The sequence below is a fragment of the Sebastes umbrosus genome, chromosome 9, assembly GCF_015220745.1.
Source record: "Sebastes umbrosus isolate fSebUmb1 chromosome 9, fSebUmb1.pri, whole genome shotgun sequence".
NCBI lineage: Eukaryota > Metazoa > Chordata > Actinopteri > Perciformes > Sebastidae > Sebastes > Sebastes umbrosus.
Genome location: NC_051277.1, coordinates 35101247 through 35173335, shown reverse-complemented (window position 1 = coordinate 35173335; position 72089 = coordinate 35101247). Strand labels below are relative to the sequence as shown.

General features: G+C 43.2%; 1 protein-coding gene across 1 annotated transcript; it reads right to left on the bottom strand.

The window, feature by feature from the left end:
- Nucleotides 1–22038: 22038 nt before the first annotated feature.
- On the bottom strand, nt 22039–64686 carry hdac3 (histone deacetylase 3). The gene is made up of 15 exons (XM_037780126.1): nt 64469–64686; nt 62845–62927; nt 59957–60099; nt 56638–56719; nt 54882–54938; nt 54723–54778; nt 54496–54629; nt 32468–32548; nt 32259–32332; nt 31965–32029; nt 27188–27277; nt 27035–27093; nt 26364–26443; nt 25197–25354; nt 22039–23707 (listed from the first exon to the last, which is right to left on the bottom strand). Exons 1-15 carry the CDS (start codon nt 64521–64523, stop codon nt 23638–23640), a joined length of 1287 nt encoding a protein of 428 aa, XP_037636054.1. The 5' UTR covers nt 64524–64686; the 3' UTR covers nt 22039–23637.
- Between the last annotated feature and the right edge of the window lie 7403 nt (nt 64687–72089).

Sequence of the window (72089 nt, the reverse complement as noted above, 5' to 3'; positions counted from 1 at the left end):
GACATGTGTCGACATGGAAGACATGGAGGAGTGACATGGAGGATCGACATGGAGGATCGACATGGAGCAGCGACATGGAGGAGTGACATGGAGAAGCAACATGGAGAATCGACATGGCGGAATTACATGCAGGACTGACATGGAAGACAGGGAGGAGTGACATGGAGGGGCGACATAGAGGTGTGAAATAGAGGATCGACATGGAGGAGGTATATGGAGGAGAGACATTCTGGAGTTACTTTCCTGAGGGACATTCTGGAGTGACATGGAGGTATCGACATAGAGGAGTGACAAGGAGGAGTGATATGGAGGATCAACATAGAGGATTGACATGGAAGAGGGACATGGAGGAGTGACGTTCTGGAGTTAAATTCTGGAGAGACATTCTGGAGTGACATGGAGGAGTGGCATTCTGGGGTGACATGGAGGAGATACATGGAGGAGTGATATGGAGGTGCAGGGACGAGAGACATAGAGGATGGACATGGAATAGTCACATGGAGGAGCAACACGAGGAGTGACATGGAACACATGGTGGAGTGACATTGAGGATCGACATGAAACAGTGACATGGAGGAGTGACATGGAAGTGTGTCATGAAGGAGTGACATGGAGGATCGACATGAAGGAGTGACATGGAGGAGCGACATGGCACAGTGACACGGAGGAGCGACATGGCGGAGTGACATGGAGGAGTAACATGGAGGAGTAACATGGAACATGGAGGATTGACGTAGAAGACAGGGAGGAGACACATGGAGGAGTGAAATAGAGGAATAAAGGGGTAACATTGAAGATCGAAATGGAGGAGTAACATATTGGATCCACATGGAGGAATGACATGGAGGATCGACATGGAGGAGCAACATTGAGGATCGACAATGAGGATCGACGTTGAGGAGCTACATGGAGGAGCTACGTGGAGGAGTGACATGGAGGTCTGACAACGAGGAGGTACATTCTGGAAAGACAGGGTGGAGCGACATTCTGGAGTGACATGGAGGAGCGACATTCTGGATTGACATGGAGGAGCGATATGGAGGATCGACAAGGAGGAGCAACATTTAGGAGCAACATGGAGGACTGACATGGAGGAGTGATATGGAAGACAGAGAGGAGTGACATGGAGGGTCGACATGGAGGAGTGACATGGAGGAGGAATATGGAGGAGTGACATTCTGGAGTGACTTTCAGGAGGGACATTCTGGAGTGACATGGAGGTATCGACATTGAGTAGTGACATGGAGGAGTGACAAGAAGGAGCGACACGGAGCAGTGACATGGAGGAGTAACATGGAGGATTGACAAAGAGGTGTAATATGAAGGATCTGCATGAAGGAGCTACATGGAGGAGGTACATGGGGGAGTGAAATGGAAAACATAGAGTAGTGACATGGTGGAGCAACTTGGAGGATCGAAATGGAGGCTCGACATGGAGCAGTGACATGGAGGATTGACATGGAAGTGTGACATGGAGGAGTGACATGGAGGATCGACATGGAGGAGTGACTTTCAGGAGGGACATTCTGGAGTGACATGGAGATATCGACATTGAGTAGTGACATGGAGGAGTGACAAGAAGGAGCGATACGGAGGTGTAACATGAAGGATCTGCATGGAGGAGCTACATGGAGGAGGTACATGGGGGAATGAAATGTAAGACATGGAGGAGTGACATGGTGGAGTGACATGGAAGACATGGAGTAGTGACATGGTGGAGCAACATGGAGGATCGAAATGGAGGATCGACATGGAGCAGTGGCATGGAAGTGTGACATGGAGGAGTGACATGGAGGATCGACATGGATGAGTGACATGGAGGAGCAACATGGTGGAGTGACATGGAGGAGTGACATGTAGGATTGACATGGAGGAGTTACATGGAGGAGTGACGTGGAGGAGCGACATTCTGGAGTGACATGGAGGAGTGAAATGGAGGAGCGACAACGAGGAGTGACATGGAGGAGTGACATGGTGGAGAGACATGGAGGATCGACATGGAGGAGTGACATGGAGGAGCGACATGGAAGAGCGACATGGAGGAGTGACATGGAAGACATGGAGTAGTGACATGGTGGAGCAACATGGAGGATCGAAATGGAGGATTGACATGGAGCAGTGACATAGAGGAGTGACACGTAATTGTTACATGGAGGAGTGACATGGAGGAAGGACATGGAGGAGTGACATGGAGGAGCGACATGGTGGAGTGACATGGAGGAGTGAAATGTAGGATTGACATGGAGGAGTGACATGGAGGAGTGTCATGGAAGACATGGAGGAGTGACATGGAGGAATTACTTGGAGAAGTCACAGGAAGGAGGGACATGGAGGAGCGACATTCTGGGTTGACATTCTGGAGTGACATGGAGGATAAATATTCTGGAGTAACATGGAGGAGTGACATGGAGGCACAAGGATGTGCGACATGGTGGATCGACATGGAGCAGTGACATGGAGGATTGATATGGAGGAGTGACATGGAGTAGCAAGTTGGAGGAGTGACATGGATGATCGACATGGAGGAGCGACATGGAGGAGGGACATGGAGGAGCTACATTCTGGGTTGACATTCTGGAGTGACATTCTGGAGTGACATGTAGGAGTGACATGGAGGAGTGACATTCTGGAGTGACATGGAGGATTGACATGGAGGAACAAGGATGAGCGACATGGTGGGTCAACATGGAGGTGTGACATGGAGTAGCAACTTGTAGGAGTGACATGGAGGATCGACATGGAGGAGTGACATTGAGGCACTCCTCAATGTCGACATTAAGGAGTGACATGTCCCTCCTCCAAGTCTCTACTTTGAGGAGGGACATGGAGGAGGGAAATTTTGGAGTGACGAGGAGGAGCGACATGGAGGAGTGACATGGAGGAGCAAGGATGAGCGACATGGAGGATCGACATGGAGTCTATCCAATCCTATGTCACTCCTCCTTGTCACTCCTCCATGTCACTCCTCCTTCATGTAACTCCTCCATGTCACTCCTCCATTTCGCTCCTCCATATTGCTCCTCCATGTCGCTCCTCCATGTCACTCCTCCATGTCAATCCTCCATGTCACTCCTACATATCACTCCTCCATGTCACTCCTCCATGTCACTCTTCCTTGCTACTCAATGTTACTCCTCCATGTCACTCTACTATGTCACTCCTCCATGTCACTCCTCTATGTCACTCCTCCTTGTCACTCCTCCATGTCACTCCTCCTTCATGTAACTCCTCCATGTCACTCCTCCATTTCGCTCCTCCCTATTGCTCCTCCATGTCACTCCTATATGTCACTCCTCCATTTCACTCTTCTATATCACTCCTCTATTTCGCTCCTCCAACTCACTCCTCTATGTGACTCCTCCTTTTCACTCCTCCATATCACGACACTCCTTTATGTCACTCCTCCATTTCGATTTTCCATTTCACTACATTATGTCACTCCCCCATGTCGATCATCCATGTTGCTCCTCCATGTCACTCCTAAATGTCACTCCTCCATGTAACTCCTTCATGAAGCTCCTCCATGTCACTCATACATGTCGCTCCTCCATGTCACTTCTCCATGAAGCTCCTACATGTCACTCCTCCATGTCACTCTTCCTTGCTCCTCAATGTCACTCCTCCATGTCACTCCTCCTTCTCACTCCTCCATATCACTACTCCATGTCACTCCTCCATGTCAATCCTCCAATCCATGGAGATGTCACTCCTACATGTCACTCCTCCATGTCACTATTCCATGAAGCTTCTCCATGTCACTCCTCTATGTCACTCTTCCTCGCTCCTCAATGTCACTCCTCCATGTCACTCCTCTATGTCACTCCTCCATGTTGCTCCTCTTTGTCGCTTCTCCACATCACTCCTCTATGTCACTCCTCCATGTCACTCCTACTTCATGTCACTCCTCCATGTCACTCCTCCATTTTACTCCTCCATATTGCTCCTCCATGTCGCTCCTCCATGTCACTCCTCCTTCTCACTCCTCAATGTCGCTCATCCACATCACTCCTCTATATCACTCATCCATGTCGTTCCTCCATGTCACTCCTACATGTCACTCCTCCATGTCACTCCTCCATGTCGCTCCTCTATGTCACTACTCCATGTCAATCCTCCATGTCGATCCTCCATGTCACTCCTAAATGTCACTCCTCCATGGAACTCCTCCATGAAGATCCTCCATGTCACTCCTCTATGTCACTCTTCCTTGCTCCTCAATGTCACTCCTCCATGTCACTCCTCTATATCGCTCCTCCACATCACTCCTCTGTCACTCCTCCATGTCACTCCTCCTCCATGTCACTCCTCCATTTCACTCCTCCATATCGCTCCTCCATGTCGATCCTCCATGTCACTCCGCCATGTAAATCCTCCATGTCACTCTTCCTCGCTCCTCAATGTCACTCCTCCATGTCACTCCTCTATGTCACTCCTCCATGTCGCTCCACCACATCACTCCTCTGTCACTTCTCCATGTTGAGCCTCCATGTCGCACTTCAATGATACTCCTCCATGTCACTCCTCCATGTCACTCCTGTATGTCACTCCTCCAAGTTGAGCCTCCATGTCGCCCTTCAATGTCACTCCTCAATATCACTCCTATATGTTGAGCCTCCGTGTTGCTTCTCCATGTCACTCCTCCATGACGATCCTTAAATTCACTCCTCCATGTCCGTCTTCCATGTCGCTACTCCTTGTCACTTCTCCATGTCACTACTCCATGTCACTCCTCCATGTCGATCCTCTATGTCACTCCTACAAGTAACTCCTCCATGTCACTCCTCCATGAAGCTCCTCCATGTCTATCCTCCATGTCAATCCTCCATGTCACTCCTATATGTCGCTCCTCCATGTCACTCCTCCATGAAGCTCCTACATGTCACTCCTCCATGTCACTTTTCCTTGCTCCTCAATGTCACTCCTCCATGTCACTCCTCTGTCACTCTTCCATGTCACTCCTACATGTCACTCCTCCTTCTCACTCCTCCATATCACTACTCCATGTCACTCCGCCATGTCACTCCTCTATGTCACTCTTCCTTGTCGCTCCTCCATGTCACTCCTCCATGTCGCTCCTCCACATCACTCCTCTATGTCACTCCTCCATGTTGTGCCTCAATGTCGCCCTTCAATGATACTCCTCCATGTCACTCCTCTATGTCACTCCTCCATGTAGTGCCTCCATGTCGCCCTTCAATGTCACTCCTCAGTATCACGCCTATATGTTGATCCTCCGTGTTGCTTCTCCATGTCACTCCTCTATGACGATCCTTAAATTCACTCCTCCATGTCCGTCTTCCATGTCGCTTCTCCTTGTCACTCCTCCATGTCACTCCTCCATGTCGATCCTCTATGTCACTCCTCCATTTCACTCCTCCATGTTACTCCTCCATGTCACTCCACCATGTCGATCCTCTATGTCACTCCTACAAGTAACTCCTACATTTCACTCCTCCATGAAGCTCCTCCATGTCACTCCTCCATGTCACTCTTCCTTGCTCCTCAATGTCACTCCTCTATGTCACTCCTCCATATCACTCCTCCATGTCTATCCTTCTTGTCGATCCTCCATGTCACTCCTACATGTCGCTCCTCCATGTCACTCCTCCATGAAGCTTCTACATGTCACTCCTCCATTTTCACTCTTCCTTGCTCCTCAATGTCACTCCTCCATGTCACTCTATGTCACTCCTCCGTGTCACTCCTCCATGTCACTCGTCCTTGTCACTCCTCCATTTCACTACTCCATGTAACTCCGCCATGTCAATCCTCCATGTCACTCCTAAATGTAACTCCTCCATGTCACTCCTCCATGAAGCTCCTCCATGTCACTCCTCTATGTCACTCTTCCTTGTCGCTCCTCCATGTCACTCCTCCATGTTGCTCCTCCACATCACTCCTCTATGTCACTCCTCCATGTCACTCCTCATTCATGTCACTCCTCCATGTCACTCCTCCATATCGCTACTCCATGTTGCTCCTCCATGTCACTCCTCCATCTCAATCCTCCATGTCACTACTCCATGTCACTCCTTCATGTCGATCCTCCATGTCACTCCAAAATGTCACTCCTCCATGTAACTCCTCCATGAAGCTCCTCCATGTCACTCCTCTATGTCACTCTTCCTTGCTCCTCAATGTCACTCCTCCATGTCACTCCTCTATGTCGCTCCTCCACATCACTCCTCTATGTCACTCCTCCATGTCACTCCTCCTTCATGTCATTCTTTCATGTCACTCCTCCATTTTGCTCCTCCATATCGCTCCTCCATGTCGCTCCTCCATGTCACTCCTCCATGTCACTCCTCCATGTCGATCCTCCATGTCACTCCTCCATGTCACTCTTCCTTGCTCCTCAAAGTCACTCCTCTATGTCACTTCTCTATGTCACTCCTCCATATCACTACTCCATGTCACTCCTCCATGTCAATCCTCCATGTCACTCCTACATGTCACTCCTCCATGTCACTATTCCATGAAGCTCCTCCATGTCACTCCTCTATGTCACGCTTCCTTGTCGCTCCTCCATGTCACTCCTCCATTTTACTCCTCCAACTCTCTCCTCTATGTCACTCCTCCATTTCAATGCTCCATATCACGTCACTCCTCCAGTTTGATTTTCCATTTCACTCCACCATGTCACTCCTACATATTGAGCCTCCATGTCGCTCCTCAATGTCACTCCTCCATGTAACTCCTCCATGTCGCTATTCCACATCACTCCTCTATGTTACTCCTCCATGTCGATCCTCCATGTCACTCCGCCATGTCAATACTACATGTCACTCCGACATATCACTCCAACATGTCACTCATCCATGTCACTCCTCCATGTCACTCTTCCTTGCTCCTCAATGTCAATCCTCCATGTCACTCCTCTATTTCACTACTCCATGTCGCTCCTCATGTCACTCCTCCATGTCGATCCTCCACATCACTCCTCTATGTCACTTCTCCATGTTGAGCCTCCATGTCTCCCTTCAAAGATACTACTCCATGTCACTCCTCCAATTCACTCCTCTGTCACTCCTCCATGTTGAGCCTCCATGTCGCTTCTCCATGTCACTCCTCCATGACGATCCTAAAATTCAAACCTCCATGTCCGTCTTCGATGTCGCTACCTCTTGTCACTCCTCCATGTCACTCCTCCATGTCCGTCTTCCATGTCGCTACTCCTTGTCACTCCTCCATGTCACTCCTCCATGTCACTCTTCCATGTCGATCCTCCATGTCACTCCTACATGTCACTCCTCCATGAAGCTCCTACATGTCACTCCTCCATGTCACTCTTCCTTGCTCCTCAATGTCACTTCTCCATATCACTACTCCATGTCACTCCTCCATGTCAAGCCTCCATTTCACTCCTACATATCACTCCAACATGTCACTCATCCATGTCACTCCTCCATGTCACTCTTCCTTGGTCCTCCATGTCACTCCTCTATGTCACTCCTCCATGTCGCTCCTCCATGTCACTCCATGTCGCTCCTCCACATCACTCCTCTATGTCACTCCTCCATGTTGAGCCTCCATGTCGCCCTTCAATGATACTCCTCCATGTCACTCCTACATGTCGATCCTCCATGTCAGTCCTACATGTCACTCCTTTATGTCACTCCTCCATGTCACTCCTTCTCACTCCTACATGTCCCTCCGCCATTTCAAGCCACAATCTCATTCCTTCATGTCACTCCTCCATGTCACTCCTCCATTTCGCTCCTCCATATCGCTCCTCATTGTCGCTCCTCCATGTCACTCCTCCATATCAATCCTCCATGTCACTACTCCATGTCAATCCTCCATGTCACTCCTCCATGTCACTCCTCTATGTCACTCCTCCTTGTCGCTCCTCCATGTCACACCTCCATGTCGCTCCTCCACATCTCTCCTTCATGTCACTCCTCCATGTCACTCCTCCATTTTGCTCCTCCATATCGCTCCTCCATGTCGCTCCTCCATGTCACTCCTCCATGTCACTCTTCCTTGCTCCTCAATGTTACTCCTCCATGTTACTCTTCTATGTCACTCCTCCATGTCGCTCCTCCATGTTACTCCTCCATGTAGATCCTCTATGTCACTCCTACAAGTCACTCCTCCATATCACTCCTCCATGAAGCTCCTCAATGTCACTCCTCAATGTCACTCTTCCTTGCTCCTCCATGTCGCTCCTCCATGTTACTCCTCCATGTAGATCCTCTATGTCACTCCTACAAGTCACTCCTCCATATCACTCCTCCATGAAGCTCCTCAATGTCACTCCTCCATGTCACTCTTCCTTGCTCCTCAATTTCACTCCTCCATGTCAATCCTCCATGTCGATCCTCCATGTCACTCCTACATGTCACTCCTCCATGTCACTCCTCCATGAAGCTCCTCCATTTCACTCTTCTATATCACTCCTCTATTTCGCTCCTCCAACTCACTCTATGTCACTCCTCCTTTTCACTCCTCCATATCACGTCACTCCTCTATGTCACTCCTCCATTTCGATTTTCCATTTCACTCCATCATGTCACTCCCCCATGTCGATCATCCATGTTGCTCCTCCATGTCACTCCTCCATGTCACTATTTCTTGCCCCTTCATGTCACTCCTCAATATCACTCCTACATGTTGAGCCTCCATGTCGCTCCTCAATGTTACTCCTCCATGTCACTCCTCCATGTCGCTCCTCCACATCACTCCTCTATGTCAGTCCTCCATGTCGTTCCTCCATGTCACTCCTACATATCACTCCAACATGTCAATCCTCCATGTCACTCCTCCATGTCACTCTTCTTTGCTCCTCAATGTCACTCCTCCATGTCGCTCCTCCATGTCTTTCCTCCATGTCGCTCCTCCACATCACTCCTCTGTCACTCATCCATGTTGAGCCTCAACGTCGCCCTTCAATGATACTCCTCCATGTCACTCCTCCATGTCGATCCTCTATGTCACTCCTACAAGTCACTCCTCCATGTCACTCCTCCATGAAGCTCCTCCATGTCACTCCTCCATGTCACTCTTCCTTGCTCCTCAATTTCACTCCTACATGTGACTTCTCCATGTCACTCCTCCTTGACGATCCTTAAATTCACTCCTCCATGCCCGTCTTCCATGTCGCTACTCCTTTCACACCTCCATGTCACTGCTCCATGTCACTCCTCCATGTCGATCCTCCATGTAACTCCTACATGTCACTCCTCCATGTCACTCCTCCATGAAGCTCCTCCATGTCACTCCTCCTTCTCACTCCTCCATATCACTACTCCTTGTCACTCCTCCATGTCGATCCTCCTAGTTACTCCTACATGTCACTCCTCCATGTCACTCCTCCATGAAGCTCCTCCATGTCAATCCTCCATGTCACTCTTCCTTGCTCCTCAATGTCACTCCTCCTTGTCGCTCCTCCATGTCACTCCTCCATGTCGCTCCTCCACATCACTCCTCTATGTCACTCCTCCATGTCACTCTGCCATTTCAAGCATCAATCTCATTCCTTCATTTCACTCCTCCATGTCACTCCTCCATGTCGATCCTCCATATCACTCCTCCATATCACACCTCCATGTTTCTTCTTCATGTCTTCCATGTCACTCCATATCTCTCATCCATGTCACTCCTCCATGTCACTCCTTCGTGTAACTCCTCCATGTTGCTCCCCCATATCATTCCTCCTTGTCAATCCTCCATGTCACTCTTCAATATCGCTTCTCCATGTCACTCTTCCCTTTCGATCCTCCACGTCACTCCTCTATGTCACTCCTCCATGTCACTCATCAATGTCACTCCTCCATGTCAATCCTCCATGTCACTCCTACATGTCACTCCTCCATGTCACTCCTCCATGAAGCTCCTCCATGTCACATCTCCATGTCACTCTTCCTTGCTCCTCAATGTCACTCCTCAATTTCACTCCTTTATGTCACTCCTCCATGTCACTCCTCCTTCTCACTCCTCCATATCACTCCTCCATGTCACTCCTCCATGTCGATCCTCCATGTCAGTCCTACATGTCACTCCTCTGTCACTCCTCCATGTCACTCCTCCTTCTCACTCCTCCATGTCCCTCCGCCATTTCAAGCGACAATCTCATTCCTCCATGTCACTCCTCCATATCGATCCTCCATGTCACTCCTAAATGTCACTCCTCCATGTCACTCCTCCATGTCACTCCTCCATGTCACTCCTCTATGTCACTCCTCCTTGTCGCTCCTCCATGTCACTCCTCCATGTCGCTCCTCCACATCACTCCTCTATGTCACTCCTCCATTTCACTCCTTCATGTCACTCGTCCATGTCACTCCTCCATTTCACTCCTCCATATCGCTCCTCCATGTCGCTCCTCCATGTCACTCCTCCATGTCACTCTTCCTTGCTCCTCAATGTTACTCCTCCATGTCACTCTTCTGTCACTCCTCCATGTCGCTCCTCTATGTCACTCCTACAAGTCACTCCTCCATGTCACTCCTCCATGAAGCTCCTCCATGTCACTCCTCCATGTCACTCTTCCTTGCTCCTCAATGTCACTCCTCCATGTCAATCCTCCATGTCGATCCTCCATGTCACTCCTACATGTCACTCCTCCATGTCACTCCTCCATGAAGCTCCTCCATTTCACTCTTCTATATCACTCCTCTATTTCGCTCCTCCAACTCACTCCTTTATGTCACTCCTCCTTTTCACTCCTCCATATCACGTCACTCCTCTATGTCACTCCTCCATTTCGATTTTCCATTTCACTCCATCATGTCACTCCCCCATGTCGATCATCCATGTTGCTCCTCCATGTCACTCCTCCTTGTCACTATTTCTTGCCCCTTCATGTCACTCCTCAATATCACTCCTACATGTTGAGCCTCCATGTCGCACCTCAATGTCACTCCTCCATGTCACTCCTCCATGTCGCTCCTCCACATCACTCCTCTATGTCACTCCTTCATGTCGATCCTCCATGTCACTCCTCCATGTCAATCCTCCATATCACTCCTACATATCACTCCAACATGTCAATCCTCCATGTCACTCATCCATGTCACTCTTCTTCGCTCCTCAATGTCACTCCTCCATGTCGCTCCTCCATGTCTTTCCTCCATGTCGCTCCTCCACATCACTCCTCTATGTCACTCCTCCATGTTGAGCCTCAACGTCGCCCTTCAATGATACTCCTCCATGTCACTCCTCCATGTCACTCCTCTATGTCACTCCTCCATGTTGAGCCTCCATGTCGCCCTTCAATGTCACTCCTCAATGCTCCTATATGTTGAGCCTCCGTGTTGCTTCTCCATGTCACTCCTCCATGACGATCCATAAATTCACTCCTCCATGTCCGTCTTCCATGTCGCTTCTCCTTGTCACTCCTCCATGTCACTCCTCCATGTCGATCCTCTATGTCACTCCTACAAGTCACTCCTCCATGTCACTCCTCCATGAAGCTCCTCCATGTCACTCCTCTATGTCACTCTTCCTTGCTCCTCAATGTCACTCCTCCATGACACTCCTCTATATCACTCCTCCATGTCACTCCTCCATGTCGCTCCTCCACATCACTCCTCTATGTCACTCCTCCATGTCACTCCTCCTCCATGTCACTCCTCCATTTCTTTCCTCCATATCGCTTCTCCATGTCGCTCCTCCATGTCACTCCTCCATGTCAATCCTCCATGTCACTACTCCATTTCTTTCCTCCATATCGCTTCTCCATGTCGCTCCTCCATGTCACTCCTTCATGTCGATCCTCCATGTCACTCCTAAATGTCACTCCTCCATGTAACTCCTCCATGAAGCTCCTCCATGTCACTCCTCTATATCACTCTTCCTTGCTCCTCAATGTCATTCCTCCATGTCACTCCTCTATGTCACCCCTCCTTGTCGCTCCTTCATGTCACTCCTCAATGTCGCTCCTCCACATCACTCCTCTATGTCACTCCTCCATGTCACTCCTCCGTCATGTCACTCCTCCATGTCACTCCTCCATTTCGCTCCTCCATATCGCTCCTCCATGTCGATCCTCCATGTCACTCCTCCATGTCTATCCTCCATGTCACTCCTAAATATCACTCCAACATGTCACTCCTCCATGACACTCCTCCATGTCACTCTTCCTTGCTCCTCCATGTCACTCCTCCATGTCACTCTTCCTTGCTCCTCCATGTCACTCTTCCTTGCTCCTCAATGTCACTCCTCCATGTCACTCCTCTATGTCACTCCTCCATGTCGCTCCTCCATGTCACTCCTCCATGTCGCTCCTCCACATCACTCATCTATGTCACTCCTTCATTTTGAGCCTCCATGTCGCCCTTCAATGATACTCCTCCATGTCACTCCTCCATGTCACTCATCTATGTCACTCCTCCATGTTGAGCCTCCATGTCGCCCTTCAATGTCACTCCTCAATATCACTCCTATATGTTGAGCCTCCGTGTTGCTTCTCCATGTCACTCCCCCATGAAGCTCCTCCATGAAGCTCCTCCAAGTCACTCCTCCATATCACTCCTACATGTCACTCCTTCTTGCTGCTCCACATCGCTCCTCCATGTCATTCCTCTATGTCACTCCTCTAGTCGTTCCTCCACGTCACTCCGCAATGTCACTCCTCCACATCACTCCTCTATGTCACTCCTTCATGTTGAGCCTCCATGTCGCCCTTCAATGATACTCCTCCATGTCACTCCTCCATGTCACTGATCTATGTCACTCCTCCATGTTGAGCCTCCATGTTGCCCTTCAATGTCACTCCTCAATATCACTCCTATATGTTGAGCCTCCGTGTTGCTTCTCCATGTCACTCCCCCATGAAGCTCCTCCATGAAGCTCCTCCAAGTCACTCCTCCATATCACTCCTACATGTCACTCCTTCTTGCTGCTCCACGTCGCTCCTCCATGTCATTCCTCTATGTCACTCCTCTATTCGCTCCTCCACGTCACTCCTCTATATCACTCTTCCTTGCTCCTCAATGTCACTCCTCCATGTCATTCCTCTGTCACCCCTCCTTGTCGCTCCTTCATGTCACTCCTCAATGTCGCTCCTCCACATCACTCCTCTATGTCACTCCTCCATGTCACTCCTCCTTCATGTCACTCCTCCATGTCACTCCTCCATTTCGCTCCTCCATATCGCTCCTCCATGTCGATCCTCCATGTCACTCCTCCATGTCTATCCTCCATGTCACTCCTAAATATCACTCCAACATGTCACTCCTCCATGACACTCCTCCATGTCACTCTTCCTTGCTCCTCCATGTCACTCCTCCATGTCACGCTTCCTTGCTCCTCCATGTCACTCCTCCATGTCACTCTTCCTTGCTCCTCAATGTCACTCCTCCATGTCACTCCTCTATGTCACTCCTCCATGTCGCTCCTCCATGTCACTCCTCCATGTCGCTCCTCCACATCACTCCTCTATGTCACTCCTTCATGTTGAGCCTCCATGTCGCCCTTCAATGATACTCCTCCATGTCACTCCTCCATGTCACTCATCTATGTCACTCCTCCATGTTGAGCCTCCATGTCGCCCTTCAATGTCACTCCTCAATATCACTCCTATATGTTGAGCCTCCGTGTTGCTTCTCCATGTCACTCCCCCATGAAGCTCCTCCATGAAGCTCCTCCAAGTCACTCCTCCATATCACTCCTACATGTCACTCCTTCTTGCTGCTCCACGTCGCTCCTCCATGTCATTCCTCTATGTCACTCCTCTATTCGCTCCTCCACGTCACTCCTCAATGTCACTCCTCCATGTCACTTCTCCATGTTGCTCCTCAATGTCACTCCTACATGTTACTCCTCCATGTCACTCCTACATGTCACTTCTCCATGTCACTCCTCCATGACGATCCTTAAATACACTCCTTCATGTCCGTCTTCCATGTTGCTACTCCTTGTCACTCCTCCATGTCACTCCTCCAAGTCACTCCTCCATATCACTCCTACATGTCACTCCTTCTTGCTGCTCCACGTCGCTCCTCCATGTCATTCCTCTATGTCACTCCTCTATTCGCTCCTCCACGTCACTCCTCTATATCACTCTTCCTTGCTCCTCAATGTCACTCCTCCATGTCATTCCTCTGTCACCCCTCCTTGTCGCTCCTTCATGTCACTCCTCAATGTCGCTCCTCCACATCACTCCTCTATGTCACTCCTCCATGTCACTCCTCCTTCATGTCACTCCTCCATGTCACTCCTCCATTTCGCTCCTCCATATCGCTCCTCCATGTCGATCCTCCATGTCACTCCTCCATGTCTATCCTCCATGTCACTCCTAAATATCACTCCAACATGTCACTCCTCCATGACACTCCTCCATGTCACTCTTCCTTGCTCCTCCATGTCACTCCTCCATGTCACGCTTCCTTGCTCCTCCATGTTACTCCTCCATGTCACTCTTCCTTGCTCCTCAATGTCACTCCTCCATGTCACTCCTCTATGTCACTCCTCCATGTCGCTCCTCCATGTCACTCCTCCATGTCGCTCCTCCACATCACTCCTCTATGTCACTCCTTCATGTTGAGCCTCCATGTCGCCCTTCAATGATACTCCTCCATGTCACTCCTCCATGTCACTCATCTATGTCACTCCTCCATGTTGAGCCTCCATGTCGCCCTTCAATGTCACTCCTCAATATCACTCCTATATGTTGAGCCTCCGTGTTGCTTCTCCATGTCACTCCCCCATGAAGCTCCTCCATGAAGCTCCTCCAAGTCACTCCTCCATATCACTCCTACATGTCACTCCTTCTTGCTGCTCCACGTCGCTCCTCCATGTCATTCCTCTATGTCACTCCTCTATTCGCTCCTCCACGTCACTCCTCAATGTCACTCCTCCATGTCACTTCTCCATGTTGCTCCTCAATGTCACTCCTACATGTTACTCCTCCATGTCACTCCTACATGTCACTTCTCCATGTCACTCCTCCATGACGATCCTTAAATACACTCCTTCATGTCCGTCTTCCATGTTGCTACTCCTTGTCACTCCTCCATGTCACTCCTCCATGTCACTCCTCCATGTCGATCCTCCATTTCACTCCTACATGTCACTCCTCCATGTCAGTCCTCCATGAAGCTCCTCCATGTCACTCCTCAATGTCACTCTTCCTTGCTCCTCAATGTCACTCCTCCATGTCACTCCTCTATGTCACTCCTCCATGTCACTCCTCCATGTCACTCCTACATGTCACTCCTCCATGTCACTCTTCCTTGCTCCTCAATCTCACTCCTCCATATCACTACTCCTTGTCACTTCTCCATGTCGATCCTACTAGTCACTCCTACATGTAACTCCTCTATGTCACTCCTCCATGAAGCTCCTCCATGTCACTCCTCCATGTCACTCTTCCTTGCTCCTCAATGTCACTCCTCCTTGTCGCTCCTCCATGTCACTCCTCCATGTCACTCCTCCTTCTCACTCCTCCATGTCGATCCTCCATATCACTCCTCCATATCACACCTCCATGTTTCTTCTTCATGTCTTCCATGTCTCTCATCCATGTCGCTCCTCCATGTCACTCCTTCGTGTAACTCCTCCATGTTGCTCCCCCATGTCATTCCTCCATGTCAATCCTCCATGTCACTCCTACATATCACTCCTCCATGTCACTCCTCCATGAAGCTCCTCCATGTCACATCTCCATGTCACTTTTACTTGCTCCTCAATGTCACTCCTCCATTTCACTCCTCTATGTCACTCCTCCATGTCACTCCTCCTTCTCACTCCTCCATATCACACCTCCATGTTTCTTCTTCATGTCTTCCATGTCTCTCATCCATGTCGCTCCTCCATGTCACTCCTTCGTGTAACTCCTCCATGTTGCTCCCCATGTCATTCCTCCATGTCAATCCTCCATGTCACTCCTACATATCACTCCTCCATGTCACTCCTCCATGAAGCTCCTCCATGTCACATCTCCATGTCACTTTTCCTTGCTCCTCAATGTCACTCCTCCATTTCACTCCTCTATGTCACTCCGCCATGTCGCTCCTCCATGTCACTCCTCCATGTCGCTCCTCCACATCACTCCTCTATGTCGCTCCTTCATGTCGCTCCTACATGTCACTTCTCCATGTCACTCTTCCTTGCTCCTCAATGTCACTCCTCCTTGTCGCTCCTCCATGTCACTCCTCCATTTCGCTCCTCCACATCACTCCTCTATGTTACTCCTACATGTAAATCCTCCTTCTCACTCCTCCATGTCCCTCCGCCATTTCAAGCCACAATCTCATTCCTTCATGTCACTCCTCCATGTCACTCCTCCATGTCACTCCTCTATGTCACTCTTCCTTGCTCCTCAATGTCACTCCTCCATGTCACTCCTCCTTGTCGCTCCTCCATGTCACTCCTCCATGTCGCTCCTCCACATCACTCCTCTATGTCACTCCTCCATGTCACTCCTCCTTCATGTCATTCCTCCATGTCACTCCTCCATTTCGCTCCTCCATATCGCTCCTCCATGTCGCTCCTCAATGTCACTCCTCCATGTCACTCCTCCATGTCAATCTTCCTTGCTCCTCAATGTCACTCCTCCATGTCACTCCTCTATGTCACTCCTCCATGTCGCTCCTCCATGTCACTCCTCCCTGTCGCCCCTCCACATCACTCCTCTATGTCACTCCTCCATGTTGAGCCTCCATGTCGCCCTTCAATGTCACTCCTCAATATCACTCCTATATGTTGAGCCTCCGTGTTGCTTCTCCATGACTTGTATTTTTTTATTTTCGACATTTCGAAGGCCTGACTTTTTATTTGTTTTTGAGATGACTTGTATTTTATGATTTTCGACATGCCGCAGCATGACTTTTTATTTGTTTTTGACATGACTTGTATTTTATGATTTTTGACATGACGTGGCATGACTTTTTATTTGTTTTTGATATGACTATTGTTTTTTTTATTTTGAAAATGCCGGGCATGACTTTTTATTTGATTTTGACATGACTTGTATTTTATGTTTTTTGACATGACATGACTTTATTTTTATTTTTGACATGACTTGTATTTTATGATTTTTGACATGTAGCGGCATGACTTTTTATTTGTTTTTGACATGACTTTTTTTTATTTTCGACATGACTTTTTATTTGTTTTTGACATGACTTGTATTTTATGATTTTTGACATGACGTGGCATGACTTTTTATTTGTTTTTGATATGACTATTGTTTTTTTTATTTTGAAAATGCCAGGGCATGACTTTTTATTTGTTTTTGACATGACTTGTATTCCAGGATTTTCGAGATGCAGCGGCATGACTTTTTATTTGTTTTTGAGATGACTTGTATTTTATGAATTTCGGCATGACTTTTCATTTTTTGTGACATGACTTGTATTTTATGATTTTTGACATGCAGCGACATGACTTTTTATTTGTTTTTGAAATGACTTGTATTTCATGATTTTTGACATGCCGCGGCATCACTTTTTATTTGTTTTTGACATGACTTTTTTATTTTCGACATGACTTTTGATTTGTTTTTGACATGACTTGTATTTCTTTATTTTCGACATGCTGCGACATGACTTTTTATTTGTTTTTGAAATGACTTTTTTTATTTTCGACATGACTTTTTATTTGTTTTTGACATGACTTTTTTTTTTATTTTCGACATGACTTTTTATTTGTTTTTTACATGACTTGTAGTCTATGATTTTTGACATGCCGCTGCATGACTTTTTATTTGTTTTTGAAATGACTTTTTTTTATTTTCGACATGACTTTTTATTTGTTTTTGACATGACTTGTATTTTATGATTTTTGACATGCTGCGGCATGACTTTTTAATTGTTTTTGAAATGACTTTTTTTTATTTTCAACATGACTTTTTATTTGTTTTTGACATGACTTGTATTTTATGATTTTTGACATACTGCGGCATGACTTTTTATTTGTTTTTGACATGACTTTTTTTATTTTCGACATGACTTTTTATTTGTTTTTGACATGACTTGTATTTTATGATTTTTGACATGCTGCGGCATGACTTTTTATTTGTTTTTGACATGACTTTCTTTTAATGATTTTCGACATGCCGTGGCATGACTTTTTTTTGTTTTTGACATGACTTTTATTATTTTAAAAACACAACTTTCTTTTAAAGATTTTTGACATGCCATGGCATGACTTTTATGATTTTCGACAAGACTTTTTTTTATGATTTTCGACATATTTGTTTTTATCATGAATTTTTTATTATTTTCCACGACTTGTATTTTTGATTTTCGACATGCCGAGGCATGACTTTTTATTTGTTTTTGACATGACTTATGATTTTCGGCAAGAATTTTTTTTTATTGATTTTTGAAATGCTGTGGCATGACTTTTTATTTGTTTTTGACATGACTTGTATGTTATGATTTTCGACATTTCGACGGCATGACTTTTTATTTGTTTTTGACATGACTTGTATTTTATGATTTTTGAGATGCCGCGGCATGACTTTTTATTTGTTTTTGACATGACTTGTATTTTATGATTTTTGACATGCCGTAGCATGACTTTTTATTTGTTTTTGATATGACTATTTTTTTTTCATTTTCGACATGCCGCGGCACGACTTTTTATTCGTTTTTGACTTGACTTGTATTTTATGATTTTCGACATTTCGACGGCATGACTTTTTATTCGTTTTTGACTTGACTTGTATTTTATGATTTTCGACATTTCGACGGCATGACTTTTTATTTGTTTTTGACTTGACTTGTATTTTATGATTTTCGACATTTCGACGGCATGACTTTTTAGTTGTTTTTGACATGACTTGTATTTTATGATTTTCGACATGACTTTTTTTTTGAGGCATGCCGAAGCATGACTTTTTATTTGTTTTTGCCATGAATTTTTTTTTATGATTTTCGACATGACGCGGCATGAGTTTTTTATGGTTTTTTACATGACTTTCTTTTAATTATTTTCGACATGCCGTGAAAATGCATGACTTTTTATTTGATTTTGACGTCATTTTTTTTTATAATTTTCGACATGACTTTCTTTTAATGATTTTCGACATGCCGCGGCATGACTTTTTATTTATTTTTTCATCATGAATTTTTTATTATTTTCCACGACTTGTATTTTTGATTTTCGACATGCCGCGGCATGTGTTTTTTATGATTTTCGACATGACTTTCTTTTAGTGATTTTCAACATGCCGCATTATGACTTTTTATTTGATTTTGACATTGCTTTTTTTTATTATTTTAAAAACATGACTTTCTTTTAAAGATTTTTGACATGCCGTGGCATGACTTTTATGATTTTCGACATGACTTTCTTTTAATGATTTTCAACATGCCGTGGAATGACTTTTTTTTGTTTTTGACATGACTTTTATTATTTTAAAAACATGACTTTCTTTTAAAGATTTTTGACTTGCCGTGGCATGACTTTTATGATTTTCGACAAGACTTTTTTTTCATTGATTTTCGACATGCTGCGGCATGACTTTTTATTTGTTTTTGACATGACTTTTTTTTATGATTTTCGACATGACTTGTATTTTTGATTTTCGACATGACACGGCATAACTTTCTATTCGTTTTTCACGACTTGTATTTTATGACTTTTGACATGCCGCGGCATGACTTTTTATTTGCTTTTGACATGACTTGTATTTTATGATTTTCGACATGACTTTCTTTTAATGATTTTCAACATGCCGCGGCATGACTTTTTATTTGATTTTGACGTTACTTTTTTTTATGATTTTCGACATGCCGAAGCATGACTTTTTATGTTTTTTACATGACTTTCTTTTAATGATTTTCGACATGACTTTCTTTTAATGATTTTCGACATGCATGACTTTTTATTTGTTTTTGACATGACTTGTATTTTATGATTTTCGACATGCTGCAGCATGACTTTTTATTTGTTTTTGACATGATTTCTATTTCATGATTTTCGACATGCCGTGGCATGTGTTTTTTATGATTTTCGACATGACTTTCTTTTAGTGATTTTCAACATGCCGCATGACTTTTTATTTGATTTTGACATTGCTTTTTTTTATGATTTTCGGCATGCTGCGGCATGACTTTTTTTTGTTTTTGACACGACTTTTATTATTTTAAAAACATGACTTTCTTTTAAAGATTTTTGACATGCCGTGGCATGACTTTTATGATTTTCAAAAAGACTTTTTTTTCATTGATTTTCGACATGCTGCGGCATGACTTTTTATTTGTTTTTTACATAACTTTCTTTTAATGAGTTTCGACATGACTTTTTTTATGATTTTCGACATGCATGACTTTTTATTTGTTTTTATCATGAATTTTTTAGGATTTTCGACATGACTTTCTTTTTTATGATTTTCGACATGCATGAGTTTTTATTCGTTTTTGACTTGACTTGTATTTTATGATTTTCGACATTTCGACGGCATGACTTTTTATTTGTTTTTCACGACTTTTTTTTTTTTTTTTGACATGACTTGTATTTTATGATTTTCGACATGCTGCAGCATGACTTTTTATTTGTTTTTGACATGACTTCTATTTTATGATTTTCGACATTTTGACGGCATGACTTTTTATTTGTTTTTGACTTGACTTGTATTTTATGATTTCCGACATTTCGACGGCATGACTTTTTATGTTTTTGACATGATTTTTTTTATGATTTTCGACATGCCGCGGCATGACTTTTTATTTGTTTTTATCATGAATTTTTTAGGATTTTCGACATGACTTTCTTTTTTAGGATTTTCGACATGACGCGGCATGAGTTTTTATGTTTTTTACATTACTTTCTTTTAATGATTTTCGACATGAGTTTTTTATGATTTTCGACATGACTTTCTTAATGATTTTCAACATGCCGCATTGACTTTTTATTTGTTTTTGACATGACTTTTTTTTATGATTTTCGACATGCCGCGGCATGACTTTTTATTTGTTTTTGACATGACTTGTATTTTATGATTTTCGACATGCTGCAGCATGACTTTATTTGTTTTTGACATGACTTCTATTTCATGATTTTCGACATTTCGACGGCATGACTTTTTATTTGTTTTTGACTCGACTTGTATTTTATGATTTTCGACATTTCGACGGCATGACTTTTTATTTGTTTTTGACATGACTTGTATTTTATGATTTTCGACATGACTTTTTTTTTTGAGACATGACTTTCTTTTAATGATTTTCGACATGCCGTGGCATGACTTTTTATTTGTTTTTATCATGAATTTTTTATGATTTTCGACATGCCGCGGCATGACTTTTTATTTGTTTTTCACATGACTTGTATTTTATGATTTTCGACATGACTTTCTTTTAATGATTTTCGATATGACTTTTTTTTTTTTTGATTTTATAAGAGTCCCGGCCTGCGTGCAGTTTCCGACTGACATGACAGCAGGTTTCCCGACGTGCGCGTTCCCCAGACGTGCCCGCGGGGGCTGAGGGCCCATTCATCGCTGCTCGCAGCTTTAATTTTATTTGAAATTTGGGAGAAATGTTTTCAGTAGTTTATAGAATAAAACAAAAATGTTCATTTTACTCAAACACATACCAGTAAATAGTAAAACCAGAGAAACTGATAATTTTGAAGTGGTCTCTTAATTTTTTCCAGAGCTGTATATGTACCATTATGAGTGATAGTCATAGCGTCATCTACAGGAAACAGGAAGTTGTTGTAAGTTGACTACACATTGTCCAATCCGCCCCAAACTTGACATGTTTTATAAGTCTTTAGCGTCTCGCGCTCCACGTAGAAAATACCCTCTAACTGTTGCGTGCAGTGTCCAACTTTCATGGAAATGCACAGCAGATACCCCGACGTGGGCAAAGGGGTGAGGGCCCGTTGAACGCTGCTTGCAGCTTTAATCATTATATATCTTCAAATTAATTGCATTTTTGAGGGCCTTAACATGCTCAGAAAGTTTTTTCAACATACTATAGTATGACCTTTATCAACATACTATATACTATGATTTTAATGCCAGGTCTGAACACGGCCAAAATAACTTTCACTATCATTGCCACCTTGTTGCCCTCTGGTGGTGTTGTTCAAAACCTGCTGATGAAGATCTGGCTTTAAAATACTTTCATATTACGTGCATTGGATTCAATTTATTTTTATTAAAAAGTAGACAATATCAAAAATCACAAACCCTGTTTCAGGCTAAAAGAGGTCTGGAGGTGGCAGATGGTAGAACATATATCTACTGTGAATTCAAACAGTTTTATTACCACTAAAATACACCTGAGCCCACTTTAGTAAAGCGTTAGTAATGAGCCCGTTTTAATTAAGTTACACAGTGAAGTTCAGTGAATGTCAGCACTCTGATCACTGAACCAACTTCCTGCTTCAGTACAAAATGTTTACAACAAAACTACCAGTCATCACCACAGTTGTCCTCTTCTACATTATGAACACACTCACAGTTCATACATTTATACGTGTATATATACAGTAATGAGCAGAGAATCCAGGAGAAAAGAGAAAGGAATGAAAAGACAGGAGAATAATGGATCAGCTCAAGTCCAGTTGCCTCATTTACAGATGTTCCCTTGAAGAAATTCAAATTAATGTCGAGTTAGATGGGAAGTTGATATGAAAGTGCCCAGCTCTACACCAATTCTTGACTTGTCAGAGCTGTAAGGCACATGAATAATGCTGGGAGGATTTAAACAGAATTCAGCTACACGGGGACTGTAAAATAAGAAAAGTGAGGAACTAAAATAGTGGTTGATTCGGTCTAAAATAGTTAAAGCGTGGTTTTAAAAATCTGAACTGGCTAATGTGTGACTAATGTATCATGGCAGGCACTCGAACAGCTTCTCGCATGTCTTGTAAGATGAAATAACTCCTCGCGTCTTTCCATGACACCCGGTGGGTGATTTTTAAGTGTTTTTTCAATGAGTGCCTTCACATGTACACTGAACTCTGTCACACAGGCCTCCAAATTAACTGCTCTTAAATCTCAGGGGGTTAACATTTGTAATGCGCAAAAGAGTTGTTCTTTAGTCTACTTCAGGTGTGGGAAAACATACATTGATTAGGCTGTGTCCTAAATCCAAACAAATTGCTGCTTACAAGTTCAATTCAGTTGATTAAAATACTTGGAAAATTTGTTGCAGATTAAATTTTCTTCTTTCAAAAGTCAATTAAATCAAAATAACGCAAACAAGATTACAAGTAAAAAAAAAAAAAATTAAAGAAAAAGAATGATCAAAATCTGGATGTATGACTTCATGTGCACATATAGAAAATATGCTGTTTCTTTATAAATTCAAAACAATAAGGAACATCACATCTGTAATCTTTTACATTACACTGTATGTATGTTTGAGTGTACAGTATTACTAAAGTATGTGTAATTTGGGCTCACAATATTTGTGAAATAAAATAAAAAATTGGAATACTGCTGTGTGTGGAGGTGTACTCACTGACATTATGTACAAGGCTCCGGTGCTGACATCGCGTCTGTTCATGTGAGTTACAGTGGTGGAACAACCATGATGTCAGTGTGAAAGGCAGCTGAATGAGGACTTTTAGAAAAAGAACCTACTGAGTAAAAGAGCAGAGCTTGGGAGTCTTTTCAGTCCTTCCAGAAATGTTTGATTTTCTGTTAAATCTGCAGTGATGATGTGATGTTTGGAGACGATGAAACCGAATGCTGCAAAGAAAAAGCTCCACTCCTTTCATCCTCTTTGGTCAAATTTCTACATCACTCTCTTTGTCGTTGTCGTGGTCACCATCGTAGAACTCATTGGCGGCCTCCGGCCTGAGGAAGTGACATTATTATAACAGCCAGTTAGGTACAAGAAGCTTTGAAGATTTAAAATATTTAAGAGAGCGGTAATGCAGTCAAAATATTTTAATTAACCCCTTAACACTCTGACGGCCCACTGGCAGGCCTGGCCGCTATTCTGTCTTTCAGAGGTTGTAGCGAGCTCAGTTTTCAAGGTAGAGTGAAATTACGGGTGATGTATATGGTATCATATGAAACTAAAAAACCTAAGGAATCATGTCATGCTAACTTGTTGGAAAGAACGCAAAATAACGCTACTAACTTGCGCTAAATTTTGGCGAGGAGAAACGGGCCAATTTCAAAGGGTTCCCTTGACCTCAAGCTATGTAACTGAAAAAAATGATGATCACATGTAGTTTTGGACAAAAAACATGCAGCAAATGTGTTATTTTCGCCTATTCAAAAATGATGTATTTGAATATTTCTGCATACTGGGGTCCCTAGACAGTCTTGGAAATACATAACTTACGTATCTCTGTAAAGCTGAGACCAGCTGATCCAATCAGCCCAACTATATTCATGTGTGATGATGTTAGTCCCCATAGTAACAATTTTATTGTAGTGAGACCATTTTTTTTAAACTTGACCTCACTGTATAAAATGACCTGTGGTGACCTCTAGGATAATCACAGCCTCATGAAACTTTACAGCCACAAACTAGAGACCTAGAGCATTCAGAGGATGGATGGATCAAACTAGAGACCTAGAGCATTCAGAGGATGGATGAATCAAACTAGAGACCTAGAGCATTCAGAGGATGGATGGATCAAACTAGAGACCTAGAGCATTCAGAGGATGGAGGGATCAAACTAGAGACCTAGAGCATTCAGAGGATGGATGGGTCAGACTAGAGAACTAGAGCATTCAGAGGATGGATGGATCAAACTAGAGACCTAGAGCATTCAGAGGATGGATGGATCAGACTACAGAATAAGGGGGTTTCTGAGCAGTTTCCAGAACAGAAAAGCTCACCATCCAATTACTGAAAAGACTAATTCTTGCAGAAATCTCCAAATGTCAAAAGTGTTTGAAACCAAATCACAGCATGTTTTTTTCTATGGTGTTCCTCAAGGTCTTGGTGTCATAATGTGGTATTTTGGAGGGATTATTGATCATTTTTTATCAATTCTCAAAGTGGTATTAATGGTTCAATTTAGCACCAAATCTGTGTAACAAATGGTATCAACCCAAATATTGCTCCAACAACTTATGAGACATAAGAAGAGCATGGGAATGGCCATCATATACTTCTATCATCATGTTTTAAACCTTTATACACTTTCACAATTTATTTAAATTAATTAATTCGTTAATTTCCACTTCTCTGTTACATGTACTGTTGACTATTTAACTACCCCTGAACATCCCCTATCCTTCACCCCTACCCCTGTAAAAGAAGAGGGCGGAATGGTAAGGGGTAAAACGTGTTGTACTCATTTTAGCCCCGTGCAGGTGTACCGACCTGGTGTAGTTTTCCTCGCCCCCCCTCTCGTCAGGGTCGGGCTCGTCAGTGCGTTCGTAGCTCAGCATGTCGGAGGGAACGTCGTGGATCTGAACGCTGGGTGCGTGGTTCAACATCTTCAAGTTCTCGAACACCGTCTGACGGATCTGCTCCAAGTACTGCGACAACATGTACACAGTTAGACAGACTGCTCAGTGGATTATGTCCTCAACAAACAACATTTGGAAGAAGGGAATACCATTTACGGGCTGTGGTGCAGTTCACCTCAAAATCTAAAATACACATATTTCCTCTTACTTGTAGTGCTATTTATCAATCTAGATAGTTTTGATGTGAGTTAGCGAGAGTTGGAGATATCGGCCATAGAGATATTTGTCTTCTCTCCAATATAATGGAACTAGATGACACTCAGCTTATGGTGCTCAAAGTGCCAAAAAATACATTTTACTTAAGATTATCCATTGGTCTGATACTGTCAGCTCACCTAGCACCACTGAGCTAGCTAACGTTACAGCTCAGCCAGGGAAGACGTCACTAATGTTTACATCTCATGCTGTCAGGAGCGCGACCTTCTCGTCCATGAGTAGATGTACCCTTCCTTCTGCGCGGTGAAACGGTTTGCGGGTGTAGTTCGCCTAATATCTCCAACCTTCAGCAACTCACACCAAAACAATCTAGATTGATAAATAGCACTACAGGTAAGAGGAAATATGATTTTTTTTGATTTTGGGGTTCACTGTCCCTTTAAGCATTGTTAAAGCACTTTAAATATAGGTAATGCATCTCAACACTTTCTCACAGGGCCGGCTTAAGGCATAGGCTATAGGCGGTCAGCTAGGGCGCCACCTTCTGGGGGGCACTGGTCGCCCTCTAAAAGAACAAAAAAGAAAAGAAGAAATAAAAAATGCCAGTGGGTGCCCTTCCTCATTTTCTACATTGAGGTAACAAATGAATAAAGAAAGAAAGAAATACACTTTTCACCTCTGTAACTCTCGTTGTAGTGAAACTGACTTAACACTTTTAAGCCAACAATATCGGAGCTCCAAATCCGAATTTTGCCTTAGGCACCAAAAGGGCTAGAGCCGGCCATGCTTTCTCAGGGCCTGCAGACACACTACACTATTATAACACTGTAACACTAATTAGTCTGGTGGGAGGACATTTCACCTGTCTGGAGTTCTGGTTTTCTATCCTGGTGCTGACATCAGGATGCAGTGTGAAGTCTGGAGCAAAGTACTCAAAATACTCTGCGGAGGACAGAAACAAGAGGAGGAGGAGGAGGGGGAGGAGGAGGAGGAGGACAGACAGAATTCAGGGAGGTTTTCTGTTTAAACTGTATGTAAACAAGGCAAAAGTGAGCATGGCTCACCTACCCCCGTTCACTGCTTGACCCCTACTAAAGTAGAGCCAAAGGTTTTGCCCTTTTAGAAAAATTTCAAACATTTTGGGCATCCTGGACTTCTAACCCCCAAAAGGCAAAACTAGACCACACTGTCAAACATCATACCAAATTTGAAGACGGACAGACAGATGGACACGCAAAGCACTATATACCCCCAACTACGTTGTCGCGGGGTATAATAAAAATTATCTCTATTTCTATTGAATTCTCACTCCTTCAAAAAGCATGTACTCAGATGTATATTCAAATCATTTCCAACAGATGGCGCTAAAGGATGAAAATGCTCAATATTAATCTCTACCCCACAAAAACATAACAGGACTCTGATACTGAAGCCGTTTTGGGCAACAAGAAAACAAAAACGCACTGAGGTGCAGTGTAGGTACATAATCCTAATAAGTGAAGGCTTGAGATTTAGTATATGTGGTGAACTCACCGCTATAAGGCAGCTCATCACTGATGGATTCATCCAATAACAGAGATGTCTCAAAGGTCCTACAACAGAACAAAACAAAAAACCCACATCATGGCTGAACTCAGAACATGTAACCTCCATAACACCATATTTTGTGTAAAGAACCAAACTCACCAGCAGCGGGCCACGTTCCTCACTGTGTACCCTCCTCCTCCCAGCACCAACAGAGGAATCTTGAAACTCTTTACAAACTCCACACACTCACTGAAAGACAGAGAACAAAGCATGCACACATTAACACACGTACACGGTAAAAAAATGCCCATCATTATTACTATGTTAAACTCTACACAATACCTAAATGTAATGTATTGGCACTGTAAGTGTCAAAAGGAGTCGAATCACTTCAGTGTTTATAACACGTCACATAATACATACTAATAGCTGAGATGAATCTACCACATGCTGTTAATGAGAGAGAGAAGAAAAGAGGAATGATTATGGTTTGAGCTGGGTCGGGTCTGTACCACCAAGTGAGATTAGTGGATTAGCCAGCTATCGTTGGGCTTAACTCTGGGTTTCCAGTATCACCAAACTGGCTCACTTTTAACCGTGGTAGATCACTAGAGCAGTACGTTTTACGATACGATACAAGACAATTTCCATGGTTCCGATACGATTCAAGACGATATTTAGTCATCTAGAGCAATACGATACAATACGATTCAATGATTTGAAATGGATTCAGTAACTTTTTTTGTCAAAGATTCAATCAGTGTGACTGTGAAATAAATATGTGATACTGGACAGAGCAAGTCAGGATTCCTCAAAGTTTTTCTTGTGAGGGAATCAGGGATAAATGAATTATGGTTATAAACAAGTAAACAACGATTAATGGCAAATACATACAGCTTTTATTAGAAAATACTAAAAAGTGCAACTGCAGGACCTGCTGATTCAGTTCTCAAGATACAAGGCAGTGCAATATTTAACACTACATATAATAAACCAACTTCTATTCAAGTTAAATGAACAGTGGTTTAACCTGCTGCTTCTCTCCTCATTTTCAATATAAACGGTAGATCAATAATACAGAGATCAACCGCTGATAGGGATCAAACCGCTGATAGGGATCAAACAGCTGATAGGGATCAAACAGCTTGGGACAGAATCATTCCTACAAATGCTGTTTAACTAATCTGCTGATAGTAATCCAGTAGTCCACCTACAGGGTTCATTTGGGCTCTTTTCACACATGAAAACATCTGGAAAAACATTGTACTATATTTGACTATTTTCTGTTTTGTTTATTTACTTTACTCCCGTCGTGATAATTCGCCTCGCGGACCGTCTGCTCTCCGGCTGGATACGTGAGAATGATGCTGCGTGCACGTAGATATCATGACGGGGAAAGGAAAGTCCTTTTCTCTGAATGAAAAAACGACAGCGCACAGGGAAAGCTCCTGTGGATGAAGCCGCCCTCGTCAAGTGGATTGATAGCGCCTGCTCATGCAATGCCCCCAAAATCAAACTCCGTTGACCGGCTCCTCGGCACCGCAGCACCAGCAGCTCATGCAGACCGGTGCCCATCTCCCTCCACGCCGTTACCGGGTGAGAGGGCGAGGAGTCGCGCTGCAGAGGGCAGAGCTGGCAAGCTGCGCATGTCTGGAGAGTGAACCGGAGTAACTTTTACATTTCTTTAATAATAAAAGAGCTAAAAAACACTTTCATATAACGTTTGTCGTCCTTAAATACAAGGTGCAAATTCTTAGTATCCATACAATAGATCTTTGCGTTTCAGATCGTTTTTATATCGATATACGTCTCCTGTGAAGGACAACTTGCTGAGTACCTATCGATGTAGTTGGATCGTAGGAATATAAATCGATACATCGATGCAGTAGATGAATCGTTACACCCCTAGAGAGCAGGTTAGCCATGAATTAGATCAAAGTCTGCCAACAGCCCTGCTACTGACCAATCAGATCCGGTGGGAATAATGACTCAGTTTAGTCTTACCGGATCCCTACATAAACAAGAGTTTACAATAAAGTTACAAATAATAAAGAGCAATAGAATTTCAACTCTGATTTTAAAGAGGGCCTATTTTGCCTTTCCCTTTCCTTTAGGTGTGCTATATAGTTTCTTGTGTATGTAAAAGGTCTGCAAAGCTACAAAGCCCAAAGTCCACGCCAAAGGGAGTTCCTCTCCCCTACAGAAACACTGCTCCTGAACTGCCTGAAACACCTTGCTTCAAGTCCCGCCTTTTCTTCTGTAACGTGGTGATGTCACCAAGTAACACACTTTCATAATACCTGCCTAGCGGCTAGTTTGGCAGGCCCTCAAACAAAGCTGGTTAAAGCGGAGCTGGAGCGTTATCTGAAGAGTTTGGTTCAGTTGACCAATCACAACAGAGAGGGCCAGCTGACCAATCAGAACAGACTTTCAAAAGTGGTGCTGCAGGGCAGCCGGTTTGAGAAAATAAAGCATTTTTTAAACATTAAAGCATGTAAACATGTTTTAGTAATAGTATGAACCAGGAAAAGAGCATAATAGTTCCTCTTTAAAACAGAGCTTTTAACAAACAGAAGTATAAATACACTAAATACATAATGACGATTATAGCTGCAGTTTCTTTCATTCCAGAAGGCACTCCTGACTGTGTCAATGCTTTTACACAGCTCAGAATCCCATGAGGCCAGTTTGGGATGATAATTGGAAATAAAACATTTACCCTTTGTTGTTTCTATTAGAAAAATAATCTGCACACCATTAAGGACCTCCCATGATTATAAAAATGCAACATTTCAAACAGCAGAAACAGTCTCTGCATTAATGTTAACTTTATTATGTGCATCACATATTCATAATAGTTTGTTCATCGTCAGAAAAAAAATAAAAAATACTCACACTATACTAAAGACACATATAATAATTCCTGCACTTATGCATAGCCTAAGCCTTACTTTTAATATTTGGAATTTATTTCTAGTGTTTCTACAACTTCAGATTCTTTTTCTTTTATTCTAGTTATGTGATTGCACAGTATTGTTTATACTTGTGGGAATGCTGATTCAGCATTCCCAGTATTGTTCTTCTAAGGTTTATTCAACTTCAACTATTTCTTCCGTACGTTTTTTGGCCTTTAACTAGTCGTGCATACTTTCAGATACAGAAACCATTCAACTATCAAAATATTCAGCTCTTTAAGGACATTAGTGCTATATCTTGACTTGTTTCAACTATTTATACTTTTTAAAATATTAAGCTTTTTCCCCATTTTTTTTTACAATGTAACTCAATGGAGAAAATCTTCAAATCCTCTTAAACCTACTCCACTTTGAAATGCTACTGCTTCCGCATACTTTCAGCTACAGACTTCATTTAAACGGGTTACAAGTCTTTGAACTATTAAGCTATGATTCAGCTTTTTGATAACTTTTACAGTTTTTCATTTATCCCAGTTTACGTTTTATGAAATTTTCAGACCATTTCTGATTTTATAATGGGTGTGTATTGCGTGGGTCGTTAAGGGCTTGAGTGTGAGACATCATCGTTAGAGAGCGGGAAAGCTTTGAAATCTTTTGAAAATTTTCTGAACAAATTGCTCCGTAGCCCACAATTATCACTCTTCATAGATCATTTTTTCATCAAATTGTAGGAAATTTTGTGCCGGTCGCAGTCGTGTAGCTATGGAATCAGTCGGACTTACACATTTGTCTCTAGGGTCCCAAAAGTGAGAGTAAGTCCATCAAGCTGCTCCATAGAAAGCAATGTTAAATCAGACAGGAAATGTCTGACAGAAAGTTGACAATGGCACTTTTCTAACCTGCTCCCATGATCCCATTTTTGACTCCACACACAAAAAAAACAACATCAATGCGTTCGGCAGAGACGCTTCTCTCTGATGATGACATTATTATGCCGATTGGACTCACGTTTTTTGTCTGAGAGACACTTTTATGACATGTATGTCTCTGGTTAACTCCTATTATAAACTGTCTCTCTGAGGGTGCAGTGGCGATCGCCACGGCAACGTTTGATTGCTACTAGACGCTGATTCACATTAGCCAATCACACGCACGCACGCACGCACGCACGCATACACACTTTGTTTGGTTTGTTTAGTTTAGTTATTTAGTTAGATTAATATTGTGTTTTAAACCTTTATTATCTTGTAAATAAATGTTTGTGGAATATACATGCTGATCTCTTTAATGTTGTACAAGAGTGAATAATGCCAACCTCTGCTGTGTCAAAAACTCCGATATCCTTCAACCTTTACTATCTATTTTGGTTATAGTTATTAATTTAATTATTAATCAACGTTCCAAATTGATAGTTTAGCATATATAATGAGACTATATTAATGTTTTGGTTATTGGTCCCTGATTCCAGGGGGGTGCCCCGTTTATTATTAATGTTTATTGATAATCTTTATTAATATTAATAATTCTATTATTATTTATTAATTAATTTGCTAATAACCAAACCTGTTACTGCCAAATCCCTACATCAGCAATGCTTTGCAATAAATTTCAGCTGTCAGCATTCCCACGCATTTTCAGCAGGAAATGCCTTTTCTAGTTGAATATCACATTTTGCTGTCGCTTTAACCTAATTTCCCCACGGGTTTATCACTGTTTCATTTTATTTCATTGTCAGTACTTCATTAATGGTTCTGATGATGTTGCTTGTACTGTAAGTAAAAACTCTGCCTTTCTTACATGGACCGGTTCTTGGATTGATTGAAAAACCCCAGAGTTGAGAGCCAACTCATGATACTGGTTATCCAGGATCACCAGTCTCAGACTTAATGAAGCCAGGTAACCCCAAGAGAGCAAGACTAAGTTGAACTTGCTTTCTGATAAAGGCCACTGATCAAAACCAGGAGCCGGTTGACAGTGTTTCACTTTCACTTTATCTAGGATTTAAAATAAGTCTGTCTCACCCATGTCCTCGTATACTGAGGTTGAAGCAGCCCAGTCTGTCGCAGCCCAGAGAATCTGCTCCACACTGGAAGGAGAATAACACACAGACTTCAAATGTGCCAATCATCCTACAATTACATGCTGCCTTTTAATCTGATAACGGGAAACGTTTACTTTATCTGGCCCTGATCACACTGAAACATCTGTCATTTTCTCACACACAGACTAAATGATCCATGATCCATTAGCTGAGATGACAAGTGTTAATTAAACAGATGTATCCTGCATTAAAAAATTCAGAGTTACAGGCTGACCTGTAGGACGATGCAGGTGGGCTGGTAGAAATCCACCACCTGTTTAATAACCGGCTGGAACAGCTGCCTGTAGCCTGAAAAACACAAACACAGATGTTGGCCGTGGCTCACATGATGAAGTTCACAGCAGTATGAATCTTAATCTTAATGTGTTATTTTATACAGTAGGTGTTACATTTCAATAATGAAATTAGTGCAAGTGAACTCACTCTGGTCATCGATGCCGTCTCTGAGAGGAACATTGAGGCAGTAGTACCGGCCGCTCTCTGCTCCCACCTCATACATGTCACCTGCAGCAAAAGCACACGCACAATATCAATACACACTTGTACACAGACAACACAGTATTTACATACTGTTAATCATTCAATACTATGACTTTATTTGGACATAGTATATTATTATTTTTTATGACACTTTTTATGGCATATGACACATATGACATACTAGATTTATGGCATACTATACTATTAATACTGTTATGACATACGTTTTGATGGCATATCATACTATGACATTTTATGACACCATTTTATGACATTTTTTATGGCATATTTTAATATGACTTTTTTATGACACTTTTTAATGACATACTAAACTATTAATCTTTTTAATGGCATACTATACTATGGCATTTTTATGACATACTATATATATATATACATATATATATATAAGATATATTTATGGTATACTATACAATTTATTTTTTATGATACTTTTTATGGCAATATATACTATGACTTTTTAGGACAATTTTTACGACATACTATACTATTAATATTTCATGGAATACTATAGTATAACTTTTATGGCATATTATACTATGACATTATGACTATTTAATGACATATTATGATTTCTTTACAACACTTTTTATGGCATACTATACTATGACTTTCCTATGACATTTTAATGCCATACTATGCCATAACATGTTTATGGCATACTATACTATTAATCTTTTTTATGGCACACTATACTAATATTTGCGGGAATGCTGATTCAGCATTCCCAGTGTTGTTCTTTGAATCTTTATTGTGGGAATGCTGATTCAGCATTCCCAGTATTGTTCTTTGAATCTTTAATCAACTTCAACTATTTCTTCCATACATTTTTTTGGCATTTAACTAGTCCTGCATACTTTCAGCTACAGAAACCGTTCAACTATCAAAATATTCAGCTCTTTAAGGACATTAGTGCTATATCTTGACTTGTTTCAACCATTTATACTTTTTAAAATATTAAGCTTTTTCCACATTTGTTTTACAATGTAACTCAATGGAGAAAATCTTCAAATCATCTTAAACCTTCTCCACTTTGAAATGCTACTGCTTCTGCATACTTTCAGCTACAGACTTCATTTAAACTTTAAACGGGTTACAAGTCTTTGAACTATTAGGATATGATTCAGATTTTTGATAACTTTTAGAGTTTTTCATTTATCACAGTTTACGTTTTATGAAATTTTCAGAACCATTTCAGATTTTATAATGGGTGTGTATTGTGTGGATCGTTAAAAGCTAGAGCACGTGACATCAGTCAGTTTGGGAATTATCTCCTTCAAAGCACCAAGAGATCCCTTCCTCTCTCTCATCCGCTGCAATGTTAATTCACCTCTAAAAGTCTTGAACAAAAACTCAACTGTGGAGACTTTTTAAACTGCCAGTTCTCAGTCATTTTTAACTTTATCCACACAAATGACACGTCTACATCTTCACCAAAGTGTTGAGGTGCTCAAACTGAAGATATTTCAGCAATACAATGTATAGTTTTTAACTGAGGGGGTCTTTTTCAGGTATTACCTTCTCTGTGTTTTCACCAGTCATTCCCAACCATGATTCAGCACTTTCAGACACAAACAGGTGTTTCTGATTGGAGCTCCATCAGTCTCTGATTGGCTGATTAGCGCTCCATCAGTCTCTGATTGGTGCATTGCTCTCAAACTCTTTTTATACTGTAAAAGTTTAATTTCCTCTAAGCCTATCTAGTTACTATCAGTCTCTGCCTCTCTGATTTAAAAGTACCTGTCTCTCTGACACACACACACACACACACACACACACTCTTAACAGGGAACTCAGGACAAGTTTTTTTTCAAAATAAAATCTCTATAGAGTAACTATTATATTTTGTTTAACGACTTAGTTTTAAAAGTTCTAGCTGCTGCTACTACTACAACTATTACTAATGCTTCTGCTACTGCTGCTGCTGCTGCTGCTGCTACTACTACTACTACTGCTCCTTCTGCTACTACTACTACAGCTGCTGCTGCTGCTTCTGCTACTACTACTACTACTACTATTATTGCTACTACTACTGCTACTACTGCTTTTGCTACTAATATTACTATTACGGCTACTGTTACTGCTACTACTACTACCAGAGATGTTACTGCTACCACTACTGTTACTATTAATACTGCTCCTGCTGCTGTTCCTACTGACTCTACTACTACTACTACTCATGCTCTTTCTGCTACTACTACTACTGTTATTACTACAACTACTACTGCTACCTTCCACCCAAATACCACTTTCTGTGTAAAAACTTATAGATTTTAAAAGGTTAATTCAGTGAAAATACTATTTCTGTCCAAGCACATACTACTTTCTCTCTCTCGCTCTCTCTCTCTCTGTGTCTCTCTTTGTGTTTAGCAATGCAGTTCATCTGTCTGATATACATACAAAGCATTTCTTCTTTCCGCCTATTCAGGAAAATTTAAATTGACCACTTTTGACAGTATTACAGTTTAGCTTCCAGCTTTTCTAACAATGTATTTCAGCTCTTAGCTTCTTTAGGTAATGCAGTTCAGCTTCCAACTCTGCCAGTTGTACATTTCATCTTCTAGGGTTTTCAGCAGTGCAGTGCAATGCAGGGCTTTAAACTAACTTTTCCACTGGTAGCACTGGTGCTACCAACTTTCTCAGTTGATCGCACAGCACATGATTTGGTCGCACCCTTTTTTTCGGTTAGAGCATGGTATTAATCAAGGACCATGCATGCTAATAAATAGTTGTCTTAATTTACATACCCCAGTGAAACATTGACAATGCCTCGAAACTTGATATTTGCAAAATATTTTAACTAACAAGTTTAGAGTTGCCTGCAACGGACGGACCACATTGCCTACAATAAACACACAGCACAGTGTTCCCCTGGTAACGTAACCACGGGTACTGTGTTAGCCATTGTGGCTGAAAGTGGTACTTCTGTTTCTTCACTTGTCTGTCATCCAGTCTCTCCGTGCCTGTTGCACATTCATCATCGTTGGTGTCTGAGTCGCCACCTCTGTTAGACTCTCCCTCACCACCAGCTTCCTCCTTTCTCTCCTCATTTGTTTTTTTAAAATAATCAGCGATAGGCCGCTTCATTTTGGGGAACAGTGAAACTTTGGCGCCTGCAGTGTGTGATGCGCGTGAGCAGGGTCTGAAATTAACTTTTTTCCATTAACTGTGGTTTGTTATTGCCATCTGTAGTGGTTATTTGCATAAAAACAATTATTAATTGTGATTATTTAAATATAATATGTATAATCATAATTCCCTTTCTATGATTGGTTACCATGGCGCCGTAGGGACAGGGCGACATGCCATGAGCTCCCTACCTGTTTAGGTTATTTTTGTGTTTTTTTTAAAGATTAATTTGTATTCTTAGGCCAGTTTTATGTTATTTTGTTAAGTTTTGCTAGTTTTATGTCTCGTGATAGTTTCAGGCTCTATAGTATCAGTTAAGTAAAGCAACGTCAAAGAATGGACGACGGCGACAATAACAACAACAACAACAACAACAATAACAAAGCCCCCAGGATCAGTTACAACAGAGAGACACTTCTGAACATCAGAGAGGGGAGCACTCACCACAGCCGGGACCTCCTCACTCCGGATCTAACTCTCTTTCCTGAACTGAGGAGGACAGACAGGCGAGCCGGGGTCCAACCGAAGTCCGGGCCCCAACAGAGAAGGAGAGGCCGGCGAGCCGGGGTCCTGGTTCGGCTGAGACGGCGCGCTCATCGCCCCCCACTCCCCACCATGTTACTGGCAAACGTGCAGTCTCTCGACAACAAACTGTGCGAGCTGCGGGCGCGGATATGTTTCCAGCCGGACATCAGAAACTGTAACGTTATCTGCCTCACGGAGACCTGGCTGTCAGCTGAGGTACCGGACCACGCCATCGAGCCCCCGGGTTTCACCGTCCATCGGGCGGACAGAGACCAGGAGCTCTCCGGGAAAACAAGGGGCGGAGGGGTATGTCTGATGGTTAACCGGACTCGGTGTGTCCAACAGAACATCAGGACCATCGGCACCTTCTGCTCCCCTGACTTGGAGTACCTCATGCTGCAGTGTCGGCCTTGTTGGCTCCCCAGGGAGTTTACATCAGTTACCATCGCCGGTGTTTATATTCCCCCCCAGGCCGACACGGACAGAGCGCTCTGGGAGTTACACAGGGCAGTTAACGTGCAGGAGACCGCGCACCCGAGGACTGCACTCATTGTTGCGGGGGACTTCAACCGGGCCAATCTGAAGAATATTTCCCCAAAACTGTATCAACACATTGACTTCAACACACGGGGAGACAACACACTGGACCACTGCTACACCCCCTTCCACAACGGCTACAAAGCCCTCCCCCGCCCACCTTTCAGCAAATCGGATCACTCCTCCATCCTCCTTCTCCCCCGCCTATAGGCAGAGACTGAAACGTGAAGCCCCCGCCTACAGGACCGTTCACGGCTGGTCAGACCAATCAGACGCCATCCTTCAGGATTGTTTTGATCACGTGGACTGGGGGATGTTCAGGACCGCAAACGACAGCATCAGTGGCTTCACAGACACAGTCACCAGCTTCATCAGGACATGCACGGAGGACGTAGTCCCCACAAAAACTATATAGACAAAGCCAAATCAAAAGCCCTGGATAAACTGTGATGTCCGTGCAGCCCTCAATGCACGGAACACAGCCTTCACCTCAGGCTCACCAGACGACTACAAACATTCACGTTACTCTTTAAGGACAGTAATCAAACAGGCAAAGAGAGACTTCAGACAACGGGTGGAGTCCAAGCTCACTTCCAACAACCCAAGGCACTTGCAGCAAGGACTCCAAACCATGACAGACTTTAAAGGACCCAGACAACAGATCACAAACACAGCACCCAACCTCCCAGACGAACTCAATCATTTTTACGCCAGGTTTGACTCCTCTGTCAGACCCTGTGTCATGTCCTGCCCCACCCCCACCCCTGCAGACAATCAGAACCCCCCCTTACTACCACTACCATCCAACACTGACAACCCCCTTCCCTCTATCCCCACCTCAGCTGAAAACCTGGATTGCCCATCACCTCCACACCCCTCCTCCATGACTGTTGCAGAACAGGACCGTCCCCTCTCCATCACAGAGGCTGATGTTTGCCGGACCCTCCTGCGTATCAACCCACGCAAAGCGGCCGGCCCAGGCGGCATTCCAGGACGCGTCCTGAAGTCCTGCGCACACCAGTTGGCGGGGGTTTTCACAACAATTTTCAACCTGTCGCTCTCTCTCCGGACTGTCCCCACCTGCTTCAAATCCACCACCATCATCCCCATCCCCAAACAACAAAAAGTAACCAGCTTAAACGACTGGCGCCCCATAGCCCTCACCCCCATAATCAGCAAGTGTTTTGAGAAGCTGGTTAAATCCCTCATCTGCCCCATGCTTCCCCCCACACTCGACCCCCTACAATTTGCATACCGCCCAAACAGAGGCACAGAGGACGCCATCGCCCATGTACTACACACCGCCCTCTCCCACCTGGAAGGAAGGGACACCTATGTGAGGATGCTGTTCGTGGATTACAGCTCAGCGTTCAACACCATAGTGCCCTCCAGGCTCGTCAGTAAGCTTAAGGATCTGGGCCTGAACACACCACTGTGTGACTGGATCCTGGACTTCCTGACGGGACGCCCCCAGGTGGTGAGAATCGACAACCTCACCTCGACTTCACTGACTCTCAGCACGGGAGAGCCACAGGGCTGTGTTCTCAGCCCCCTCCTGTACTCCCTCTACACCCACGACTGTGTGGCAACAAGAGCTTCAAACACCATCGTGAAGTTTGCGGATGACACAGCAGTTGTGGGGTTGATCTCCCATGGCGACGAGACGGCTTACAGGGAGGAGGTGACCACCCTGGAACAGTGGTGTCAGAACAACCACCTCTCCCTGAACATCTCAAAGACCAAGGAGGTCATCGTGGATTACAGGAGGGGGGTTTGCACTCACCCCCCAGTCACCATTAACGGCACAGCGGTGGAAGGGTGGACACCTTTAAATACCTGGGTGTCAATATCCATAAGGACTTGACATGGGCCACCCACACCACCGCTGTAGTCAGGAAAGCCCAGCAGAGACTGTACGCTCTGAGGCGACTCAAGACTCTCTGACTGAAACCACAAATCTTCAGGGACTTCTACCGGGGCACCATAGAGAGCCTCCTGACAGGCTGCTTCACCACCTGGTACGGCAGCTGCACCAACGTGGACCGTAAGGCGCTGGAAAGGGTGGTGCGCTCGGCCCAACACATCACCGGGTGCGAGCTGCCCAGCCTGCAGGAGCTTTACACACAGTGGTGCCTCAGGAAGTCCCTGACGGTCATTAAGGACAACACACCCCCACAACAGCCTGTTCTCCCTCCTGCCCTCTGGTAGAAGATACAGGACCCCCAGGACTCACACCAGCAGACTGAGAAACAGTTTTTTCCCCCAGGCCATCAGACTTTTAAATCTATAATTCATTCGACACATTCTTACACAAAAATATATCCTATACTGTATATACTGTATATATTCTTAATACATATGTTCTTAATATGCCTGTATATGTTCTTAATATGCCCTTGTATAAAGTATTTCCTTTTATAATTGTAATGTAAATGTAATGTAAATGTAAATGTAATATAATTTATTATTTTAATGGAGCTTCCCAGCAAAAAGTATTTCACACGTTTGTACCTGTACAACCGGCGTGACAATAAACATCTTGAATCTTGAATGATCTATTTTATATTGCTGTGAAAAAAATAGCATTTGGTCGAAAAACAAGATTTTGCAAAGGGCCCCCAAAAAGTTAGGACAGGCCCTGCTAGCTGCTCCTAAAGTTGGAGGAGCTGCTGGAGATGCTCCTGTCATGAGGAGAGACGCAGCATGTTGGTACAGACACAATTCATTCATTGCAGTCTTATTACCCAAAGAGGACAAAAAGAGGAGTAAGTACGTAAATAAGTGGTTAACATTAGTAACATGATCTGAGCTGTGGCAGAGTTTTGACTCCTCATAGTTAACGTCACGTTATCGTCAACTCACTCACTGTAAATACAAACGTCAGCTGCCAGCTCGTTAACGAGCTGTAACTCGCACACTCCCAAAAAAAGGTTGCATATGCGATCATTTTGGTCGCAGTCTAGAGCCCTGCAATGCATTTGAGCTTTAACATTTTTAGGCAAGTCATTTCACATTTCTGCATTTTCAGCAATGCTTTGCATAAATTTAAGCCGTCAGCATTCCCACCCATTTTCGGTGGGAAATGCATTTTCTAGTTCTTTATGGCATACTACAGTATGACTTTTTAATAGCATACAACGCTATAAATCTATTTTATTGGCATAAAATACTAATATTTTCATGGCACTATTTATCTTTTTTATGGCATACTATACTATTAATATTTTATAGTATACTATAGTATGAGTTTTTATGGCATACTAAACTAAAACATTTTATAACTTTATATGGCATACTATACTATGACTTATTATGGCATACTACTGTATACTATGACTTTTTTATGGCATACTATACTATGACATTTTAATGCCATAACATTTTTGTGACATACTAAACTGACTTTTTTATGACATTTTTGTGGCATATTATAACATGACTTTTTATGGTATACTATACTATATACTTTTTTGTGACATACTACTATACCAGAGGTTCATAAAATTTTAGGTGTCATTTTAGGAAACCAGCATATAATTGAAGGCCACACAGGAAAATTACACACATAAAACTAAATATCTTTTCCATCTCATTTCCACATTAAACTGCCAAGTTGTCCACCGAACTCGCTAAAAACGTTAGCTAACAGCATTAGCATTAGCATTGATGACAGATCATAATTCCTGAAACACTCTCGATGTGCCACTTGTTGCCATGCAACCAGTATCTTTCTATAACTTGTCATTCTCTCTATCTCACATTTATGTTCACATGCCATGATGGGTATTTGTTAAGAGGGAGCTCCTTCATGCCGTGTGTGTGTGTATGTTATATGGATGAAGATTGTATTTCTAGCTCTCGTGTATAATTGATAACAATATATCTGATAACATCTTTCTAATAAATCTTGCATTGTGTTAGTCATAGGTTTGTGACGATTCACTCAGCTCACGATACTATACGATACACGATATTGGGTTCACGATCTCGATACGATACAATATTATAACAATAATTTTAACAAAACTTGAATGATGAAAATATATTACTGAAAAAGTAGCCTTTTATTCAAAAGACACAAAATGCAAAACAATGCTGTAGTTTGCCATATAGTTAAATTTGTTATGGTATCAGTCCTTCCTCCTGTCCTCTGTCCTCCTCCATCAGTCAGTATCAGCAGGGCTCTAGACTAACTTTTCCACTGGTAGCACTGGTGCTACCAACTTTCTCAGTTGGTCGCAAAGCACATGATTTGGTCACACCCTTTTTTTTGGGTTACAGCATGGTATTAATCAATGACCTTGCATGCTAATAAATAGCTGTCTTAATTTACATACCCGAATGAAACATTGACAATACCTCAAAACTTGATATTTGCTAAATATTTTAATCTGAATATTAAGTTTCTCTGCCACAAACAGTGATTAACAAAATAGGTCATCTTCTATAACATCAGAAGAAAACACAACAAAAATGTTGTTAAAAGCAAAGCATAACAACAGAATGTTTGTTTGCACTTAACTTAAATTAACATAACTTCAATTAAATTAACTTAACACAACATTCCTTCAAACCCTGCAATTCAGAGGAGCCTGCTCTTAAACTTGGGCCTCCTAACCCTCTTTCCCTGGGAGAGCCTCTGCTTGACATCCTGCCTGGCATCATAGTCCATCAGCTCTGACCCCTAAACACTGATTCTGATGTAGGGTGACCATATTTTTAACCCCCAAACCGGGACACTTAAATGTACCGCACGTTCAAGCACGCGCACGTTCATGCACGCGCACGTTCATGCATGCCCATCCTCGCGCACTCGGGCATGCGCTAATATGCACACACCATAGGCGTTCTCATCAGGATGGCTAACTTGGCACACCTGTGGCGCATTTGAGCACAGAGTGGGATCAGAAAGAAGGCATTATTATAGGGGGGGTGCATTAGAGGCTCTGAGTGACAATCATGACTTATCACATTCACTACTTTCTCCCCCTTTAATCACATGGCTGTCCCCGTCATGACGCACTGACAGTTTGCGAGTCCTGTAGAGTTTCCCTCAGAGGAAACGTATTGTTGTCTGGGCCTACGTACATTATTTTTCAACTTGTTTCGTCTCAGGCTATTATAATGCCATGAGGAAGAGGGACCGCTGGCAAGCTGCTGCCGCGCCTCCGCCATGATTTGTTTGTTTATTTGATTGTTTTGCTTCAACTCGTCTGTTGCATACTGCTTAGATTGTCTGGTTCTTTGCTGAAGTAGTTCAACAGTCTGGTTGTCCCTGTGTGTTTGGCGCTACTGTGTTTAACTTTACACTCGGTAGCCTGGAGCTAATTTCGCCGGTAAAAGGGCTCACCTGTATGGGACTGTCGGGTCTCCTCTGTGCTCACTGTGGCTGTATTGCCTGATCTGACATGCCTACAAACGCCTCATCGAAGCTGTCTGCCGTCTATCCTGCCTGCTCTCCAGGGTTCCAAGTGATTCCTGTGGTTTACAGCACAGTGCGTGGTCTCGCCCACCGGCTAACCTACTAACCTGCTAGCCTGCTAACCGGCCAACCTGCTGTACATCCCAGCAGCGTTTTTTGGTCTTCTCGCCCGGGTGTAGCCTGCAGCTCTGCAGCTACAGCCAACACGCTCGACCCCTCCACCTCTACCTGGCTGGCTTCGTGGCCTCATCATCATCATCATCTGGATTACAAAACTGTTGGATTATAGTGTTTTAGAACTCTCCACACCATCATGTTGGTCATCAAACTCCTCATCTGGATCACTCTGTGTTTCACCGTCACAAAATACAGAAATACTCTGCAACAGAGCTGTTGTCTCTCCGATCCCACTACACGATCTGTCCAGCTCTGCTTTCTCATCGTGACATCCTCAAACGACCCAGATATGTGCATCGTGAATCACGTTGGAACTTTCAGTTCACCAAGCACAACAACAACAACAACAACAACAACACGAGCATTCCCTCCTTCTGGTCCACTGAGCCCCGCCCCCCTCGCACTGCCACCCGTCCTGTCAATCACAGTGTGTTGTCCCCCCTGCACAAAGCAGCCACCTATGCACCAATTGTCTGTTTAAAACTGGCTCTTTTTAACATCAGATCCCTCACTAGCAAGGGTTTGCTGGTCAATGAGTTTATAATGGACAACAAACTGGACTTTTTATGCCTCACTGAGACCTGGCAACAGCCAAATGATTTCTCCCAGCTCAATGAAGCTGTCCAACCTGGTTTTAAATACACTAGTAAACCCCGTGCTTCAGGGAGGGGGGGTGGTCTTGCTGTGCTCTATCGTGAGAGCATCAAAGTCTGTACAGTCACCGTCCCCCATCATTCCACTTTTGAATGTTTAGCTATAAAACTCACAGGCTCCACACCCATCATCATTATCACCATCTACAGACCACCAAAGCCCTCTGCCCTCTTTCTCACTAAACTATCACCACTATTAACATCTGTGTGTGCCATGTCCCCTCCTGTCATCCTTTTGGGTGACTTCAACATCCACATTGACAACTCTTCCATTGGTTTTACAAATGATTTCACCTCACTCCTTGAATGTCTCAATATCACACAATATGTCAACTTCCCAACCCATAACAAAGGTCACATACTTGATTTAATCTACTGCACTGGTATCACCCCTCATAACCTCACTGATGCTGACCTCCCATTCTCTGACAACTAAGTCATCTTATTTGAGGTCCACCCCCCCTATCTAAAATAAAAGAGCAACGGACCATCTCCTTCAGAAACATTAAATGCATCAACCCCACAGATCTCATCACCCTTATTAACTCCTCCCCCAGTCCTCCCCCATCCTCCTCCCCTGCTGAACTGGTGAATCATTACAGCAACTGTCTCTCCTCTTCCCTGGATACCATGGCTCCCCTGATAACCCGCACAGTCTCCTTCACCCACACCGCTCCCTGGTACACCGCTGACCTCCGTCATCTTCAATCAACCGTTCGTTAACTTGAGCGGCTGTGCAAAAAGACTGGACTTTCAGTGCACATCCAACTATACACAGAACACTTACACCGTTACAAGAACGCTCGCTCCACCGCCAAATTCTCCTACTACTCCAACCTCATCAATACCGGTCAAGGTAACACCAGAACCCTCTTGTCAACAGTCAACCACCTTCTTCAGCCTCCAAGAACCCTCCCCCCAAATACCTCCACTGATCACTGCACTGCCTTTCTGCAATTCTTTGATAACAAAATCAACACCATCCACCAACAGCTGGGCTCATCCTGCACCTCCTCATGTGACCCACTCTGGATGGTTACCTCCTGCCAACCACTCATCAGCACCCTCTCTAACTTCCCACCAACAACAGAATTAACCATCACTGAGCTCATCCATAAAGCCAAACCCATTACCTGTCAGCTCGATCCCCTCCCCACTATCCTCGTCAAAGCCTGCCTGCCCTCCATCTCCCCCATGATCACAAGAATCATCAACTCATCCCTCACCACCGGTATTGTACCCCCCACCCTCAAAACTGCTGCAATTACACCAACTCTCAAAAAACCCGGTGCTGACCCAGCTGATTGAAACCACTACAGGCCAATCGCCAACCTCACCTTCATCTCCAAAACTCTTGAGAGAGTGGCTGCCGCCCAACTTCAGTCCCACCTCGACTCAAATAATCTCCATGAACCCTTCCAATCTGGTTTCCGCCCCAAACACAGTACTGACACAGCCCTGGTCAAAATCACAAATGACCTCCTCCGTGCAGCTGACTATGGACTGCTCACAATCCTCATCCTCCTCGATCTCACTGCTGCCTTTGACACCATCACCCACCCACTACTCATCAAACGTCTGGCTGATATTGGTATCACTGGTGTTGCACTCACAAGGTTTTCCTTATATCTCACCGACAGACAACAATTTGTACAACTGGGCAACCACAGGTCAAGGTGTTCTACTGTTTCAGTGGGTGTCCCATAGGGGTCAGTATTGGGTCCACTCCTATTTATCATCTACCTCCTTCCTCTTGGCACTATCCTCCGTCATCACAAAGTCCTTTTTCACTGCTATGCCGACGACAAACAGCTCTACATTTCAACAAAACCCACCGCTGCCCTGCCACCCACCTCCCTCACCACCTGCCTACAACACATCAGGAGCTGGATGAGCAGGAACTTTTTAAAACTCAATGGCAATAAAACAGAGGCCCTGCTCATCGGCTCCAAAAACACCATCTACAAAGCACAACACACCACTGCTCCACACCTCATCATTGATGGCTTCTCTGTTCCGTTCTCCACCCACGTCAAGAGCCTTGGGGTCACCCTAAACAGCACCCTCTCCTTTGCACCTCATATAAAAAACGTCACCCGGACTGATTTCTTCCACCAACGCAACATGTCCAGACTCCGCCCATCCCTGTCTCACTCCAGCACAGAAATCTTGGTCCACGCATTTGTCACATTTACTACTGCAACGCTGTCCTCTCTGGCCTTCCCATCAAACTGCTGAACAGACTTCAAATCATTCAGAACTCTGCTGCCCGGATCATCACCCTTACCAAATCCTCCGACCACATCACCCCCATCCTCATCCAACTGCACTGGCTCCCTGTTAAATACCGGATCGACTACAAAAACCTCCTGCTCACCTACAAAGCCCTCCACAACCTTGCCCCCACCTACCTCACTGACCTCCTTCAGGAGTACACACCCTCCCGTTCCCTCCTCTCATCATCAGCTGGTCTTCTGACCACCCCCACCTCACGCCTCAGCACCATGGGAGCTGGTGCGTTCAGCTGCCCTGCTCCCAGGCTATGAAACTCACTCCCCCCACACATCCGGCAGTCTAACACTATTACATCATTCAAATCCCTCCTAAAAACCCACCTATTCAAACTGGCCTACTCTCTGTAGTGTCCATCAGTTCATCATGCATAAATGTGTGTCTCTGTCATGTCCAGTTGTTTTTATCTGTCTATGTTTAATTTTATCTTTGTAAGGTGTCCTTGGGTGTCTTGAAAGGCGCCACCAAATAAAATGTATTATTATTATTATTATTATTATTATTATTATTATTATTATTATTATTATTAATTAAAATTGTGGAGCTCAGACGACATTTTGTCCTGGATGGAGACACCGTCCTGGTGAAAGACGGAACGGCCGGTCCTGAGGGAGTTATAAGAGGAGCGAAATGCCTGTTGATGCGCAGAAGGAACTGTGTAGAATAATTAATCAAAATGACACGTTTCATGTGCATATAAGCACGGAGGGTTATGTGGATCAGAACTACACTAAATGTAACAGCAGATATCTGTTGCGTCCGTGCGTAATGTTGGCTTGACCACGCACAATATCACTCTCTATAGAGACTGCAGTGGTGCGCTGTGCTGGCTCTCTATATACTTATCTCATGCACACAAATTAATTAATGAGTGGGACATGATAAATGTCTATGCAAGTATAATATTATCTTAATTGTAGTGAAAACTGGCACAATTTGTTAGTGACTGTTGAAAACCGTGACATTTGAGTGTTTTACAGATACACACGTAGGCAAAATTGTTGGTACACTTCCGTTAAAGAAAGAAAAACCCACAATGGTCACTGAAATAACTTGAAACTGACAAAAGTAATAATGAAAAAAAATTCACTAAAAATTAACTAATGAAAATCAGCTATTGTTTTTGAATTGTGGTTCAACAGAATCATTTTAAAAAACAAACTAATGAAACTGGCCTGGACAAAAATGATGGTACCCCTAGAAAAGATTGAAAATAATTTGACAATAGGGACATATTAAACTAAGGTGTGTCCTGTAAATAGCATCACAGGTATATTCAAACTTTTAATCAGTCAGTCTGCCTATTTAAAGGGTCAAAAGAAGTCACTGTGCTGTTTGGTATCATGGTGTGTACCACACTGAACATGGACCACAGAAAGCTAAGGAGAGAGTTGTCTCGGGAGGTTAGAAGGACAATTATAGACAAGCATGTTAAAGGTAAAGGCTATAAGACCATCTCCAAGCAGCTTGATGTTCCTGTGACTACAGTTGGACATATTATTCAGAAGTTTAAGGTCCATGGGACTGTAGCCAACCTCCCTGGACGTGGCCGCAAGATGAAAATTGATGACAAATCGAAGAGACGGATAACACGAATGGTAACCAAAGAACCCAGAACAACTTCCAAAGAGATTAGAGGTGAACTCCAAGGTCAAGGTACATCAGTGTCATATTGCACCATCCGTCGCTGTTTGAGCCAAAGTAGACTTAATGGAAGACAACCGAGGAGGACGCAAATCATAAAAAAGCGAGACTGGAATTTGCCAAAAAGCATATTGACAAGCCACAAAGCTTCTGGGAGAATGTCCTTTGGACAGATGAGACAAAACTGGAGCTTTTTGGCAAGTCACATCAACTCTATGTTCACAGACGCAAAAATGAAGCATACAAAGAAAAGAACACTGTACCTAATGTGAAACATGGAGGAGGCTAGGTTATGTTCTGGGGCTGCTTTGCTGCATCTGACACAGGGTGTCTTGAATCTGTGCAGGGTACAATGAAATCTGAACACAATCAAGGCATTCTGGAGCGAAATGTGCTGCCCAGTGTCAGAAAGCTTGGTCTCAGTTGCAGGTCATGGGTCCTCAAACAGGATAATGACCCAAAACACAGCTAAAAACACCCAAGAATGGCTAAGAACAAAACATTGGACTATTCTGAAGTGGCCTTCTATGAGCCCTGATCTAAATCCTATTGAACATCTGTGGAAGGAGCTGAAACATGCATTCGGAGAAGGCACCCTTCAAACCTGAGACAGCTAGAGCCATCAAGGGTTAAGGGTACCATCATTTTTGTCCAGTCCAGTTTCATTAGTTTGTTTTTTAAAATGATTCTGTTGAACCACAATTCAAAAGCAATATCTGATTTTCATTAGTTAATTTTCAGTGAATTTTTATTTATTATTACTTTTGTCAGTTTCAAGTTATTTCAGTGACCATTGTGGGTTTTTCTTTCTTTAACGTAAGGGTACCAACAATTTTGCCTATGTGTGTATGTGTCGGGACACGGGACACGTCAGCTTGTTACCTACTGCGCATGTGTTACCTATTGCGCATGTGTTGTGTATTACTTTGACGTTGTGTCGATGTGTTGGCAGTGGCCACTGTTGAGTAAAGTCTAACTATGCAAAGTTATCGTTGTAATTATTGAGTTAACATTGGTAGCAGAGGATGTCCGCTGGCAATTACAAAGTTCCGCCGGCGTTTGACGAGAAGAAATCCTACGACAGTTGGAAAAATGAGGTCGAAATCTGGAGGCTCGTTACCGACCTGGAGAAGAAGAAGCAGGCTTTGGCAGTTGCCTTGTCGCTAACGGGAAGAGCGAGGGACAGTGCGCTGGAAATCGCCGCAGTGGATTTAAACAAAGACGATGGAATGACTACACTTCTCACGAAACTGGATTCCGTGTTTTTGAAAGAGGAAAAAGATCGCCAGTATGACGCCTACACGGAGTTTGACCGCGTCACGAGAGAAAATGGCGTCTCTATGATTGATTACATTGTCGAATTTGAACGGAAATACAACAGAATAACTCAGTTTAAAATGGAGCTTCCAGATGCTGTGTTAGCTTTCAAGCTACTAGATACTGCTGGACTTAATGTTAAAGACAAACAGTTGGCGCTTACGGCCTGTTCAAGCCTCTTGTTTGTTAACATGAAGTCAGCCTTGAAGAGGATCTTTGGCGATAATACGCCACTAGAGGGTGCTCGTGAGCTGCGTGTGAGAGGGGATGCTGCTGATTCTGCCTACTACACACGCTTCACCGGCAGGCGTGAAAGCAAGCTAGCTTCACACTTTCCTGTGGCTGTTCAGGGCACAAATCCACTCGACAGATATGGAAAAAGATCAAGATGTGCAGTTTGCCAAAGCACATATCACTGGGCAAAGGACTGTCCACACAAAAATGAACATGCAAAAGTGACTGAGGATGAGAGACTGACAGATGTTGAAGAATGCAACATTACTTTGTTGTCAAAAGAATCATTGTCTGACACAGAGATCTTCATGGTGGAATCCTTAGGATCAGCTGTTATTGATACAGCTTGCACCAGAACTGTGTGTGGAGAAAAATGGCTTGATGATTACGTCAGTGGACTAACAAAGAGTGAGTTATTGAAAATAAAGGACACAAAGAGTGTAAGATCATTCAAGTTTGGTGATGGGAGAATTGTTCATTCTACAAAAAAAGTCAAAATTCCAGCAATGATAGGACAGACTAAATGTAAAATTGAAACAGAAGTTGTCCCAGTAGATATCCCATTGCTTTTAAGCAAAACTTCACTGAAAAGAGCAGGTGCTGTTTTGGACATTGAAAATGACAAAGCCACTATGTTTAAGCAACCAGTGAAACTTGAACTGACATCTTCAGGACATTATTGTTTGAGCTTAAGAGATGAGAGTAACACAGATGAAAACAAGATCCAAACTGAGGATGACATTCTCACTGTGACAGACAACATGACAACAAAGGAAAAACAGAAAGTTCTGTTGAAACTACACAAACAGTTTGGATATGCTTCAGCCGACAGACTGAAAAAACTACTGGCCTGTTCAGGTAATGATGATGATGATGAATGCACCACAATTCTCCAGGACATTGTAAACAAATGTGAGACATGCATCAGATATAGGAAACCAAAGCAAAAGCCGGCAGTAGGCTTGCCTATGGCCTCAACCTACAATGAAACTGTAGCTGTGGACTTACATGAGCTAGAGACAGGAGTGTGGTACCTGCACGCCATTGACCACTTCACACGCTTCAGTGCAGGGAGCATTGTCACCACTAAGAAACCCAGGGAGATTGTGAAACACTTTATTCATTGCTGGATAAGTGTTCATGGTCCTCCACGCAGACTGTTCAGTGACAATAGGGGGGAATTCAACAACGAAGAAATGAGAAACATGGCTGAAAGCTTCAACATTGAAGTGAAGACAACTGCAGCTTATAACCCATGGAGCAATGGGCTTTTGGAAAGGCATAATCAAACCCTCACTGAAATCCTGTTGAAAGTGAAAAGAGACAATGGATGTGACTGGAAGACAGCCCTAGACTGGGCATTAATGGCAAAAAATTCTATGCACAATGTGCATGGCTATAGTCCTTACCAGCTGGTGTTCGGACAGAACCCAAATCTGCCTTCAGTTCTCACTGATAAGCCACCAGCTCTAGAGGGTACTAATATGAATACCTGGCTAGCCCAGCACACCGCAGCATTACATGCTGCAAGAAGAGCATTTACAGAAGCTGAATGCTCTGAGAGGATCCGAAGAGCACTTCGGAAACAACTGCGGCCCATTGATGACCGATACGAGACAGGCGACAAAGTCTACTACAAACGGATGGATTGTACAGAATGGAAAGGTCCAGGTGTGGTCATCGGCCAAGATGGTGTGGTGATATTTGTGAGGCATGGAGGCACCTATGTTCACGTACATCACTCCAGGCTTCGAAAGATAGATGGCTCACAAGCAGGGCCGGGAGAAATGGACAATCAGCTGGAAGTGACTGAAAATCATATCGCCTCACCAGAATCTGGGCCAAATGGTAATAACTATGACACTGAAAATGAAAGTGAAGAAGAGATACCTACAAATGAATCTCTTGATGCTGAGGATAACAGTGAGCCCACTCACACACCAATACAGCCTGAAGAGGGTAATCATGGTCAATCTGACGCCTCACAGACACACCCAATCTCGACTTGTGAAGGAATTAGGCTGAAAATTGGACAGTTAGTTACATATGCAGATAGTGAAAGTGGCCAAGCACACACTGCAAAAATCCTCAGCCGCGCAGGAAAAGCCACTGGAACATACAAAAACTGGTACAACTTGCAGTACACTGAGCCTGAAGAAATTTCTGGCACAACAGGGTCAGTTGACCTAGGACAAGTAGAAGATCCTCAGGTGCTTCCATCTGAGCATGCCCAGTTATGCGCTGACTGCCATGAAGATGACATACTTATTGTGAATGATGATGCCTTCATGTCTGCCAAACACGCTGAACTCAGCAACTGGACAAAGAATGAAGTGTTTGAGGAGGTGACAGATGAAGGCCAGAAATGTATCTCTACAAGGTGGGTGTGCACACTCAAGGAGACACCTGATGGTGTTGTACCTAAAGCTAGATTAGTTGCAAGGGGCTTTGAAGAAATTAACACTCAGGAGCTCCCAAAAGACTCACCTACATGCGCCTCAAGAGTCTCTGAAAATGATCATGGCTGTAATATGTCAAAAGAAATGGCAGCTGAACTCCATGGACATTAAAGCAGCCTTTTTACAGGGTAAAGAGTTAACCCGTAATGTTTATATCCATCCTCCTCAACAAGCTCAGAGCACAGGAACTCTATGGAAGTTGAAGAAGTGTGTTTATGGATTAGCAGATGCTTCTTTGTATTGGTACAACAGAGTGAAAGACACCATGCAGCAGTTGGGAGCTACTGTGTCACAAGTTGATCCAGCAGTGTTCTACTGGCTGGATGACTCCTGTAATGTGATGGGAGTTCTTGCCTGTCATGTCGATGATTTCATCTGGGGTGGTTCAGAAACGTTCACAGCAGTCATCCCTCACTTGAAAGCTGCTCTCCAAGTTGGATGTGAAGAACACAATAGCTTCAGCTACATTGGAATGGAGGTTCACTCATTGGAGGATGAGATACAGGTGCAACAAAGTATGTACATAAAGAATCTGCAACCATTCCTGTGGACCCCACCACAGCCACACAGCGAGAGGCTCCTCTAACAGACAATGAAACTGACATGCTAAAGTCAAAGATTGGACAAATATTGTGGGTAGCAAGACAGAGTATACCCGACATAATGTGTGACATATCTATCTTGGCATCCAGTACAAAGAATGCTACTGTTCAGACTCTGCACTGGGCAAACAAACTTATTAGAAAACTGAAATCAGAAGAGGTGACCTTGAGGTTTCAGGACTTGGGAAAAGACAGCTCCCTTAAACTGGTGGTGTTCAGTGATTCCTCAATGGGAAACCTTCCAGACGGAGGCACTCAAGGCGGACACCTGGTCATGCTGATGGGAGAGAATGGAAGATTCTCACCTATATGCTGGCAGTCAAAGAGGATCAGGAGAGTTGTCCGAAGTACTTTAGCAGGAGAAACTTTGGCACTTGCAGATGGCATCGACAGTGCAGTTTTCTTAGCTACTCTCTACTCAGAAGTTACCACAGGTGATTGCACACGTAACAATTTGCCCATTGTGTGTGTAACAGATAATCACTCTCTTCTTGATGCTGTTAAGTCCACTAAATCAGTCACCGAAAAGAGACTTCGACTCGAAATTAGCAGTGTCAAGGAGCTCATCCACTCAGGGACTATCCAGCAGATCATGTGGTCAGCTACCAAGGAGCAGCTTGCTGACTGCTTGACTAAGACGGGGACATCAGCACTTGTTCTACTGAGGGCTCTCAGTGAAGGTGTATACCGACTTAAAGACTGAATGGACTATACAACAAAAAACCCTTCTACCCTCAAACTGTTGTCGTTAAAGTTGCAGCTTTAAACCTGTGCATATGTTGAAGGTTTTAAATAACAGTAATGTTTGTTTTTCTTTAAAGAAAAAGGGGAGTTTGTTAAGTGCTTAGTTACCTACTGCGCATGTGTTACCTACTGCACATGTGTTGTGTATTACTTTGACGTTGTGTCGATGTGTTGGCAGTGGCCACTGTTGAGTAAAGTCCAACTATGCAAAGTTATCGTTGTAATTATTGAGTTAACACTGATGAGGTCTTCCACAGTATCAGTGTGCAGACTTGCCCTAACATCTGACTTAATCCTTTTTTTGTGATGAGAAGCCTCTCTCATAGAGTGAAGCCTCACTCTTAAACTGTGTTGAGCCACTAACAAGTTTAGAATTACCTGCAACGGACGGACCACATTGCCTACAATAAACACACAGCATAGTGTTCCCCTTTGGTGCCCTTTAGTGTGTGATGCGCGTGAGGTAGGGGCGGCGTATGTGCACATGCGAAGATTTACACAGAACAGAGCTTTGATCTGCAATATCCAACGCTCTTATCGTGTTACCAAAATAGTAATGATCATGAACTCGCACAAATGCGACTAGGTAAAAATTGAGCTCGCACGCTCCCAAAAAAAGGTTGCATATGCGATCATTTTGGTCGCAGTCCAGAGCCTTGATCAGTCCTTCCCCCTGTCCTCCATCAGTCAGTATCAGTCCTTCCTCCTGTCCTCTGTCCTTCATCCGTCAGTATCAGTCCTTCCTCCTGTCCTCTGTCCTCCATCAGTCAGTATCAGTCCTTCTTCCTGTCCTCCATCAGCCAGTATCAGTCCTTCCTCCTGTCCCCCTCCTTCAGTCAGTATCAGTCCGTCCTCCTGTCCTCTGTCCTCCAGTCAGTAACAGTCCTTCCTCATGTCCTCTGTCCTCTATCAGTCAGTAACAGTCCTTCCTCCTGTCCTCCATCAGTCAGTTTCAGTCCTTCCTCCTGTCCTCTGTCCTCCATCAGTCAGTATCAGTCCTTCCTCCTGTCATCCATCAGTCAGTATCAGTCCTTCCTCCTGTCCTCTGTCCTCCATCAGTCAGTAACAGTCCTTCCTCCTGTCCTCTGCTGATGTCACTCACTGCTGCAGGTAACGTTAGGGCTGGGGGGGTGCTTTGTTTCAGCCAGCTGATCAGTTTACCAGTAAGATAAAAGACAAACTTACCTAAACAGTCAGACTACACAGCCTACAGCCAACTTTAGTTTCAGTCTTGTGTAGCCAAGGGTTACGCTGCTCCTATACTTTATGAAGATAATAAATTAATACCACGGAGCCTCCATAGTCTGCAGCCTCGTTAATAACAGCGCATCACCGCTACACGTCTTCCGTTCCTCCCTTCACAATAAACTCCCCGGACACTGAAACACAGCTTACTAGAGGGAACTAAAGTCATTCACAACTCCACTAGATAACTTACACGTGTTTACAGTTAGCTGTTAGCCGACGAGCTAACGCACTCTGCTTGTGTAAACAGCAGCGATGGACGACAGACTGCAGACAGAGCAGATTGAAACGTTGCTTTCCTACATGTTTAACCGTTTCATCTTGTTTATGCTTGTTCGACAGGTGTAATAACGTATCTTGGCTTTATACTTGCAAAGTTTTATTGCACTTACTAACAGTAACGAGTGTACCTCTCTGATCAGCTGTTCACTGACCTCCGCTGTCTATGTTGATGTGTGTGGAGCTCCGACACAGAGAAGCAAGACCTATGGAAAGGAGGCTGGGTCACGGGCGGACATGGCTCTGGGGTTACAACACATGCTCAGTGTAACTGAAGCTGCGGCCGTGCGTTACGATTGGTTCAATTTCGGCGAGAGCAGACCAGATTTTCACACCAGGTACCTATAGATATGACGCGTACTCAGCCTCCTTCCAAAGGCCTCGCAGAGCAGCAGGTACGTAGTACCCATTATGTCCTGATATCGCGACTCAGTTTTTCATCTTGACGATGCATATCGTCATGTTTTTATATCCTAGTTAGTCTTTAGATGTCCTATATTTAAAAAACAAAAGAATGGCTGAACAAATAAATCTGAATCTAAAATTTGTCTTTGTAGTGATTATAAGCCAAAGTAAAATTGCCATGCAGATGAAGAGTACTTTCAGAATATGTGCAGAAATGTCCAGACTGCAATCTAAACAAAGTATTTGATCAACAAAACATTTGTTAGATGCTTAAAGTAGCTCGTACCTGTTCCTGGAAAAAAGTAGTTCCCATATTTGTGGAAGGACACAGTCATGACGCGGTCAGTCAGGTAAAAGGCTTCCTGTACACCGTCACCATGGTGAATGTCTATGTCTATGTACAGAACCCTAGGATGGTATCTGTAACACACCACACACACGCACACAGTTGTAAAGAGAGAAATGGACACAGCAAACACTTGATGAATGTTATTTAGAGGAGTATCCTCTTACTTGAGTAGCTCCAGTATACTGATGACGATGTCATTGACGTAACAAAACCCAGACGCCTGCAAACACAGAAAGAGCATTTTATTCCTTTAACCATTTACAGCTAAATGTAATGAGCGTAGCAGAAAGTAATGACAACAATATACAGCACTTTGTTCAGACCTCAAATTTCTTGGCATGATGCAAACCTCCGGCCCAGTTGATGGCAATGTCACAGATCTGGGAAACAAAGTAAAATCACTATCAATTAAGCTCTTCCACACCTTGAGGGCGCAGACTTTACTTTTTTCAGAGGGTTAGTTAGCAGGCTCAGTTTTGAAACTAGAAAACCTAAGGAATCCGCTGGTACCAGCCATGTCATTCCTGCATGTCGGGAAGAACGCTAAAATAACGCTACGAGGTTATGCAAAATTTTGGTGAGGAAAAACTGCCATGGCGATTTTCAAAGCTGTCCCTTGACATCTGACCTCAAGACATCGGAATGAAAATGAGTTCTATGCGTACCCACGAGTATCCCCTTTACAGACATGCCCACTTTATGATAATCACATGCAGTTTTTTGAATGCAGTACAAATGTGTTATTTTCGCCTGTTAAAATGGTGTGTTTGAATATTTCTGCATACTGGGGTCCCTAAACAGTGTTGAATTACATAAATTGGGTATGACTGTAAAGCTGAGACTCTTGTGGATCCGATGAGCCCAACTGTACTCATGTGTGATGATATTAGTCCCCAGAGGAGACATTTCATTGTAGTGAGACCATTTTTTTCAAACTTGATCTCATCGTAAAAAATGACCTGTGGATAACCACAGTCTTGAGAAACTTTACAACAACAAAATAGAGACCTCGCATTCAGAGGATGGATGGATCAAACTAGAGACCTAGAGCATTCAGAGGATGAATCAGACTAGAGACCTAGAGCATTCAAAGGATGGATGGATCAAACTAGAGACCTAGAGCATTCAGAGGATGGATGGCTTTCCTAGGTATCCTGACAATAAGGGGGTTTCTGAGCAGTTTCCAGAACCAAAGTGCTCGCCATTCAATTGCCGAAAAATGCAATTCTTGCAGAAATCTCCAAATGACAAACATTTTTGAAACCAAATCACAGCATGACTTTTTCTATGGTGTTTCTCAAGGTCTTGGTTGGTGTCTTAATGTGGTATTTTGGAGGGTTTATTGATAATTTTTTTATCAATTCTCGAAGTGGTAAGAAATGGTTAAAATTAGCACCAAATCTGTGTAAAAAACGGCATCGACCCAAAGATCTCTGCAACAATTTATGAGACATAATAGAGCATGGGAATGGCCATCATATACTTCTATCATAATGTTCTAAACCCTTATACCCTTTCACAATTTATTTTAATTAATTAATCTCTAATTTATGACTAGAACAACTTGTCAGACAGTGCTTAGCGGCATCTCAAATTAATCTTCAGGTTTCCAGCTTTCAGATGATGTACACCACTTCTATGTGGCATCTACTGCTGACCTGCTATCTCCACCTAAAGACCCCCGTCTCTCTCCCTAAAAAGACAAAAATGGGTCTATTGTAAAGAGGAGTGGAGTGGAAAAGGTCACACAATCGCCATGAGTTTGTGGTCCTGACCAGACTATCAGTAGTGCAGCAGTTGTGTTGCAGTTAAACAAAGTGTTAATACTGTCTGAGTGATGTCCAGTGATTAATGCATCATCTGCTACACACATGTTCATCTATAATCATCACCAGCTCAGCAGTAGCCTCAGAGCAGAACAGGAAGTTAGCCTGGCTGCACCTGAAATAATAATATGCATTAACTCAGTGCCTGTGATGCTTGTGACAAGGGAACTGCCTAAATGGCACAGACTACTGATATCCACTGTGGGAATACTGACTTCAGTTGGGTAGGTGCGTGTTTGCATGTGTGTCTTACCTTGTGGTTGAGCTGTGTTGCTCCCTGTAAGGAGGCTCCTGTGTATCTCGAGCAAAACTCGAAAAGACCTGGAAACACAGGACTGAAACAAAAACACACAAGCACAACATGTTTTAGTTATGGTTTAGTCAGACTTCGAAAAACAGTGATCTACAATCTGCTTATGAGGTGGAGAATCATGCATCTAACACTCTAAACTACCGGAATTCTATAACTACTAGAATGGCCATATCGGTCAGAGCGGTTCATACATTATTCTCAAATAATTTTAATAATCAACATATAATCTAAGAATAAATGGATCTGTAATGCTAGGATAGGTAATAATAAACATCAGGACACAAAATTGGGGGAAAAATTGACTTTTTTTTATCCGATTGCTGATGAATGTTATTATTAAAATATGCTCTACTTTGGGTCTGATGCAGCTGCCTCTCTCTGTCTGTAGTCATCGCTCTCTAGTCATACTCAATGTCCCGCCCACAGCACTATCTGATTGGTTACACATCACGAGTAATAGCCTATCAACACTGAAGGCTAGTATTGTCAAAGCTTCTCCGGAGAGCGAGCGGAGCTGTGTGTTGAACGGAAGACAGCAGTTATTGATAAAGTTGCAATAAAACACCACTGAATGTCACAGAAATATACACAGTAGGGATGGAACGGTTCAGTTAAAAAATCTGAACCGTTCGGTTCGCTAGTCACGGTTCTCTAGTCACGGTTCTCTAGTCATGGTTCGGACGTGTATGAATTGTTCGGTTCATTTGAAATAAGTTATGAGGCCGATTGTGTATTTTTTCATGTAGAGTTCAGCTCCCGTACATTGTCACACTAGAAATCAAGGCCTATTGAAGGAGGCTGGGACACGGGCGGACATGGGCTTGATGTACGGGGTTTAACACATGCGCAGTGTAACTGAAGCTGCGGTCGTGCGTTGCTATTGGCTCAATTTCGGGGAGTGCAGACCAGATTTTACTGCGCATGTGTTGATGAAGCGTGACCCAGCCTCCTTCACGGATGAAGTGAAGAGTGCGGCTGTCAGTCAGTTTAGGAAATGGCGAGGGGACAAGATAAAGTCCAGTTAGAGGATCCACCAGCATCGTTTGGCTCTGCTGTATGGGAGCATTACGGATTTAGTGTTACCATGGAAATGACGGAACAAAAATGATGGATAAAACGGCGACTGTGTGAGCACTGTGCAACACGTGTGAGTTATGCTGGCGGCAACACTTCGGGTAGGAAAGAGCAGCTCCTCCCCGCAGTATTTAAACAGCCTCTACATGCAGACCCAGACGGGGTAAAAACACAACTACAGCATCGGGGAGGTTTATAGTGAAAGATATGCTGCCTTATGCAGTCATGGAGGACGCTGGATATAAGCGTATGATTAACGTAACGTTACTTGTGCTATAATATTCTCTCACGCCGACACTTAAGCAACACAGTAATTCCATCAGCACAATCCCTGTCATGTGTTTTATATTTATTCATTATTTTTAAATAACACGGTGGCACCAATCCAACCGTATTCCTCCAAATACTGCACTTTGTGAGTGGAAAAACTAATCTTTCATTAAGAGCTGATAATCAGGGAATTGAGACATATGTTAAACTGTTCTTTTTTTTAAGTATAGTTCTGCTTGTGTTGAGCTTATGCTTCAATTTATGTTGATGGCCTTAGTCTACAATTACATCATATTTATATGAAAATAACAAAGCTGCATTTTTTGTTTGCACTAATGACTCTAGAACAGCTATTCATTATTACCTTCTTCAAAATCCGACGGCCGCCATTATGTTTTTCAGAGGTTAGCAGGCGGGTTTTAAAGCTAGAGGAAGGATATTGGAATGATATGAAACTAAAAATCCTAATGAATCCCTTGATCCCAACCATGCCATGCTAGCTTTTCAGGAAGGATGATAAATAACACTTCAAAAGTACGCTAAATTTTGGAGAGGAAAAACTGGCATGGCCATTTGTTAACTTATTTTTGCAAAATAAATGAAAAGCATGTTGAAATCAGAACATGGCCTCCTCGCTGTACCATAAATGTACCGAACCGAACCCAAAACCGTGACCCCAAAACCGTGATATGAACCCAACCGTGAATTTTGTGAACCGCTCCACCCCTAATACACAGTAAGAGTAATTCAAACACCCAGTGTTTCCGCTGGTACCGTTTCCCTGTCACAGTAAAAAAAGAAAAAGTGGATATTCAGTGCTATAAGGCAGCCTAAGAGAAAGGCAAGAAGAGGAGGAGAGAACAAGACGGCGCCGGGACACGGTCGAGAGATGTGACCCATGACCAGATTATTTTATGTTTATAAAAATGCAACGCAGTGAGGAGACATTTCATACATCGATGGGCCCGATGGGCATTCAACCCGTGCTGGGCCCGTTCAGAGACGCCAGTCTGCAGTGTAGTTCATACACTTCACTATAAACCAGAGAACTGTGCAGTAACAATGAGTTTCGTGATCAATGAAAGGTTTTCATCACATCTACACTTTAGTTCTTTCTCTCTCTCTCTCTATCTTATACCTGGGCGTCTATGTGGGAAACAGTGCTATTGCATACGGTCAATATGACCGCTAGCCATTCAAGGTAGAAATACTCATAACTATTTTGTGTTTTGAAATTTAAACACATAGGAAAAGTTACATGGGTTTTGTTTCAACCAAGTTCTGCTTGAAAATTTCGAGATATCAAAATGTCCTGGTTACAAAGGAAATGAGACAAATAAGACCTGATATTTCATGACTATGAAACCATGGGGATTTTGAATAGCCCCCACCACAACTCTGACTCCAACACAAACTCCACGGAAACACAAAAAAAAAGAGTTATATCTAGTGGGGCTTCACTAGATATAAAACAGTCTTGCAATACAGACATGTGACCATCCTCGGGGGGAACACTAAGATCGACATGGCCAGGCCTTTGGTTCATGGAGGAACCTCGTTTGGTTTTGGGTATAAAAACGGACCCCGAGCTGCCAAACTTCCTATTGAACAGGTAAGCTTAAATTACTGCTAAGCATGTGAATTATTACATAGTGATATTGTGGTTTTAGCTGTCGGTCACAGTCTCGTGTGTCGCCTCACTGTTTTCACCAATGCTTGTTCGCATCTACATAGTGCAAGCTCAAGCGTGAGCGCGAGCAACAGGACGCTGACTGTCGCTGACTTAACGGACACTGGTGTCACTGTTAACAAGCAATTTCTGATTCTCACAGAGAGTTACAATTTTACAGGCATGAAAAATACAGGCATAAAAAATTCTAAAACAAACCATTTTTATGAAAAGACATGTACTCACCAGTCATCTCCAACATTGAATGTGTTGAGGCTCTTAGTGAAGCCCTGCATGTTATTGGGGCTGACCTTCTGTAGGAAGTCTATGTAGTCTTCAGAGTGGAACCGACACATGTCGTGCTGAGACGCTTTGTATGGTTTGAACACCTAAATAAAAAAGCAAATTTGATAAAGTACAGTATGACATTTTGTGTTAGTTTACAATCCTGATTTTAGTGTTTTCCATTTTGAATCAAAAGAGTGAGCAAATGTTATTTCAATGAGAAAGGCATCAGCAGGGTCTGAATTAGGGCTAAAAGATTTTGAAAAGAATATCTAATTTAGGGACGCACCGATCTGACTTTTTCGGTCCCGATAGCGATACCTGGGCTTTGGGTATCGGCCAATACCGAGTACGATCCGATACCGATGTTTAATTAATAAGTTGTATGTCTCACTGTGTGGAAGTGACTGGATCCTTCTTTTATGTGTAAGGCAACATCAGGCTGGACTTAAAGGTCTCATATTATGCTCATTTCCAGGTTCATAGATGTACTTTAATGTTGCACTAGAACATTTTTACATGCTGCAATGTTCAAAAAAACCTTTATTCTTCTCATACTGCAGCCTGAGTCTACCTGCCTCAGAGCCTAATTCAGCCTCTGTCTGCCTGATTCAAAGCCTGTCTCCTCCCACTCTGCTCTGATTGGTCAGCGTTTTCTGTCAATCAAACGTCCTCAACAACACAGCATCACAGCGTCACAGTGCTCACAGTCTGAGTGCAAGGAGAGAGAAGCAGAAGAGTAAAATAAACTACTTTAAAGTTTATAAACCAGAAACTTCACCCAGCGCACGTTACCGGAGGAATCTGATCAGAAATCGGCGACACATGATGAACATCTGCGGTCCAGATACCAGGTTTTCCTGACAGTTTTTCTCAGGTAAATAATGCTATTTATAGCTCTGTTAGTTAGCTCAGTGTTTACCTTATGCATCAACTCTGTAAACCGTAAACACACACTCTGTTTTACGTGTGTCTTTACAGATCCATCTGTGAGAAATGACCGACAGAATCATCCCAGAGGAGAGCAGATAGCTGAGAGCAGATAGCTGTGAGCAGATGGGAGATACAGAGCTAACCCGTTAGCATGTAGCTAGTTCATTATTTCTGGTAAAAGACACCTGATAAATGTATGGAAGATCAGAGTAATGGTATATTATTTACAGTAGAAGCTGTCTCTGTGTTATCATGACTACAGACCACCGGAGCTTAGTTTACTGTAGTTTACCAGAGCTGAAGACTTTCTCCTGTACCATGTCACATAACTAACTAACAGGTGAGATGATTACAAATGCTGTGAATAATTAATATTGTCATCTGTCTACTCAAATAAAGTTTGACTGTGAAACAGAAATGTGTTGTGTTGATTACAGTCACTACTACCTGTACTCTTCTACATGCATGACATCAAATATATATAATATATAAATATCAGCTATTTAAACATTGTAATTACATAAAGCCTTTGTGAAAGAACATGTTATATTTAGATGATGGGAGTACATGAAGCCTGTTCTGCTGGTTCTTGCAGACTAACAGTAGGAGCTACGTTGCTCAAGTTCGGTTGAGGAGGAGAGACAGTGACGCACTGTGGGGCGGGGTCAGCTACTGAAGGTTCTCTCTGGTTCGACCAGGAAACCCTTACATGGCTTGCAATTCTCTAATGACGTCAGAAGAGAAGGAAAAAAAGCGAATTGATTTTCTACACCCATTTCCGGACAAACGGAGCAGGAGAAAAAGAGAGAGGATGGTCTTTTATGATACTATGGTGGCCTGTAGACACACTGGGGACAGATATTGATGTTTAAAAGACATGGAGAAGTGCATTTTGCATAATAGGTGACCTTTAAATATTGCTTTCCTAACTCTGTAAAACAAAATGTAACAAATAAAAAGGTAGATGTAAATTTACTGAATTCTTATGTATTATTAAAATAATAAATTTTACATGGATATGTCATCTATGGTGTACGGTCGAAGACCTGTTCCATATATAAAGTGTCTCGAGATAACTTCTGTTATGGTTTGACGCTATATCAAAATAAATTGAATTGAATCTCACCAATATACATATTGTATTTTATTTTGTATTATCTTATATATTTTTTATATTTATATTGTATTCTCTTTTTTTATTGTATTATCTTTTCATTAGCACCTATGGGACTGTCACAATCTAATTTTGTTGTACTACACAATGACAATAAAGGGCTTGAATCCAAATCATATAACAGTAACTTGGTAAAAAATCCTCAAAATGAACCGGAATTACAATTCAAGTATAAACCTTTTTATTACAGCAACAAATTGGTCACAACTTAAACAGGAATTCAAATTCCAGTATATAATATACAGTATATAGTGTATACATAAAGAATTGAATTAAACAGGACGATTCCATTGTCACCGATACCCGATCCAGCTATTTGAGTCAGTATCGACCCAATATCCGATCCGGTATCGGTGCATCCCGAATCTAATTGCAATTATTTTTGACTGATATTGCAATTGCGATATGATTTGCAATATTAGAGGGAATAATATTGTTTACATCATTATTCTCATTTTCATTAAAAAACATATTAAAATGATTATGGTGTGAATTTTGCAGGGATCTGTACCAAACAAAGATGTTTTCTTAAGTCTGTAGAATATGATGTGTAGACCAGGACATCTCTGCAGTATGACAATATTTACTTCAAAATGGTATTTTGACTCACATTTCAACTTTAACAAATATTCTGCTTCCTGCGATTTGAAATGCAGTAGGTCATATAGCAATTTCAATAAAATTTTGATTAATTGTGCAACCCTAGTCTGAATCTGTAACACCATCTCTCTGTACTGCTCACCATCATTTTCTTGTAGAGTCCATAATGCAACACCAGACTGTGAGTCAGAGACAGACGGTGAGGCTTCATGGGGTGGCCGGCACCTGGCAGAGACATACAGTTTCAATATTATAGTACAGATAATTCACTAATGCATTCAGAGTGTATTAGAGTGACTTCCATGACACCAAATATTGAAATAAGTCATCTGGATTTCATATATACACTAAGCAGACTAATAATGGTTAAATCACTACTGACAGAACGACATGGTTGTATTTGTTACACTTATAACAAATAGGATTACGACCAGTGGTGGAAAGTAAGTAAGTACATTTACTCAAGTACTATACTTAAGTACAATTTAAGATACTTGTACTTGACTTGAGCATTCTCTTGTTCAACTACTTCTACATCTCAGATTTTTACTCCAACACATTTATCTGATACCTTTCTGACAGATTCATATTTTACAAACAAATGTGATTAGTTTATAAAATATGATACTGTACTACTATCCAACAGTTCATAAAATAGTTTAAATCTGCTCAACCTCCACCAGCTGTCACATTAAAATGCTGCTTAAAGCAGCTGCTTAAAGCATGATGCTAAAAAGCATCAGTAATGATATTCAGATAATATGATATATAATAATCCAAACTCCCTGAAAGGGACAATTCTGCCCAACAAGTACTTTTACTTTAATACTTTAAGTATATTTTGATGCTAATACTTTTGTACTTTTACTTAAGTAAGATTTTGATTGCAGGAATTTTATTTGTAACAGAGCATTTCTAAACTGTGGTATTAGTACTTTTACTTAAGTAAAAGCTCTGAATACTTCTTCCACCACTGACTACAACAAAATTAAAATGCACAAAGCATCTACATTTCAGGCTATTTTTATGGATAGTGTGCAGTTATACGACTATAAGATACGTTCTCTCTTTAAAAAGAATCAATATCAAGTGAATGTGCAAGAACAGCAGAAAGTATGTCGTGTGTGTATGCTGTTGACTTCTTTGAAATATTCTTCAGGTCTGATGTTTTCTATATTGTTTATCCTATGAGCATTTCAGTTTGAAGTTCCAAAGCAAGTGTCGTCGCGGTGCATACTGTCGGAGATAACACAAGGTGTTATTCGATATTATTATAATAAGGTGCGATCTTCTTTGATTTCACTTCATCTGTCTGACGTTACAAGCAATGCTCCTTTAATGGTAGGCAACCTGCAATTACTATGAACGGACCATTGTAAAGCGTTAAAGTTACTGTGGGAACTACCAAGACAGCTCATGTGCAAACTGTCTACCGGAACATTTAATAATATATATAATAAATGACAATACAGATAAGAACATTTAATATTATATATAATAAATGACTATACAGAGAACAAGTAGCTGACGCTAGCTAGCTAAGCTAACCAGATGCATTGACATTTGTACAAAATGTAGCGATAAATAGGAAATTGTGCTATGGTAAAAACATGCCCAACAGACGTCCACATGCACAAAGAGCGCGTGAAATGCTTCAAATTAAAGATTTGAGCCCATCTCTGAAGTGATTAGCATGTAGCATGTAGCCAGCTTGCATTAGCACCATTCCCCTGTGTAGGCCGGTTCGCTCCGATAACCAAACTCACCATAATGAAAGTTGCCCACGTCTGGGTCATAAAAATACGATGTTCTATTGTTCATTCTGAAAGAAATATCTTCGGACTTTTTTCGCAAAACTATGACTGTTCTTGCAGCTATAAAACCCACATTGTTCTTTCAATTAGCAGATAGCCGCCATGCTAAACAGCGACCTGGCTACGTCATCAGACGGGGACAGCAATGACAGAGAGGGAGGGGGGGGGCGAGGAGGAGGAGGAGGAGGAGGAGGAGGAAAAAAGAAAAAAGAACTTTGACTTTTATGAATTGATATGAAATAAGAGATAAACTGATAGAACTTTGAGTACCCGGCCCGGGTTGGATTTGTTTTTCGTTTTTTTGATTCAGAAACCAAAAACGACAAAACGGACGTTTTTCGTTTTTGAATTCCAAACGAATTACGGATTATCCGATGATACCCAGACCTTCGAGGGACAAGCCAGGGTTTATGGAAAAATGTATTGAGAGCAACAAAAGTATGGGGACATCTGGTTCTTCAGGGGCAGCATATTACACAAGTGCATTTCTCAGTACTATTCATTTACATATAAAGTACAGAATAAACACATATTTAGGCTACATGTCAGAAACAGATATCTGTTGGCAAAAAACTGCCTTTAAACTGCTGCCTGATTTTGTAAAATCCAATACAGCCAGGGATAGACAAGTCTACGTAAGCCTGGCCTTTATCATGAATGTTTACTGTAAACACAGGTGAAATAAACTAAAGTGCTTCATATTTCTTTTAATGGCATATTGCCTGTTTATATGAATTATAAATGCCTACGTTTGTCGTTGTGAAATGATAAAAGTGTTACGATCAGTGTAGTTTTGGACCCAAATGCAGACACAGACGATGGTGGCAGTTGGAACAAAAAGGCTTTATTGCCAAAAAGCAGGAATATTTGGCAGAATGAATGAATAAGTGACGAGGCGGGCCTGAGCAGGCAGGCAGGCAGGCAGGCAGGCAGGCGGTGATCCTAGGCACAGGAGAACAAACATTAGAGGCATGAACGAGATCAAAAAGACTATGAACAAGATTTCTAGCAAGAACAAACTAAGAGGCCGAGGCGAAACTACCACTTGGGTTGAGTCAACGATCTGGCGCTGAACGTCTGGAGGTCCGGGGTATTTCAGCTGAGGTGGATGAATGGATGAACTGCAGCTGCGCAGGTTGATCAGGTGCGTTGATTACATCAGTGCGGGAGAGAGAGACTGCCCGGGAGAAAACTCACACACCCACTCATACTGCTAGACACGCCCACACAAGACTGACAGGGAACTGGGCACATAGGGAAAAAGGGAAGAGACACGCTAGGAAGGCTGAGGTCATGAGTGGAATCATGACATTAACCCCCCCCCTCCCCTCATATACATATGGTCCAATGTATCGGGGTGTTAGCACTGCGCTCACAGACACCCTCTCCACATTTAAGAGTAGGCAAAAGACTTTCCTCTTTGATAACACTTATAGTTAGGGCTGTCTTTGACCAGCCCTTAGTTAAGCTGCTATAGGCCTAGACTGCCGGGGGACTTCCTATGACACACTGAGCTCCTCTCTCCTTCTGTATATATTCATGTCCTATTCATTGTTACTAACTTAATTTCTTCCCGGAGTCCTTGTGCTTTCTTGTCTCGCAGGTAACCATGGAGCGGGGTTACACATGGAGCGAGGTTATACCTGGAGCCGGGGTACACTTGGAGCGGGGTTTCACCTGGATCTGAATGTCACCTGGATTGTGGCTGCATCTGCTGCCGCGTCTGCTGCCTGCTTGACACCAACTGCTACCATCATTAATTAATTCCGTCTGTACGAGGGACTACCAAGGCTCACGAGGGACTACCAAGGTTTAGTGACAAAGTGGCAGCCTGGAGAATGAGACTTCTCGGTCACTGCCAAAGACATCAAGAACTCCCAGCAAGCATGCTGGTGCTTCGGGAACCAACGCACGGGCATCGATCACAGGGACGTCCCACACCAACATACATGGACGTACTGAGGAGAGATGCTGGACAGTGCTGGCGAGCTAGCCAGATGTATAGTGGACTGAGATAGCTGGAAGCTCCGCTTGAAACCCTGTCTGAGGACGACCCAATGATATCAATTCCGATAGTTGTATTATCACTCTTTTACATCCACTACTATTGGTTTTGTGTTATTAGTCCTACTTGTATTAGTTATTACAGCTTAGTGCTATTATTTTGGTTGCTTCTCTCTCTCTCTCACTCTCGCTCTCGCTCTCTCTCTCTTCCCCCAGCCGGTCTCGGCAGATGGCTGCCCACCCAGAGTCCGGTTCGGCTTCAGATTTCTTCCCACTAAACGGGGAGTTTTTCCTGGCCACAGCGCGCTTGGTGGATCTTGTTGGGTCTCTAAACTATGGTGTACGGTCTAAGACCTGCTTTATATATAAAGCGTCTTGAGATAACTTCTGTTGTGATTTGACGCTATATAAAAATAAATTGAATTTAATTGAATTAACTTCTTGGATTCAGTTTGTAATGGGATATCTTTTGAAGAAAGCCAAACTTTCTGACCTGATTGAAACAGAGGTGCAGGGGTCCGATGACGATCCGCAAGGCGCTGGTTGCGCTCGGTGGAACGGAGAAGAGCGGATCGGGTATCCTTCCAGATCCTTCGACAGCGGCAAAGGTGGGCCTGAACGGATGGAACCGCAATCTCCTCTTCTTGGGACGGAAACAGCAGAGATTGGTATCCCAGAGAGCATTCCAATGGCGACATCCCTGTGGCTGCACTCGACAAACAGTTGTGAGCATACTCCATCCATGGTAGATGTTTGCTCCAAGAAGAGGGATTCCTGGAGGTCACACTGCGGAGTGCAGCTCCAAGGTCCTGGTTTGCCTGCTCCGTCTGTCCATTAGTCTGAGGATGATAACCAGAGGAAAGACTAACAGATGCTCCCAAAGCACGACAGAAAGCCTTCCATACCTGCGACGTGAACTGTGGTCCTCTGTCCGAAACTATATCCGTGGGTATTCCATGAAGCCGAACCACATTCTGTACCAGGAGATCCGCTGTTTCAGATGCTATGGGGAGTTTGGGCAGAGGCACAAAATGCACGGCTTTAGAGAATCTGTCAAAAATGGTAAGTATGGTAGTAGAGACACAGGGAGACCGGTAACAAAATCAAGCCCAATGTGGCTCCAGGGCCGACCAGGGACTGGAAGAGGCCGCAGTAACCCCGTGGGAGGCTGATGAGAGGACTTGCTGCGGGCACAGATCTCACAAGCAAGCACAAAAGCATCCTCCTTCATTGATGGCCACCAGAAGTGCTGTTGCAACAGCGTCAGAGTGCGATTGATGCCTGGATGACCAGTGAAGCGTGAAGTGTGAATCCATGAGAGTACCTGCGAGCAAACGGAGTCTGGGACGAATAATGGGCTGGATTGTTACCAGGATCCGGTTGCTCCTTCTGAGCATCTCTCACCAGGCTCTCAATCTCCCACGTGAGGGCAACAACAATGCAGGTTGGGGACAGAATGGGATCCGGAACAAGTGAACTGTGGTCAGAATCGGCTTGCCTGGACAGAGCATTGGGCTTCAGGTTCCTAGCACCAGGACGGTAAGTTAAAGTAAAGTTGAATCTTCCGAAAAACAATGCCCAGCGGGCTTGGCGAGAGTTAAGTCTTTTAGCGGTCTGTATGTAAGCCAAGTTTTTGTGGTCGGTCCAAACGATGAATGGATGCTCTGCCCCCTCCAGCAAATGCCTCCACTCCTCCAATGCCAGTTTCACCACCAGCAACTCTCTGTTCCCAACATCGTAATTTCGCTCCGCAGGTAACAGTCTTTGGGAGAAAAAAGCACAAGGATGCATCTTGTGATCAGACACTGACCGCTGTGAAAGCAACGCTCCAACTCCTGTATCCGATGCATCGACTTCCACAATGAACTGAAGAGCTGTGTCAGGATGAATGAGAACAGGTGCTGAAGTGAAGCGCCTCTTTAACTCCGCGAAAGCAGCCTCAGGAGTCCATGCAAAAAGCGTGGTGGTAGAGGTGAAGCGAGAGAGAGGAGCAGCCACTCGACTATAGTCTCTGATAAACCTTCTGTAAAAGTTAGCGAATCCTAGGAACCGTTAACCCTCCTGTTGTCTTCCCGTCGACCATGCAACTTTTGTCTTCCTGGGTCAAAATTGACCTGGTCTGGTTTGACTGTTTTTAAAGCATACATTATAAATTATCACCCAATTCTGTATTACACCTTTTTGGCCAACTTCATTCCAACTCATTACCACAAGTTTTACACTTTTTTTTTTAAATTCATGGTCAATAAACCTAATTTAAATGAAATTAAACCTAATTTTTTAGGAAAAAATGCAGAAATTATGAATTATTTGGAGTATTGGAGTAAAAATGTTTAATGACAGTGTGACAGTGTGTTTTTTGCAAAGACCATAAGGGAACCATCCATGTAATTTGGGGGAAATTAGGTGAAAGACATCCATATTTATGATATAATGAAGTTTGAAAACGTGTCAAATTTGACCCGAAGACAACAGGAGGGTTAAAGCTGTTTCCTGGTTGAAGGAGTGGGCCACTCTGCCACTGCTTGGACTTTACTTGGGTCCGTCTTCACCTGCCCTTGCTCAATGATGTATTCCAGAAAGTCCACTGAATCCACGTGGAACTTGCACTTTTCTGCCTTCACAAAGAGCTTGTTTTCCAACAGTCTCTGGAGAACCTGCTGCATGTGTTGAGTGTGCTCCTCCAGAGATTAAGAAAAAATCAAAATGTCATCCAGGTAGACAAAAACAGAGTGGTTGAGGTAATCTCGAAAGATGTCATTCACCAGGGCCTGGAAATCAGCGGGGGCGTTAGTGAGTCCAAATGGCATGACTAGGTACTCGAAGTGACCAAGAGGGGTGTTAAACGCTGTTTTCCATTCTTCCCCCTCGCAGATACGAACCAAATGGTAGGTGTTCCTGAGATCAAGCTTGGAGAAGACAGTGGCGCCATGCAGTGGTTTGAATGCGGAATTGATGAGTGGAAGCGGGTATTTGTTTCTCACAGTGATGCTGTTGAGTCCTCGGCAGTCAATACAGGGACGTAGGGATCCATCCTTTTTAGACACAAAAAAGAAACCCGCTCCAACTGGAGAAGATGATTGTCTGATGATTCCTGCAGCTACCGACTCCCGAATGTACTTCTCCATTGTCTCCTGCTCCGGACAAGACAAGTTATACAGGCGACTGGACGGAAGGGAGGCACCTGTGAGGAGTTCGATAGCGCATCATAATGGCGGTGGGGAGGTAGAGAGAGGGCCTGCTGCTTACTGAAAACCTCCGCTAAACCATGGTACACTGACAGGACAGGTCTGGAGGATCAGGTTCCTTTCCACCAGGAGAAGCATGGAGAGATGCAAGGAAACCATGCGAAGACAGAGGAAATAAGGAAATACGTTTTAAGAGAAATGAGACGTCGTTTCCTCTGAAGCGTCACGTGAAGCGACGTCCGTTTCTGATGACAGTGGCACAGCTGGATCCGCTGACAGCCGTGTTAACTGTTCCATGTTCACTCACAAAAGATAGCCACCGCCAACTGTTGACTCTGTTTGACACATTTGCATGTGTTTACATTTCTGTCATTAATTGCAGACCGAAAGAAGTGTATAAATGAAGAGTTAATTTGCAAAAACAGATAAAAGACTTTTATAATGAATAAGCCAATTTCATCAAGATATATTTTCAAAACAACCCATGACCAGTTTGATTAATATTCCCTCGATTGCACACAAAAAACAATTTAGGAAAATAAAAACAGATCAGTTCTTGCAAATGACCCCTTAAAATTCCATTCAATGGTATCACTGCCATTCAGCACCCACATTTAGGGTAATTTAGGGTAATCCCTGCCAGGATTACCTCAACAGAAAGCTCTTCCCATCCATACAATTGCAGGAAGTATGTGATGGGAAGGGCCTTTTCATTAACACATTTGTGGGGTATCCTGGCTCTGTCCATGACACCAGAGTCCTGAAGAACAGCAGGATCTACAAAGAGGCTCTGTACCCCCCCTCAGGTGAGGCTAAATAAGTTGTCAATGCATAAATATTCATCAATTACTATAAATATATTAATTTATGGTTTCCCATTGTCTGCAGGATACTATATATTGGGTGATGGTGGCTACCCCTGCATGGAAAGACCTGTGGCCATCATCACCCCGTATAGAGAACCACTGTGAGGGAGGGTGCAGAGCCGCTTCAACCAGCATCATGCCAAGGCCCGTTCCATTATCCTTTGGTATGATGAAGAAGTTGGAGATTGCTGTTCTTCAGGGCTCTGGAGGTGGACCACACCTTTGTCCCCTCCATCGTCACCGCCTGTGCAGTGCTCCACAATATCTGCCTCACAGCGGGGGACATCCTTGAGCCCATCGAGGATGCTGGGGACATTGGTGCGGTTCCACCACATCCTGTGAGGGGGGAACGATGCGGACATGGCCAGCGAGACCGACTGGCAGGGCTGCTCTCCGCTCCACGTGTGCACCCTGTGGAGCTGCAAGAGCATGACTATCTGTAAACTTTGGGGACATGAAGTCCTAGGACATGGGCCACCACACTTTATGATAAGCCGTGTGCCTTAAAGCGATTTTTCTTTTAGTTATGTATATTCTTAAGTTGCCTTTAAGTTTGAGTTCTGTTGTGCCATTATCTTGTAAAGGAAATAAATGAACATGTGTTTTGTGCAGTAAACAAGTTGTCATTCCAGTTTGTTCCCAACATCTCACTACCAGCTTACTTATATCTTGTATTGTCTGTTTGCTTTTATTTGTATAGTAGAGTGAAGATGGTTTTCACAACTTAAAATGTTTAATGAGTCTGAAAGGACAAATTATATTTGGCAACAAATTAAATATTTCCCACTTAAGACTAAATCAATAAATAATGCTTAACTTAAAGATCTTTATAATATTAAATAAATAAATAAAAATCATGACTTTCGGACCAACTCCTTAAACAAATCTAAAAAAACGATGGTGATGCTAGCGCACAGGTAATCGAGTAATGTAGACACTGTCGTCACAAACTATTTATGTTGATAAATACACACTAAAGGCCACATGCTGGATCTGGTGTGCTCCACTGGCACAACTCCCTCCCATCTGCAGTGCCTGGACCTCGCCGTTTCAGACCATCTCACTGTTCTTTGCACTGTTCCTGTCACCCTGCCCAGGCAGCGCACAAAACGTACCATCTCATACAGGAACATCAAGAAAGTGAGTACACCAGCTCTGAACAACCTGATAGTGACCCATCTGGCCTCAGATCCTCACGACACCTCTGCTGATGGGCTGGTTGCCCACTACAACGCCACTATATCCGGCAGCCTTGACTCCCTTGCCCCCCTCAAAACCCGGACTATCTCCTACACCCTTCTCGCCCCCTGGTTCACCATTGAACTCCGCACCCAAAAGACCACCAGCCATCAACTGGAGAGGCTCTACAAAAGATCTGGCCTCACTGTCCACCTTGAGGCCTATAAAGAGCATGTGAGGGCCTATAAAGTAGTTTTTTCACAGGCCAAAACACAGTACTACTCCACCCTCATTGCCAACCAACAAAACCACCACAGAATGCTGTTCACCACCATC

Excerpts from the sequence above, each read along its gene's own strand:
- hdac3 (XM_037780126.1), bottom strand. The coding sequence starts at position 64,523 with ATGAACAATAGAACATCGTATTTTTATGACCCAGACGTGGGCAACTTT. Across the intron at positions 60,100-62,844 it reads GACTCTACAAGAAAATGATG|GTGTTCAAACCATACAAAGC; the intron begins GTGAGCAGTACA and ends TTTTTTATTTAG. Across the intron at positions 23,708-25,196 it reads GGCGAGGAAAACTACACCAG|GCCGGAGGCCGCCAATGAGT; the intron begins GTCGGTACACCT and ends TCACTTCCTCAG.